Below are 72,089 nucleotides of genomic sequence, written 5' to 3'. Positions count from 1 at the left end.
AATGCTAAATTAATTAGTTGAACATTACTCACAATAATGGATATATGTATAGAATTTCAGGGAGGGTGGTATTGAGATGGGACAATAGGGGAGAGTACAGAAAATAAAGAATTGCTGCTTAAAGGATTATCTTTTCAGTTTTTTATAGGAATTGTCACAGTTTCGTGCCTTTTTAATTTATCCCTACTATCTCTCAACTGACAGCATACTTTTCCTATAAAAGCATCAAAAGGCCAGAAGCCAAAACCTGCTCTACTAAATCCTTAAACAGCACATTATATACAAAATCATGTTGCTGGCTTACATTGTTATAATCAAGACTATGCAGATTGGCTTTAGGAGGATAATAGCCCATAAGACAAGTGATTGTCAAGCTACAGGGACTACTGTGAATCATGAAGAGGACATGCCAGCCAGATCCATACAATCATACACCATCCAAGAAGCTGCTAAAGGTCAATAATAATTGATCCCCATTATTTTATGTTCACTGTGTTATCAGGAATGTGTTAAAAGAATAATATGCATAATCTCAATTAATCTTCACAACATCATGAAATAGGAACAATTACATTTATCCTTTTAAAAAGGAGGAAACTGGGGCTTGGAGAGGTTAAGAAATATATTCAAGGTTATGCAACTAGGAAAGTGTGTCTGACCCCTAACTAAGCCCATGACCTTGAATTGTGACTCTATAGTCCCTTTCCATGTTTTTCTTTACCTCTGTATCTGGATCAAGGTGGAAGGTGGAGAACTCATGAATGTTTTGCTTTCTCATATTTAATCAAATTGATATCCAGTTAGTCAATAGATGTTTACTGAACATCTTCCATGTTCCAGAAACCACTTATGGTCAAATATATGATTCTTTTGTCATTCACCAAATGAAAAGGATTTCTTCAAGAGACGGATATATTTCAAACATAATTTCTGATGGAATTAACTTTGAAGTACAATTAGAAAGCACTTATTGGTCACTATGGTATCAGTGTAGAATGTTTCAATTTACCTGTTAAGTGGGTCAGCAAAATATTATTGCTACTATGAATTAGAAGATAGAACTTTGCAGTGTGGCTTTTTAGACAGCTAACCTTAATGAAGACTTCCTATGTAAGCAAAATCAACTAAGAAACAACTCAACTATTGAAACTATTGACAAATCCCTAGAAATACTATGGAAATATATTCTGGGGAGAAAGGAAAGAGAGATTTTGAGAATGGGAAATTGTAGAAGGGAGGTAAGGAAAATAGAGAACAGAGAGAGAATGTCAGAAAAGGAGACCAAGGAAGGAAAGATAGATCAGGAGGGAGACAAAGACAGAAGTAGGGTCTGGGGGAGACACAGCCATCAAGAGAGACAGGGAGAGCTCTAGTGAATGTAATTGTTTAACTAAAATACTTCCTACTACTTGCAAGTAAACCATCCCATATTTCAGTTGAACTAAAGATTTAAAAATATTTCATTTTAGGAATTCTTTGTTTGACTCATGCCTGCTATAATAAAAAGAATTTATCAGTTCACCAGATCTGAAATTTTACTTCTAAAAACATGGGCCCCATCTAGTACTGACAGATACTTTATACATTTCATGTATAAAGGAATGATTTCAGTCTTAGATAGTTATTTTGAAACCATACAGATGCAAGAATCCTATTAGTCATCCAACAAATTGCCAATTTTTAAATTACTAATTTGTATATGCCTATAAAATATATCTTTTAAAGCATAAAACAGTGCCAGAAAATTACACTTGGAACTAGCATGTATTTATTTATCTATTTTCAGTATCTCCCATCTCCCAGTTCTTTGCCAAATCAAATCCATTTGAGTTCAGTTGAGATGCTTTTAATATCATGTAGGGAGGAAATATGGGGGAGAAAAGGAAGAAACTAGAAGTGTTATTCCTGTGTCCAAAACTTAAACATTTTGAGTGCTATCCAGTTATTCTTACGAAACTTCAGAAAGCCAGTTCTTTTTTGCCCTGGGATTAATGTCCTTAAATGGGTACAATAGTAGTAAGCAAGATTTAAACAAACTAGAAATTCCAGAAAAAGGTCAAGGACAGTCAAAAAATTAATCATTTAAGCACTCATTCATTCACTTTTATTTATTCATTCATTTGTTCACTTACATATTTATTAAGTACTAGAAGTACAAAAATGAGTACAACTGGTTTTTGTTTACAAGGAGTGCATTAACATACTAGCCCTACAAAAGGAACCAAACTTTCAACCTATTGGTCAACTGTCCTTAAAGAATCTTAATGAGCTCAGTCTTCTTTCCTTTTATCTTTCAGCTTAGCTTTCAAAGATATTCATATTTTGTGAGTAGTGTTTTTTTTTCCTTTATATAATCATTTTGAAAGTTAGAGAAGGAAACAAAGGAGGGCTGAAAAAAGAGACTAAGGTTTTTATAATATGTGGATTCAAATGCATATTCAGAATGAAATGTTTTCCTATGCCGTGTATGTTTTCCATATAAATTTAGAAGTTTGGCCTGCTGCAGTCATATTTCTTACAATAAAAAGCCCTGGTCATGTTAGGAGTTTAAAATATGCTAGTTAAACCTTATTTGTGTCTTGGTAATTTAATAATTTATTGATAATACTTATAAGAAAACAGTCATTTGTTGCTGTAAGTTAGGGAGCCAATGGGGATGTCCTTCCAAATTCCAATTTGCTGCTCAGAAAAGCTTTTCTTGTGTTGAACTTCAATGAAGTTACCTTGACTCAGGGCATGGTCTTCACTTTGCAAAGGCAACGCTGGAAATTTTGGTCAGCATACCCTTTTCTCAGGAGCTATATTATACTATCCAAACTCTAAAGTAAACTATGAATAAACCTGAATGGTGTTATTCAAAATAAAAATGTAACTGTAAAATGAGCCGACAAATTTGCTGGTCATTACATCCCTCTTTGCTGAATATCTGCACAAGAAGGTAAATTAATATGTAATGTTTTATGGATGAGCATGGGATCAGATCAAGGCAGGGGGCAGTAATTGGAGATCTTACTGTCTAGGGTTATGGATCATTGATCACTCAAGCCATCTGGACTGTAGATACATATCTACCAGGAGACCACACCCCGGTGACATCAGGCAAGACTTCCCTCTTCCCTAGACAGTGCTAAAGATGTGCTGAAAAAACAACCTCATGAGTCACCCTTTCTTCTTTGTCCAAACTGACTACATTTGAGTAATGGATCACAGTCACTTCTTCCTGTCCTGCCTCCCTGAAATTGCATCAAAGCACCTTGAGTGGAGGTTTAGATGCTCCCCAGACTCTCCAGTTACATGTTTATTCATGTTGTGCTGTTTTCTTCTTCTATTACCTCTCAGAAGACCATCTTATTTCCCTTATTTCCAGCTTCCTCAGGGAGTGCCTCCATTGGTAACAATGACAAATAGTCCAAGGTCTTGTAAAAGCAGGACATTTCCTTACATTAATCCTGGAGCTTTTTCTTCAGAAGCAAGCAGGAACAATTTCGATAATTCAGCCTCGGGCTCCTTTTGCCTACTAAAGGCATTAAGCAAATGTTTGCACTAACAAAGATGCCGGTGTTTTGAGAAGTTGTTCTCCAGGACTTAAAGACAAAAAGCCAAATACTGTTTGGCTCACCACCAATTCAAATAACTACCAGCTACCTGACTGCAATTTATTGCTCTGGCAATCTGTCAATTGACAAATTCACTAAATTATCTCTGCCAAAAATGGTTTAATTCCCTAGGTGAAAAGAATTAAGCAATTTGTATGCTGCTGAAATAAGGCAGAGTTCATTTTGTATGAATGTCCACTTCCTGTGTCTTTGAACTTCACATATAGTACATAACACACATGGTAAACATCACACAAATAGTACGTTCTTCAACACAGTGTCATTCCAGGGATGGCCATTCCTACTACTCTTAGTATACGGAGTTGCTCTCTTGAGAGGAGTAGAGAAGGGATGAGTTCAGATAGTGTGTGGGGAATTAAGTCTTGCAATGTTTTCTCACATCCAGACACAATCATCGTAGCCTCCAAATCAGTGTGTGAATATCTGACCTCGTACTGATTTACATACACCCTTGCACATAAAGTCTAAGCTCACAATAGTTGAACACTGGGAGAAGCAGAAAAATAAAAATTCCTATCAGCTTTACGGGTTGCTATTTGGAACAATTTTTTGGTGAGTCAGTAGTTATAAGACAGTCACCAAATGACCAGGTGTTGGTATTTATTCATCATCTATGGTAAAATAGATAGCTATTAGAGTCCATAGAAACCTTCTTAGCAACCTCAACAATTGCATTGTTATAAAAGTTGCTTTTTCTGTTTTTACTCCTCCTGATGTCATAAGAGCTGCTCTAGAGGGCAAAGATTGATTTCAAATGCTGAAAGTAGCTCAGTCTATATCTGTATTAAAGAATTTGGAAGTACATCTCTTTTCTAGAACTACTCTTATTGATATATTTGGAGTTTTTCTATTACTGATTATTTATACACTCCAGAAATTCCCCTAGTAATTTTTTTATAAGCAGCTCTGAGACAATCCCTATTTTGTGGTTATTTTAATTACTGTTTTGGTTGGATATTCTTTCTCTCCATCATAAGTGTCATGGCTCTATGTACCCTATTACTGGTAACACAATCTCCTACTGAAAAATTTGTCAGAGTAAGTGATTAAGTTGATGTATAATTAGATAATTAATTTAAGAATTTACTTTTTAAAATGACTAAATTCAAGAAATAATAAGACATACATAAAATAATGCTTACATAGATGTTTTTCAACAACTTTTTCTTAAGTTCTCCACTTGTCTCTTTCACAGCAAAATGGAGGAAAATCAAACCTCCATCACAGACTTCATCCTACTAGGATTTTCTCTTGACCCAAGGATTTATATGTTCCTTTTTGGACTGTTCTCTCTATTCTACACCTTAATCCTACTGGAAAATGGGATCATCTTAGGTCTCATCGCACTGGACTCCAGACTGCACACCCCCATGTACTTCTTCCTCTCACACCTGGCCCTCATCGACATAGCCTATGCCTGCAACACAGTGCCCCAGATGCTGGTAAACCTCCTGAACCCAGCCAAGCCCATCTCCTTTGCTGGCTGCATTACACAGACCTTTTTCTTCATGAGTTTTGCTCATGCAGAATGCCTTCTCCTGGTCATGATGTCCTATGATTGTTATGTGGCCATCTGCCACCCACTCCGATATTCTGCCATCATGAGCTGGAGAATCTGCAGCACCCTGACAGTGACTTCTTGGACATGTGGCTCCCTCCTGTCCCTGGTCCACGTGAGCCTCATCCTGAGGCTGCCCTTCTGTGGGCCTCATGAAATCAACCACTTCTTCTGTGAAATCCTGTCTGTCCTCAAGCTGGCCTGTGCTGACACAAGACTCAACCTACTTGTCATCTTTGTTGCCTGTGTATTTATCTTAGTAGGGCCCCTCTGCTTGGTGTTCATTTCCTATACCCGCATCTTGGTTGCCATACTGAAGATCCAATCTAGGGAAGGACGCACAAAAGCCTTCTCCACCTGCTCCTCCCACCTCTGCGTGGTTGGGCTCTTCTTTGGCAGCGCCATTGTCATGTACATGGCCCCCAAGTCCCGCCATCTTGAAGAGCAACAGAAGATCCTTTTCCTTTTTTACAGCCTTTTCAATCCTATACTGAATCCCCTCATCTACAGCCTGAGGAACGCAGAGGTGAAGGGCGCCCTGAGGAGAGCAGTGCGCAAGGAGAGTCATTCCCAGTTGGTGGGTAATTTGAATCACCAGCTTATATAGCTCCCCGTGGCCTTTGGGCTGAATACTGCCTCAGTTCATCACAGCCTTCATGTGAGCCTGAAAAATCCAAGAAACTCTGCAAAGTGTTCTCTTTTCCTCAGGAAGAATTTGGGTTTTAATAAATTCAATGTATTTTATTCTATCAAACATAAGTTTTTTCACATAGTTGATAATTGAGAATGTTTTAGAAATAAGTCTTTGCTTCACAGACTGCTATGGGGGTCCAGAATTTAAAATACACACTCTGCTTCTTATTCAAGTGTGCTCAGTAGCAGCAAAATAGCAAGCATTACCAGACGTGGTTACAGCCATAATAATTTTTAAAAACCTGCAGCCACAGCTAGAGACCTCCAAATCTGTTGATACATCTGTCCATTTTCATTGCACATTTGGATGTCTCCCCTCAGTCGTACTTCCTCTTTCATATAGTAGATATTCCTAATGCCTACTTAGACTTGGGGAAAAATGGTTATCACTGATGAAATCCTATAATTTATCTCACAACTTCTATGGTCAGAGAGTGAGTCCCCACACTTTAATGTGGCTTCCTAGGGAATTACCCAACAAAACGCATTTCCCAATCTGCCCTGGGATTTCTATGGTCACTTGATTTAGACCCTTGTCACCTTCTCAATAAGAGTATTTATGATTCTGTCTGAATAAACACATGTTCTTCACCGACAGGAATTAGCAAGTGCCACAACCCAACTCTCTAGGTATAGATGGACAGCCCAGGAAGAAGCAACTGAATATTAAAAAAAAAAAAAAAAAAAAAAGAATTTTAATAATAATAGTTAACATTTTTATTAAGTACTCACTCTGCTGTATACACATTGAGAGGTACTTTACAGAGACCATCTCATCTTCCATTATCCCATGTTATAGATGCAAACATTAAGGAAATGACAAATGCTAGATCCCCTCAAACAACATGACTACAAAGCCTTTTCTACTTAATCACAGTTAATGACACTATTTCAAAGTTATCCAATTTAAAATAAGGCTCACCTAGCCCAAAATACAGTATGTTAGGTAGATATGGGTTTCTTCTCAGTCTGATGTGTGTCACATAGAGGCCAGGAGAAACAGAAGGAGCTTCAGAATTTAGAAGAACACAAAACAGAGAGAAAGCTATGTTGGAGGCTCTTCTCATTGAGATTAGAGGTTTAGTACAGAATAACCGAACACATTGGTAGGATCCAAAACCAAGACATGCTAGTTTCACACACACCACTCCCATGCTTATGCACATGCATTTGCACACATACACACACAGTTATTGACTGATCATTATGGATGAGGCACTGCTCTAAGCATCTTACAAGTATTATTTAATTCTCATAACAATCCTATGAGTTAGTGATTATTATTAGCCTTTTTGTTGATGAGGACACTGAGGCAATGAGAGATTACATAATTTACTCAGTGCCCCACAGCTTAAGTTCAGGATCAAATGCAAGCAGTTGCACTACCACCGCATAATCATAACCACTATATAAAAATCAAAGAGATCATGAAGTTGCAGAGGAAGAAAGAGGAAAATGAAGAAAAGGAAGGAGAAAAGAAACTTTAGCCCTCTGTCTATCCAAGGGATGGACATTGCACTCCAGGTAGAAAGGGACTCACACTTGCTAAAGAAAGCAACTTGGCTTTATTTTGGTATGTGAAAGTGAGGGTGAAGTACCACAAAGTACTGTGATTCCAAGGGTCAGGGATGGAGAGGTAGCATCTGGTTTGGCAGGACAGTGAACCAGAATATAATGGAAGTAAAAGGTTTATGTTACTGTTTTAAATTGTTGTCTCAGCAATTGAAAAGTATGAGAAGGTGTTCACGGAATTTATCCAACCTGGATGTAATTTGTAATTCCTAAGTAAGTATGTCAGTTTCCATTTAGTTTCATAACAGATGTTGCAAGCTGCATTGTAACATTTAGAGGGATTTATTCAAGTGGCAGGCCAGAGGGTGAAGAGTTGTAATTCCAGGGGTAAGTCTCAAGTAGAGCAGCAGAAAGTCACTCACACATGTGGCATGTGGCCCAGACCTGGAAATTAAAGTACCTTTCTCAATTATGCATCATCTCTCCATGAGGACAGCAAGAATCAGTTCACCTTTTTATCCCCAACACTGTACATTGCCTAGTACCCAGTAAACTCAACAAAGACTTAATGAATAAATAAAGGACCCATAACTATCAGTTCACCTCACTTCCAGATTTTCACTGGTGAGCTATCTTCTGGTTTCTAATAGTCTTTAAATCCCTCTAATTGCAGGTTATAGTTCAGTAGAAATTTAATTGTAGCTAATAATTATTGAACACTTCCTATGTGGTAGGAACTATATGTAATGCTTTAATATAATCCTCACCTCAAGTCTGTAGCATGGGTACCAATACTCTCCATACATAAAGAAGGGGAAATGAAGGTTTATAGAAGTTAATTACTTTACCCTGGGTCACAAATTATTCAGTGGTGGAAATCTGATTTAAGTCCAGGCAGTCTTGACTTGAGCTCATTCATTCCTATCACAGGGAATATTCATCACTGGCTGCTCAAAGGAGTGTGCCAAATGGCAAACACTTGATTCTGGAAGGCCACGATGGTGCTGGTGTAATGTCAGAAGCCATTTTAAGGTGCTGTCCTTAAAAACTCTAGAAAGAGAGTTGGGACAATTATGGGCAATCACTATTGAAAATGAAAGGGATAAGACTTTTTGTGTGGCAGCCAGTTCACCTCAGCCTGAAATTGGCCCTTGCATCATCTTTGGCATGGGGACCGGGGTTGACCGCCACTGACCTCTAGGATTGTTGTTGCTATTTGCTCTGAGTGTAGAGTATCATTGTTAAGTATGGATTGTTATGGGAGTAGACAAAAATGAAGAGAGAGTTAAAATGCTGTCCCACAGGTCTTCATGGCTGTGATGTTTTTCCAACCAGCAGGGAGGTATCTTACTTTCCTTGCTTTCTTGATGAACTTTAAACACATTGGTTCAATTTTATCTCTTTCTGTTTGTTTTTAATTTTGAAAACCAGGGTGGGCCAAAAGAAGGGATGAGTCTCTGAAATCACAGTGTGATTTAGTTCATGGATTACTGGCTCAGAGTAAGGATTATTGAGTTCTCATGCCAATTCTACCACTAACTTGCTGTGTGACCCTAAAAAAGTTTCTTAACTCCTCTGCATTTCAGTTTCCTCATCTATTAAAATGAAAAGTTGAACTAGATCGTCTTTATGGTATCTTCTTTTTTCTTATTTGAAGAATCTCTCTTTGTTTTCTTACATTTCATTGGAATTTATATGTTTACTTTTTCAAAGGAATGTAGAATAAGTTCCAGGCATAGATAATCAAATGGACTCATGTGAATATAATTTAATCTCTTAGGTCTGAAACATAGTAGGAACTCCGCAGTTACTGCTGAATTAATGAACGAGTTGAATATTTTAGTACTCTAGGAAATAGGAATTGTGAAAGTTTGCCCAAAACTAAGGTGAAATGCATATTTCAAGAAAAATGACTTTAATAATCTACCTGGAAATTATTGAGTAACTCATTAGGAAAGTTTCTAGGATCCAGAATATAAATGAAAATCTCTAATTCTGTACCTGTGTAACACACATTGTAAATAATAATTTTAATATACCATATTTATTGAGAGCTTAAATATCAGACCTTTTGCTAAGAGTTTCATGTATTATCTTCTTGTCCAATCTTCATAACAATTCTGAGATTAGTATTATTATTACACTCATTTTACAAAACAGAAAACAAAGGCAAAATGTTTTTAGTTATACAGCAAGTATGTGGCAGAGTCTGGATTCTAAACTGGGTCTGCTTGAATCCAAAGACCATACCTATAACCACTATACTGCACCCCATCACCTGGATTTATGGACTCTTTTTCTATCTATAACTAAGTAGGGCTCAAGAAAATCAGCCTAACAACATCAAAGCTACTAGAGCTAATAAAAAAAAATACACAAAGTAGCAGTATACAAGATCAACACACAAAAAATCAGTAGCATTTCTATACACTGGTAATGAGCAATCTCAGGAAGAAATCAAGAAAAAAGATTCCATTTACAATATCAACTAAAAGAATCAAATATCTAGGAATAAATTTAACCAAGGATGTAAGCACCTGTACTCAGAAAACTATAAAACATTGCTAAAAGAAATCAAAGACCTAAATAAACAGAACAACATTCTATGTTCATGGCTAGGAAGACTAAGTATTGTTAAGACGTCAATGCTACTCAAATTAATTTACAGAGTCAATGCAATCCCAATCAAAATTCCAAGACTACTTTGCAGAAATGGAAAAGCAAATTATCAAATTTATTTGGAAGGATAAGGGACCCTAAATAGCCAAAAACATCTTGAAAATAACAAAGTTGGAGGTCTCACACTTCCTGACTTTAAAGCATATTACAAAGCTGCAGTGGTCAAAACAGCATGGTACCAGCATAAATGTAGACATACAGATCAATGGAATTGAATTGAAAGTTCAGAAATAGACCCCCACATTCATGGTCACTTGATTTTTGACAAGGCTGCCAAGTGTATTCAACTGGAACAGAACAGTCTTCTCAAAAAATTGTCCTGGGAGAACTAGATATTCATACCCTAAAGAATGAAAGTAGACCTTATTTCCCAACTTATACAAAAATTAACTCAAAATGGATCAAAGACCTAAATATTACAGCCAGGATCATATGACTCTTAGAATAAAATATAGGGAAGCATCTTAAAGACCTTATTGTAGGTGGTGGTTTCTTATTCTTAACACCCATAGCAAATTGTGGGATGCTCATATTGACTGCAGCAGTAAGAAGGAGCAAACTACTGATAAACTTGAAAATATTGGTGAATCTCAAAAAACATTATACTGAGTCAAAGAAGTCAGACATGAAATTGTATATAATGTATGATTTATTTATATGAAACTCAGAAATAAATCAAAACATTCTGTGATGATAGAAGTCAGAACAGCAGTTACCTCTTGGTTAGAAGAGTGAATTCTGATAGCAAAGTGGAAAACAAAGGAGTTTTCTGTTGTGATAGAAATGTTCAAGACCTTGATCTGTATGTTAGTTACACAGATGTTAATATATAAAAATTCATTGATCTATACACTTAAGATTCATGGCAGGCCCTGTGGGGCCATTCTCTTCCATCAGATCCTATGCACATTTATGTATCAATAATGAAAGAATAGATAAATTGCCATGTGGAGTCTCTAGTAAACCTCCGTAAGAGAAACATAACAAGAGCCAATGATGTTCTGCATCAAAGCCTTTCCATCTACAACAGAAAACTAGACATAATATCACCTATTTGCTGATGTCTCTTTCTTAGCTTTTATGTATGGTGCCCTAAGGATTCCCTAAAATTAGCTGACAACCTGCTGAAGAAAAATAAAAATAACCATACCTGGTTCATGAATATTTTTGCAATATTTTGACTACTCAGGCATGACTCTAAAAGGTAATTTATGAAGGAATACACCTCACTGTCCATGGCTTTAGGCAATTCACCTAGTCATATTCTTTGTTGAGAAAGAAGTGGCCTGAGATAAGAATCCACACAGACTCCTGAAAAACAGAAAATTGTTTTAAAGTTTGTTCAGGAACAGGAAAGGATCAAGAAAGGAAGATCAGATGAATAGGCGCAGAGGGACAAGTCATGGGGAGTGACACAAATATAAAGATCTTTGATTCCAACATTAATGCTAACCACACACATCCATTGCTGAAGAGGCATTAAATAGTCAGGTACAGAATGACGCAGCCAGTAGATGTCATTTTACTTTACTGCTTTTTACTTCCACAATGACACACATTGAGCACACAAATGCAGTAGCCATGTTGGCAAAGATGGAGGTTTTGCACAAATCCAACAGTATGGACAACCCCTCTACCTACTACATCCTCTAGACATTTGACTTTCAACAGCAGAGATTGATGCTGGGCTTTCAATATATCTAACTTCAAAGAGACCAATAAACCAGCTGGTGGTTTGTTGACTACATTGTCTAATCCTTGAAAGGACAATGATTCATTCTGTCTGCATTTGATACGTATTGCAAGTTGGCATTTCCCTTTCTTGTCTGCCTGACCTCTCTTGGAGGGCTTTCAGAGCATCTGATTTACTGATATGCAATCCTGTATAATCTCATCTCAATCCAGAAAACCTTCACAGAAAAGGAAGTGACAATGGGCATGTATCCAAGAGATTATGGTCCCAACACATACCGTTTTCCATAGCGGAATGGCTATGTCAGCACAGAGCTTTAGGGTACAAGACTGTTGGAGACACGCTGCAGGACTGGAATGCAGTAATCCAAGATATAGTATATACTTTGATAGTAGCATATACCTACCTTCATAGGTAGAATATGTGGATCCATCCCAGCCCTTAATATGGGTTGAGAAAGCTGGAGTTGGCCCTGTGATTTACAAGAGCACTATTCCACTCCTAAAATTATCATAAAGAAAAAATTCTCAAATGAAAATTTTGCTCAGCCCTAGGGCTTCCTGCATTCCTTTGCCAAAGAGATCAACAACCCCAGGGGATGTGTGAAATGCATCCGAAACACGAATGCCTGGATCTCCAGATCCGTGCTCATAAATGCAGGGTCTGAGTTGCTATTTAAATGCTTGAATGGTTTGAGATCGTTGAATAAAAGTTCAATCTTCTACTGGTTTCAGGCAAGTTGGGAAATCAGACTAAACTAATAGAAAAGTGCTGCAGGACTTAATGTGAAGGTTTTATTTCACTGTGGAACAATAACCAGCCACGGATCTTTGCATCTTCCATGGCTCTACTGGATGTTTGGGAGCTGTAATAATGTAAAGAGTCATTATACCGAAACTAATTCCTGTGCTTAGGCAGCTGTAATATTCATGCATTCTCAGAGGTATGACTTTTTATGTGTATACCCTTTTAGTTGTGAAGATTTTACCTGTTCTTCTCTTAGCCACTAATGATCTCTCTTGCTCTCTTGGTTTCTTTCTCCCTAAAAGAGACAGGAATAGACTGGGGCAGTCAACGCTCTGCCCTCTCAGAACAATGGCGATTGTGTTCTTCACTTTTCTCCAGGGAGCATGCTGGTGCCACTGGGACCTATTGTCTTGTGCTCTGCACAGAGCCCTCAGGATGACAGGGAAGGTACCCTGTGGAGATGATGAATTAATAAAGTCTTCCCCCTCAAAAGCAGCATGAAAGGCAGAGATCCTTCCTTAGCAGTTCTCATAGGAGCAGGAAGGCTTCCAGCACCATTGGTAAATTCAGCCACACAGTAGAAATCTTTGTCTCTTCTGCATAAAGATTTATTGGGGTCCTTATACAACAGTCATTTTCAGATACCCAGGTTTCCTAATTGTCTTTGTCTATGAGTTCTGGTCAAATATATTTTAACATCATTTTCTTTGCCTATGCGTTATTTTTTTTTATATCCCACTCAAAATCATGTTTATAAAAAGGACATTTTTCTCTGTTTTAATACTCACAGTCTGCTCATTGATAGTTCTAGGTAATAGGATGAATTGAGTAAAATATTTTAGACTGATAGCTATGTTTAAGGTAAAGAAATACATGTGCAATAACTTCCTGGTAACCATTTAATATTCAAAGGGGTCACCACTTCTTTATAAAACACTGGGCTTGATTGAACTGTCACATAGAGGGAAGTCAAATATCGAGATGTATGAAGAGGAATTTCCAGAGTTCTTTGAATAGTGTACAAATATTCCTTTATTTCTTCCTGATGATTTTTGAGCCCAGAGTCTGAGCTTAGAGACTTCTATGATTGATAGCTCCACCCTCAAAACAGCAGTGCGTACAAATGAGGAAATCAATAAATACCTGCAAATCATTTTATTTTCAGCAGCCTTGGCATGACAGTTATTGTTGGAGTGGTAATAGGGGAACTCAAATGCAAATGGGATGTTTTTTTAATGTTTTTGCAGCCTTAGATTTATAATTATATATGCATTTAAACTAAAGACTATTGCTCATCTCTGCTGTCTCCAAGATGATTTATCTAAAAGATGGGAAGCAAATTTAAGCAAGAAGGGCAATGTGATATTTGTGCTTAAGTTTTAATTGTGGAAGAATAGAATTAGAAGGATGCTTTAGTAAATCTCCCTGAGAATTCAGAAAACCTTTCAGCACCATTGCTCACGGGATCACCTGGCTATTGCCAATGCCCTGCAGGACCACTGCCCACAATTGTGCAATCTAGAGCGTTACTCAATTTTGAGTTACCAACCTTGATTGAGAAAGGCATTTGGAGAGACACGGGACTGTGCCATAACTTGATGGGTATTTTGTAAAGGATATTATTCTGGATCCACAGCTTCCCAATCCTGGCCCACGAAACAGCTGCTCCTCAAGACAAATAACATGGTGCAAATCTATTCAGTCACTCACATAGATGCTCATTTAAATATTAATTGTGAACAACTAAATAAGAAAAAAATGAGAAGTTTTAGGCAGAAATAAGTCTTTACAGTTGACCAAGTTAAAGCTATCTGTGGTGAACTGTGTGCTGGGGAGGTGAGGAAAGGTGCAGGAGTGGAAATTGTATTGAAGTAAGCAGGTAAGAGGTGAAGGGCCAACTATGTAGAGAAGATGAATTCTGTTTCTAACCCTAGTAGGCCCTGTCAATAATGAAATCTTCCAACTCGAAATTAGACCTACTGCCACTGAAGTACTTTTGCTTTTGTGTCCATTTAGGATTTGTTGTTTACAAGCAAAAGAGAACAACTCAATCTAATAAAAGCAAACTGTTAGAAGGATAAAGAAAAGCTGTGGTAGACTAACTTGTAACAAGTTATTTAATTTTGAAATATTAAAAATATTAAATATGAAATTAAATATTAAATATTAAATATTAAAAAAGATACAGTTTTCAGCAAAGAGAAACTTATGTACGTGTGTACTAAAGTTTCCAAATCAAATATTTAGACATTCATTTTAAAACATAGGAAACTCACTGCAGGTTTTTCTGAATGCTTTTAACCTCCTCAAATAAGTATCAAACATTTCTCTTAAACTGTGAATACTAACTCAATTTCCTCTCTTATAGAAATATGGCAGACAATCAGATCTTTGTCACAGAGTTCATCCCACTGGGATTTCCCCTTGGCCCGAGGATTCAGATGCTGCTCTTTGGGATCTTCTCCCTGTTCTATTCCTTCACATTGGGGCTCATCGCACTGGACTCCAGGCTGCACACCCCCATGTACTTCTTCCTCTCACACCTGGCCCTCATCGACATAGCCTATGCCTGCAACACGGAGCCCCAGGTGTTAGTAAACCTCCTGAATCCAGCCAAGCCCATCTCCTTTGCTGGCTGCATAACAGACCCTTCTTTTCTTGAGTTTTGCTCTAACTGAATGCCTTCTGCTGACGGTGATGTCCTGTGATCGGTATGTGGCCATCTGCCACCCACTCCAATATTCTGCCATTATGAACTGGAGGGTCTTCATCATTCTGGCAGTGACTTCCTGGAATTTAGGAGTCTGCCTGGCCTTGGTACATGTAGTGTTACTCCTGTCACTGCCCTTGTGTGGGGCCCAGAGAGTTAACCACTTTTTCTGTGAAATTACTGCTGTTCTCAAACTTCTCTGTGCAGACACCCACATTAATGAGATCATGGTCTTGGCTGGGGCAGTGTCTGTGTTGGTGGGAACCTTATCCTCTACTGTGGTCTCTGATACATGTATTCTCTGTGCTGACCTTAGGATCCAGTCATGGGAAGGTCGAAGAAAAGCTTTCTCTATCTATTTCTCCCACCTCTCTGCAGTTGAACTATTTTACGTTATGGCCATTCTCATGTATGTTGGACCCAGATATGAGAACTGCAAGGGACAGAAAAAAATATCTCCTGCTATTTCACAGCCTTTTCAATCCCATGCTCAATCCCCTGATCTGTAGTCTGAGGAACTCTGAAGTGAAAAATGCCTTGAAGAAAATGTTAGAAGAGCTCACTTCATGAAAAAATTATGGCATCAAGGTTGAAAGCAGCCTATAGAGTTATTGTCTCCAGAGGTTTCAAACCCAACTCAGCAGCAGAATTATCTGGGACACCTTAAAAATAGAGTTATCTCCCATCCCACCATGGATTTTTTTACAAATTGGAATGTGGGATGAGATCCAGAAATCTATGTTTTTATAAATTATCAATAGCAAATTGTGGAGCAACTGTTTCATGGGCCAGGATTGGGAAGCTGTGGATCCAGAATAATATCCTTTACAAAATACTCATCAAGTTATGGTGCAGTCCCGTATCTCCCCAAATGCCTTTCTCCAGCACTACTCTCTCAAAAGGGCTTTTAAAAGTACGCACATAGTCAAATATGTTAGACAATTATTGCATATTACATGCCCCACTTCAGCGCTCACCTTTCACATTCACATAATGAATGTGAAAATTTCTTAAAGAAGAAATCTATTTGAATTTTTGAGCCAGTGTATTCCAAACGTATTTGACCATGTACAATTTTTTCATAACTCTTACTAGTTTCCTGGAACAGGAGATCTTAATCTTATTGACTCACTGTGAACACTTCCTGCGTTTACCTTCTAGGCAGAATAATTTTTTTTTCCCTGCAAGGTGACCTCTGAAGGAATGTGGGTTTGAACAGGGTACCAAATATCAGCCTGCAAGAATCTGTGCTGTATTTGGATACAGAAAGTGAGGGTCACTGTCTCTACTCTTCAATGCTGTGTCACCTAGAGATAAAAAAATCCAACCTTCTCCATGATAGGTCAGCATTACTAGAACAGTTCATGGGATGGCATCATTCAATTAGACAATCTTGTAAATTTGGATAAAAAACAATATGATTCTGTATGCAATTTTCACTGTTTGCCCATTGCATGAAATAAATCTAATTTTTATGCCTCATGGTTTCAAGAAAAAAAAAACAAGTTTTTCACAGGAATCTGGAAAGATTTGCAAAACTCACCACCAACACAGTGTGTAAGCTTTAAACATTTTCTTAATTTTTGAGTTTAGAAAATAGAGATTTGGGAGACATTCTATAAAAAAATGTTTCCAGGAACAGAAATATGATGAATATGATGGCTAAAAACAAAATGAATAAAGGATAAAATGTCCAAGGGGCTAGCTAGTAGATCATTTTGAGATTAAGATAAAAACAAAATTTGTTGGTTATTCATTCAATGACCACATCTCAAACGATTGTTTTACAAATAGGAATTTCTTAACTGTCTCTCTCTGCAATTCTCTCTGTGTAGCATTCCATGTGCATAACTATAATCTCAGAAGACAAAGACTTAAGTGGGGTGTTTATACAGTTGCAAAGATTTCCTTCTAATGAAAGAAAAGGAAAAAGAACATTATGAGCAAGTTCTTTGGTGGCTGGTGCTTAGACAATATTTCTTATTTTCATTTTCTTCCCTTGAAAGAAACTAATACTGTTCTTTTTTTTAAGAAGATATATAAAAGTAAATTAATATGTTTTACAAATTATATATTTAAAACATTATTTTGGCTTTATTCAGGTCTCTATTACTTGAAAAGCAATGAAGAGATCATAAAGCCTTTTAAGCACCATTACAGGAATATTTTGCTTGTAAATTAAACCCTCTAGTAAATTGAAGGATAAAGTTCTACTCAAGCTTTAGTAGAGTTAACACTACTGAACAATAAGGATTTGGGGGCATTATGAGAAATTACTTCATTGCACCAAAGTGTTTTATATTATTGAACAAACACCATTATTTCACTAAAATAATGTGCTGTTTATTGAGTTAATGTGTAGCATGTAATAAAAGTTTAACCTTAATTGAGTCAGGAAAAGAATACCAATCTCTCTTAGTTTAACATAACAATGGGAATTCTAACTGATTCTGATCATGGAATCCTGATTATAGTCTGAATATAAATATTTATCTGATCTGGGGCTTCACCAGCAGCTACAGACACCAACCTCGGTGGTTCAACGGATACTTGAAATTGTAAGCAAAGTTCTCTGCTAATTTGCAGTGCTTCTGGTCTGGAAGACAGAATGACAAGGAAATCCCTAGCAGATACATGACCTTATGAAAAGCTAAGAACCATTGATGTAGTAATGAAAGTTATTTATTTATTTATTTATTTATTTATTTATTTAATTTACTTACTTATTTCCATAAAATATTTAATTTTAAAGAAGGAAAAAGGAAAGTCATAAAGGACAGGAAAATAACTTACCTCATGGGAACTTTACTATGCCTGGCCCGCAGCACTGTAGGTCAGAAACTAGCTTTATATCAGTTCACCCAGGATTGATCAGTATTGAGACCATTCAATACCGAACCTCACATTACTCAAAAGATATCCGTGGTTAACCCAGATGCCAATTTCAACCTTTATACTGGAGTGCATTTTTTTTTGCCCAGGTGTTCTAGTTTGCTAATGCTTTGCTGGAATGCAAAACACCAGAAATGGATCAGCTTTCATAAAGGAGGTTTATTTGGTTACACAGTTACAGTCTTAAGGCCATAAAGTGTCCAAGGCTACCTTTGGGTACCTTCACTGGAGGATGGCCAATGGTGTCCGGAAAACCTCTGTTAGCTGGGAAGGCACATGGCTAGCGTCTGCTCCAAAGTTCTGGTTTCAAAATGGCTTTCTCCCAGGACATTCCTCTCTAGGCTGCAGTTCCTCAAAAATGTTACTCTTAGTTGCACTTGGGGTATTTGTCCTCTCTTAGCCTCTCTGGAGCAAAAGTCTGCTTTCAATGGCCGTCTTCAAACTGTCTCTCATCTGCAGCTCCTGTGCTTTCTTCAAAGTGTCCCTCTTGGCTGTAGCAAGCTAGCTCCTTCTGTCTGATCTTATATAGTGCACCAGTAATTTAATTCAGACCCACCCAATGGGCGGGCCAACACCTCCATGGAAATTATCCAATCAGAGTCATCACCCACAGTTGGGTGGGGCACATCTCCATGGAAATACTCAAAGAATTACAATCTAATCAACACTGATAGGTCTGCCCACACAAGATTACATCAACGATAATGGCATTTGGGGGACATAATACATTCAAACTGGCACACCAGGGAGGGAGTACATATACCCGTTATCTAAGATATCCCAGTTCTGTTTTCAAAAATCTGAAAAATGAATAAGAAATAAGAATATAGTTCAAGAAACCCAGAATCTGAGCAAATGGAAGTGAATGATATTGAAGGATATTTCCTCAAATATCCCCCAAATAGATTGCAACTTTGATCATCAAAACACAGGTGTCTACCACCTGAAATTTGTATGTCTTTAGCAGTGCTCAATAAGCTCTAATAAATTGTCTCTTAAATTCTCCATTTTCAAGGTTCCAAGTGAACCATTGTACTATTGACCTTTTAACCATAATAACTCCATAAATATAATTAATAACACTTTACAATTGTTATTTTCCATTAATTACATACCAGTCATGACTTTCTAAAGATTCATTTACCCTTGACTTGGATATTTATTTCATTATTAAAAGCCAATATTTTGCAAGCCAACTCTTTAAGAAATTTAGTTTGGGAGATGTTTATTTCTATCCATGTCTTGATTTTTGTTTATTCTTCTTTCAAATGACTATTATCTCCAAATTCTAGTGGTCTTCACTGCATTTACCAACATAAATGCAAGTTGAAATAAAATGAAAGATTATAGAAAATGCCAAATGCTGGTGAATAATTTAAATATTTGAACATATTTATTATAATTCAGAGCTGACAATATTGTGTGCTATTTTTGTATACATGTTTTGTATATATTAATATTTAACCAGGACCACTTTTAGAATCATTCCACAACTTAGAAGCTGCATCAGCTTGATATGCAATAGAAAGCATGTCATTTTGAGGTAATGTGTTTTCCTAAGTAAAAGTTTGTTTACCACCATAAAATTTTATATTTAATTTCTGATTGTCTTACTTGACTTTTCCATTCTTACACCCTAAAATGACTCTTTCTAACTGATGATCATAAGATGTTGAATATAAAAAGTCACATCATAAAACTATTGTCTTCACAGGTTTCAAAGGGTTTTTGTCCTGTACATTAGTTTCCTGATTTCAACATTTTCTGCAAATTAACTGAATCATAAAAAGAGAACAAAAAGGATATGCTGCAATATTTATAGATTGTCTACTGTATCTACTATACACTAAAATTTAAATATGATCATTTTTTATATCTCTACATATGTGTTTTTTCTCATAGCAGACATGTAAAGTTGGAGCATAGATATGCATGTTCTTAAAAATTTGATAACCTGTGTCAGATCTTTCCCAAGTTTTGCCGTATCCCCAGCAGGTCAGAGGTCACACTGGTAAAGAACCAATTAGGTTTGTGAATTGCACAGTTGCTTGATATGAGGGCCCTAACCATCCTATGCAGAGTAAAAGGAAGAAGTATAAATACATATAAGAACACCATAGTCAGAAAATATCTATACTTTTCTCAAAGAGGTAGGAACATTCTAGGGGAAGCTGCCTTGGAGAAGGGCCTCTCCTCAACTCCCAGAATCTCGGAATCTCCTCACTCCAGAATAGAGATTACAGAACACTTCCAACTGCAGACTTACATTGTTGTTTGTACCCTAGAAAACCCTCCTTCAGACAGGTTCTAGTCAGCCCCACTGGACATCTTGGCCCTTCTTTGGGCTTTAGTCTTCTCTGTGTCTCCCTAACCAGTTCTCTGCAGCATCTCAAAAACTCTGAATTGCAGCTTGGAATGAGCTGATTTTTCAGGGTTCTGGGCTTCTAATTCACTATTTTTTAAACTCTGCTGCAACACAAGGGACCCAGATTACATTACGGAGAAGCTGAACTACAGACCTTAATACCAGGAGCTATGCATTGCCTCTAGTTCTGTTTCCTTACAGATTCACCTGAATTATCTGGAGATTTGGGAACTAGGGTAGGGCTGAGATTCATGCAATTGACACAATGCCAAGTATTTGGAGGCTGTAATGAATGATGTTATCTCACAGGTGTGCTCTGTGGTTGTCTCTCCTTCCTAATTGAGTGTCCTACTGGGGATGAGAACACAAATAGAGATAGAGAAATAGAGAACTGCTTCTTCCCAGAGGCATTAGGCAGTCACCGTGTCTCTGACTGCTCCCTCCAGTGAACCCTCAAGAGTGGCCAAGGAGGTTGAACCCATCAGAATAAACCCTTCCTGAGGATTCTGGTACATTTTTCATCAGAAACAGAAGCAAGAGTTCTGCAGCTCCTACAGAAGCTCCCAGTTAAAGCAGGTTGCCTTGTTCCAACCTGCAGGTGCTTTTCTTTCTATTTTCCCATAAATTCTGGTTAGAATTCTGATCACTTTATAGTAGGATACATTATGGAGGATGTTGCATTTCAGGAATTATAATGTATATTAGCTATTCTATAAATTACGCATTAAATTCTTGTCAGCACAGCCACAATGCATACTAAATCTATAAGAACTTACTTACTGCAATGGAATATGAAAGCCAAATGGAAACTAAATCTGTATCTTCTGTTTATCTTTCATTAAGTGCAGCCTTATGGAGATTATTATGCTCTTAGAACGTATTCACTAAATATGTGTACATGTTAGATTTTCTGCATGAAGGAACATTTTTTTAGTGGGGATGGAGAATATGGAAAAGGGAGCAAGGTGTTTCCTAAAGTTGCGAGAAGGATAAGATCATCAATTATACTTAAATTTTCTTGTCACAGGATTTTTATGATTAATGTGTACATTTTTATTTACCCCTCCCCTGCTTTTTCTCCTAAAGTATATTTCACAGTAAAATCTTCACAAAAGTCAGAACCATCAAGCTGCTTCACTATATGCTTCTATATTTCCTGGTACATAGAAAAATACTCAATAGATATGATCAATTATTAACAACCTTTAACAACTTCTTGTAGTTACATGAATTATTGTACTTTAATTACACAAAATTGACACTCAGTCATTCTTCACGGTTCACAGCAATTCCTATATCCACTTTATCAATCATTATTCCACAAGTCAACTTTGGAAAGTCTTGGCTTATAACTTCTTAAGCAATAAGATGAAGTAGTTTTCAGTCCCTCTTGTTACTTGCAAGTAAACAGCACTTCAGTTCACCTGAGCCATGGATTTAACAATAGATGATTATGCTAGGAATTCTGCTTTAGCCGTGCCCACTATTTTAGGAAAGAACTTGCCAGCTCATCAAACTGCAAAACTTACTTTTTGGAACACAGGTTCTATCAAGCTCTGAAGGTTTGTTTACACATGAAGAAATGATTTCTTTCTTAGACACTGACTTTAGGTTACCTGATTATTAGTTAATCAGATGATTTGATTATTTGTTAATCAGATAATTTGCCATTTAAAAAAAAATCTGAAACTGTACATACATAAAAATAAATTAATGTACGTCACTATGCCTTAAAATTACAATTTGAACTCAGGTATATTCCAAAGCTCCTCCAGCCTACAAGGAAATTTAATCTGTTTGTGTTCCATTTGCTTGTTTTTAATTAATATTAGATATGTCATATAAGTATCAAATAAAATATGGAAAGGTAAATAAAAAGGAGTATACCCAAAATTCAGTTGTTTAAATACTTTGCAAATCATTCCGTTGTTCTCATCAAATTTTTACAGTTACGTTTTAATACAGATCACTGGAGAGGAAATTTTTCTGAATTGCTTTATTTTTATTTCCTCTAGAAGGAATGGTCTGAACTTGACAGAATTATAGTATATTTAAAAAGAAAACAGATATTATAAGAGGAAATCAATATTTAGGCATCTCTTCATTCATCTACATTTATTCATTTATTTGTCAGTCAACAAATGCTTATTAACTGTCATGGATACAAATGAAGGAAATTCTACTGCTTTAAAAGAAATCAAATTTGAAGCAAATAGGGAAACTGCTAAAAGAATCTTAATGTACTGTTTACCTTCTTTTTCACCTGTCTTTTAGTTTAGCTATCAAAAAAATTTGTTTTCTACTGTGTTTCTTTTTTTGTTTATGTTTTCTTCTTGAGAATTATAGTGGAAAATGAAGGAAAAATGGGAAAGAAGATTACAATTTTAAAAATGGGTGGGTTCGAATAGTTCTTTCACAGCCAAATATTTTCCAGTGCTTTATATGCTTATAAAATAAGCTCAGAAGATGTGTCAAGCACAGACACCTTTAATATTAATCTAAAAATCAGATAAGCCCTGGTGATGTGTGAGGAATTTAATATATTGATTATTTTTTGTCCAAGTGATTTGATAATTTATCAATAATGCTTATAAAGAAACAAAACAGACATCTCATCTGTTGGTGTTGGAGGGGATCTGATGCTTTCCCTGAGAACTACTTCAATGAAGTTACCTCTGTCCAGGCTCTGGTCTTCCCTTTTTAGATCCAGTTTTGGAAATTTTGTTCAGGGACAGAATCATGCTATCCAAAAATCACAGGAGGACAATGCATAAGCCAGAGTGTCTATTCATTTATTTAAAATTCAAAATGCAGTGGTAAAATGGGTCAAGAACTTTACTAATTAATACATTTCTTCTTTGTAAAAATATCTTTACAAGAAGATGGATTATTGTCTCACGGTATATTGATAAGCAAAAGATCAGAGCAAGACATGCTAATAAGAGGTTTATGGATTAGGGTTATTAAGTACTGATCACCCAAGCCATTCTAGGATCCGAGCAAGACTTGCTAATCAGAGATTTACTGACTAGGCTTATTGATTACTGATTATCCAAGCTGTTCATCTAGTAATTAGGAAGCTAGGACGCTTGTGCCAGCTGGTCAAGCTCCCTTCTCCCCTGTAAGTCCTTAAAGGTGCACGGACAAATGCCTCTCTGACCTGCTCTCTACATTCCACATTGGTCATTCCTTTTCCTTTTGCCACAGTCTTTCTGCACGCAATTGACTACATTGGGTTCACTGAATCGCAATCACATCCCCCTGCCCTCTCTCCCTGAAACTGCATCAAAGCACCAGTTACACGTTTCCTGATATTGCCTTGGTTTCCCCCTCCAGAAAGTTACTCTCACCATTTAAATGTGGATTTAACTAGTTTATTTCTCAAAATGCAATCCTGTGTCTTACATTCAAATTCTTTGAGGAATACCTCCCTGGCATCTCCATTGGTATTGGTGACAGTCGAACCAGGGACTGGTCAATTACTGGAAAATTAGCTAAGCTTCCAGTTATTTTTGGCCTTGCAATGGCGCTGACAAATCATACTAGAAAAATTTAAATTTCATCATGGTTTACTGGAGAAGCTGTGATCCAAGTGCCAGGGTCTAAAAGGCAAGTTCATTAACCAACAATTCATAGATTAAGTATCCGACTGCCAACTTACTGAGGCTACTATTTGTTAGTGTTAATCAAACTGAAATATTAATTTGTCAATATTTATTTCTGTTAGCTATTTACGAAGTATATGGCAATTCTTGTTGCTGAGGTCAGTCAGTGTTTCTCTGTTTGAAGAGCAATTTCTTATGTTTTGGATATCAGGTATAGTGCTTATTACAGATATCAAGGATTGAACAATTATCAGAGTTGGTTTATTCCCTAATTTTCATCCTAGGCTATAGCCTTTCTTATTCTCTTCATTCATGGATGTTCTATCTTGGGAAAAAAGTAGAAAGAGAGGTCTTTATAGGTAGTTCATGGGGAATTACGCCTGCACTTGTTTTCACTGCGTCCATAAGTACCAACCATACCTACCTTCCAAATGCTTGCAAGCATATGGGAACACACATATATTTCTATATATTGACTAAATTGAAAGTGGCCTAGGTGTGGGGTCAAGGGCCCTGGCCTCCCACCCCACCCCCTCCCAACACCCCCACCCCTCACCCTGGGCCTTATGCTCCAGCGTTTGTACAGTTTAGGGGTAGTGAACAAACCTTTATGGTGCTTTTGGATACCGGCACCAGATCCAAAGTAGCGTTTGATAATGGCATTGCATTAGCATGGCAGCCCAGAGGTCTGAAGACATTGAAAGTCGTTAAGCCTAATCACTGTTGGTAATCAACTTTCAGGAGACTCAGCTGAGGTTTCTTTGTAACCAAATCTAATGAGACTCTGCCGAACTATATAAGGCACATCTCTTCCTTTTGTTTGCGTGGATCACTGACTTCCTTTCCCAACTGGCCATCATTGGGAAGAATCCTTCTGTAAATAAGTCCCTATTCAAATTCATGGGGAACTTTTTGCCTGTTGTGTTCTTTGATCTTAGGGTAGGGCCGGCCTGGAGTGCTTAAACTTCCTCCTAGCCGGATAAGGAAGCATGTGTTCTATTGCTAACACCTCCTGCTACTCGTGGGTTAATACCGCAACCGAGGTTGAATAGGAGGTGACTAAAACCCAATGGCAAGCCCACTGGCTACAAAGTGTACAAATAGATATTATGTGGGGGCTCTGCAGCTGCTTCCTTGGAGTAGGCTGATGGATGTAACCATTAATCCAGACAGGCCTGCTCACCCTGCTTGGAGTAATGGTATGCATAGGTGATGCCCCCTAATGTGCTGCAACCACTGGCATCACCACTTTAAGAACCATGGGCTGGCAGGCCCAACCTGCCTCTACTTTCATGTCCAAGGTGGGAGGTGAGCTTGTGTTGTGGAACATAATGTAGAGGAGTAGGCTAGGACTGGTCAAGAGGTACAGGGCTGGACTGCTCCAGAAGTCACAGGCACACATTCAGCTGCAAACTCCAGCCCTCACCTACCCCCGCCTCCTCTTCTATTGTGTGAAGATGTTTCCATTTACTTCCATTCCAAAACCCACAGGAGACATTAGGTCTAACGAAAAGCCTAATCAGATATTAAATCCAGAAACCAGGAACAAGCAGCCCCAGATTCTTATCAGGGCAGGAAACTCTCAGTTTCCCCTGGGTCATATAAATACCCCTACTCTTGGCAGCACAGATTTGTCTCTCCTCTCTGATGCAAAGTGGGGCATGAGGAGCTGCCATCCACCAACACCGACCTAAGCAGTCAGCCTTCCCAGAAGATTGGCCATGATGGCCTCCCTGGGAGATTGACCATGATGGGATCTCTTCCTTTGTTCTTTTGGACCTTTTGTGCTCTGAAAGGAATAAATCAGTCATTTGCTGAAAGTTACTGTTGTGCCTGAGACTATGTTCCCAAACGCATGATATAGCAACTCACTCCATGCTATGCCTGCAACATGGTGCCCTAGATGCTAGTAAATCTCCTGAATCCAGCCAAGCCCATCTCCTTTGCTGGCTGCATAACACAGGTTTTCTCTTCGTGATTTTTGCTCACACAGTATGCATTCTACTGGTCATGATGCCCTATGATCAATATGTGGCCATCTGCCACCTGCTCCTATATTCTACCACCATAAGCTGAAGAGTCCCAGTTTGAAACTGTTATGGACACTGGAAGAGCCATGGTCTTTTAATCCAATCTTTTTGGGTGGAACCTTTTGACTGAGTATCTCCATAGAAATGTAACTCACCCAACTGTGGGCAGGCTTTGATTAAATTATTTCCATGGAGATGTGACCCCCACCCAGATCACTGGAGTCCTTTAAGAGAGCTCATGGAAACAAGCTGCTCAGAGAAGTTCAGAGAAACATTTTGGAGCAAAGCTAAAATATGTAATCCAGAGTTTGCCCCCGGGAGAAGCTAAGAGCCAACATAGACTGGTGTTCTTGTAGACACTGGGAGATACAGACAGAAGGACATTTGGAGATGCTAAACTAAGAATGAAGCCCAGAGTTTGCCCCAGAGAAGCTAAGAAAGGACTCCTAGATGCTTAGAAAGAAACACCCCAGGAGAACCAAGTAGAGAACTGAGAGATGCTAGGAGAGACAGAAGGTCAGAGACATTTCTGAAAAAGCCTTTTGAAATGCAACCTGGGAATAAAGGATCAGCAGATGCCAGCCACATGCCTTTCCAGCTGACAAACGTGTTCCAGATGCTATTGGCCTTTCTTTAGTGAAAGTATCCTCTTGTTGATGTCTTAATTTGGACAATTTTATGGACTTACAACTGTACATTTGTAACCTAATAAATCCCCTTTATAAAAGCCAATCCATTTCTAGTATTTTGCCTAATGGCAGCATTAGCAAACTGGAACATACCCTGACAGTGACTTCCTGGGTGTGTGAGTTCCTCCTGGCCCTGGTCCATGTGAGCCTCATCCTGAGGCTGCCCTTCTGTGGGCCCCATGAAATCAACCACTTCTTCTGTCTGTCCTCAAGCTGGCCTGTTCTGACACTAGATGCAACTGACTCGTCATCTTTGCAGCCTGTGTTTTTCTTAGTGGAGCCTCTCTGCTTGGTGCTGTTCTCCTACACCTGCATCCTAGTTGCCATCCTGAGGATGCACTCCAGAGACGAACACAGAAAAGCCTTCTCCACCTGCTCCTCCTACCTCTGTGTGGTTGGGCTCTTCTTTGGCAGCGCTATTGTCACGTATATGACCCCCAAGTCCCACCATCCTGAGGAGCAGAAGATCCTTTTCTTATTTTACAGCCTTCTCAACCCTATGCTGAACCCCCTGATCTATAGTCTGAGGAATGAAGAGGTGAAGGGCACCATGAGGACAGCAGTGTGCAAGGATAGTCATTCCCAGTTGGTGGGACATTTGAATCATCAGCCTAAATAGCTTCTGAGAGCCTTGGAGCTGATTAGGGACTGATTACTGCCAGAAAATTTCCCTAGTTTCTTCTTTTCTGTATGTTAATGACCAAGGTCAAGCCTTCTCGCTTCCTTTGCAGAAAAAAATTGTTAGCTTTGTGCATTCAGTGACTTTGTATCAGATATGATTTAGAATTTATGAATTACTTTTTCTTTCTTTTTTGCTCATTGAATTGAGAATCTGTGAAATTACAATTTATTTTAATTGAATTTTCTGTGTTCCAAAAGTTGAATACATTCTCTCTAGCTATGAAAACTCACTAACCACATATGTCACCAGATGTGGAAGGAAAAAGAAACTGCAGCTAAGTGAAATGATCCCCCAAACCCAATGGTACACTCATCCATTTTCTGACAACTGCACTTGCCCTGTTAAAGAATAACTCAGGGGTAGTTAGTTAGCTGTGCTGCATGCTGCTGAGAAATTTTGCATGGAAATACTGATTCATATTTCTAGTTAACTAATTCACTGAGAAAAGGAACAAAGTTAAAACAAGAAACCTATGAGGGGAAAGTGAAGAAGAAAAAACAAGACAGTATGGCAAAAGTGAATATTGCTTACAAATTTGAGGGTACACCAGGTAAATGATAGCTAACAAAGGGGAAAAACTGGACATTCTGATCATGGGTATCAAAGAAGACAATTTGGGTTGTTGATGGATTCTCCAGGAAACTCTGAGTGCTTAGCTGTGAAATATATATATGTACATGTGTGTATGTATATGCATGCTTATGTCACGCAGTCTATTTCTATATGATGTTTTCCTGTGTATTTTTTTCAGCATTTCTACCTTAGTTAAGCCATATGTGCATCATTTTCCTCATTAGGAAGTAAGATTTTTTTACCAAATAGTTTAACTATCTGACTGGCTATTCAGTCTTGGTGGTGGATCAATTTTTGCTGATTAAATCTAGCTTACAAATCCAGTGGTCAGGATGAGCCCCATACATATAAATTGTTTTCCAGGGAATTACCTATAAAACCCACACCTGCCCTGAGATGAAGATGACCATTTGCTTCCAGAGCCTTCCTCAACTTGACAATAAGAGTGAACATAAGTCTTGAGGATTTCCAAGAAGATGGCAGAATAGAGAGTTGCAGAGCTCACTCCTCCTCCAAAAACAACTGATGAACATGCAGATACTGTCTGAAACAACTCTTTTTGTGCCCCAGAGACTGGAGGAATGCTGCACAGCATCCAAGGAAGAGAGGGACAAAGAGACTGAAACTGTGTAACTGTGGTGAAAAACTGTGAATAACATGCTCCACCAAGGCTCCTGGTGCCCATCCCCCACACTCAAGGCAATCAGCTTCAGTTCAGCCTGGTCCCTGACTGATGAGCTGCTATAAACTGGGAGAGCCATGGAAGCCCTCCTCCCCAAAAACAGAAGGGTCATGGCTCAGACCTGATGCAGATACTGGCTGGCAAATTTAGACCTATAGGTCCCACTGCTTTAGCCCATCCTGGACAGGCACTAACCACACCATTGGTTCAACCCACATCAGAGGCAGAGTCAAAAAAGGGCTAAAAATACCCTGGCTTCTTAGGGCTGAGGAGAGTAGGCTGCAGAAGAGGGCTATCTTTTCAGCAGGAAAATGTACACTTGGGGAGCTGAAATAAAGGCTTTTTGCAATTTTTCCTGACCCTTTCCCCAGGACCCTTTGGAATTGGTCTGTGCCTCCAATGTGGGTCTCTGACCCTATTTTGTCTGGGAAATACTGATGAATCAAGAGTCTTAACACAAATGAACAACAAATTCCTAGACAAGAGGGGAAACCAACCTTTAGAATAATCTCATCAAAATAATCAGATGCCCAGATATAGGCAAAAAATGACAAACCATACTAAGAAATAGGAAGATATGGCTCAGTCAAAAGAGCAAATTAAAAAGCTGGAAGAGATATGAATTTGGAACTAATCAAAGATGTTCTAACAAATCTCCCAAACCAATTCAAGGAGATAAAGGAAAATATGACTAAAGACATAAAGGATATTAGGAAAACACTGAGTGAACATAAAGCTGAATTTGAGAGTATGCAAATAAAAATAATAGAACTTATGGGAATAAAGGCACAGTAAATTGGATTAACGTATGCTAGAGGAATTCAACAGCAGATTTGAACAGACAGAAGAAAGAATCAGTTACCTAGAAGACAGGACATCTGAAATCAAACAGACAAAAGAACAGATAGAGAAAAGAATGGAAAAAAATGTGCAGGGTATCAAGGTCTTGAAGTACAGCAAAAAGCATGCAAACATATATGTAATGGGTGTCCCAGCAGAAGAGAGAGGAAAAGTAGTAGAAAGAATATTTGAGGAAACAATGGCCAAAAGCTTCCCAACTGTTATGAAAGACATAAATACACATTTCCAAGGAGTGCATCATACTCTAAACTGACTAAATCCAAATAGACCTACTCTAAGACCCATACTAATCAGACTGTCAAAAGACAAAGATAAAGAGAGAATTCTGAAAGCAACAAGAGCAAAGTTTTCCATCAAATACAGGGGAACTTAAAAAGACTGAGTGCCAATTTCTCATCAGAAACCAGGTGAGAAGGCAGTCGTATGATATACTTAAGACACAAAAAGAGAAAAACTGCCAGCCAAGAATATTTTATCTTGCAAAACTGTCCTTCAATAACAAGGAGAGTTTAAAATTTTTAGAGATAAACAGAAGCTGACAGAGTTCATTAATAAGAGACCTACACTACAATATATACTAAAGGGAATTCTGCATGCTAAAAGGAAAGGCAGGAGAGAGAAGATTGAAGAGTGTAGAAATGAGGATTATCAGTAATGGTAACTAAAAGGGTAAAAAGAGAGGCAAAAACAAGATATGCCATATAAAAGCCAAAAGATAAAATGGTTGATGTAAGTACTGCCTTTATAGTGATAATGTTGCATGTTAATGGATTAAATTTCCCAATCAAAAGACACAGATTGGCAGAATGGAATATATATATACACACACACACATATGATCCATCTATATGCTATCTACAAGAGACTGACCTTAGACCTAAGGATACAAATAAGTTGAAAGTGAAAGTCTGGAAAAAGACTTTTCATGAAACAGTAAACAAAAAAGAGCTGGTGTAGCTGTGCTAATATTGGATAAAATAGACTTTAAATGCAAAAGTGCTATATGAGACAAAGAGGGACATTATATACCAAAAAAAGAGACAATACACCAAGAAAAAAATAACAATCATAAACATTTATACAACTAACCAGGGTGCCCCAAAATATACAAGGAAAACACTGGAAAAACTGAAGAGAGCAAGAGGTGTCTCTTCAATAATAGTTGAAGACTTCAGTATACAATTCTTATCAATAGATAGACTGTGTATACAGAGGATCAATAAGAAAACAAAGAACTTGAATAATATGATAATTGAACTAGACTAACAAATATAAACAGAATGGTGCACTCCAAATCAGCAGAACATACATTCTTCTTAAGTGTCCAAGATCATTTTCAAGGATAGAACACATGTTGGGTCACAAAACAGGTTTCAATATATTTAAAAAGATGGAATTTACAAAGCACTTTCTCTGATCATAATGGAATGAAGCTGGAAATCAGTAAGAGATGGAAAACTGCAAAATTCACAAACACTCATAAACAATCAATGGGTCAAAGAAGAAATTGCAAGAGAAATCAGTAAATATTTTGAGATGAGTGTAAATGAGAACAAAACATATCAAAATTTATGGGATGTAGCAAAGACATGGCTCATAGGGAAATTTACAGCTCTAAACACCTATACTAAAAAGGAAGAAAGCTAAAATCAAAGACCTAACTTGAACACCTGGAGAAACTAGAGAAAGAACAACAAAGTAATCCCAAAATGTGCAGAAGGAAAGAAATAACAAGAATAGGGTGGAAGTAAATTGAGAGCAAAAACACAATATAGAGAATCAACAAAACCCAAAGTTGATTCTTTGAGAAGTTCAATAAAGTTGACAAACCCTTAGCTAGATTGATGAAGGTAAAAATAGAGATGATGCAAATAAAATCAGAAATGAGAGTGGGGTCATTACCACTGACCCTATAAAAATAAAAACAATCATAAGAGGATACTATGAACAACTGTATGCCAAGAAATTAGTCAACATAAATGAAATTAACAATTTCCTAGAAACACACGAACAACTTACACAGACTCAAGAAAAAGTAAAAGACTTCAACAAACCGATAACAAATAAGGAGAGTGAATCAAACATCAAAACCACCCAACAAATAAAAGCCCAGGACCAGACAGCTTCACAGGTGAATTCTACGAATCATTCTAAGAAGAATTAATACTAAACCTGCTCAAACTCTTCCAAATAATTGAAGAGGAGGGAACACTAACTAACTCATTTTATGAAGCCAACATCACCCTAATACTAAAGCCAGATAAAAATACTACAAAAAAGAATATTACAGACCAATTTCCCTAATGAATATAGATGGAAAAATACTCAACAAAATACTGGTAAATCAAATCCAACAGCACATTAAAAGAATTATACACCAAGACCAAGTGGGTTTTATTACAGGTATAAAAGGGTGGTTCAACAAAAGAAAATCAATTAATGTAATACACCACATTAACAATTCAAAGGGAGAAGTCATATGATAATCTCGATCGATGCAGAAACGCATTTGACAAAATCCAGCATCCTTTCCTGATAAAAACATATCAAAAGGGAGGAATCGAGGGAAACTTCTACATGATAAAGGGCATATATGAAAAACTCACAGCTAACATTGTACTCAACAGTGAGAGACTGAAAGCATTCCCTCTAAGATTAGGAACAAGAAAGGATGCCCACTGTCACCAGTGTCATTCAGCATTGTGCTAGAAGTTCTTAGCAAAATCGATTAGGCAAGAAAAAGAAACAAAAGTCATCCAAATTGGAAAGGAAGAAGTAAATTTTTCAATATTTGCAGATGACATGATCCTATATTTAGAAATTCCTGAAATATCCACAACAAAGCTACTAGAACTAATAAAAAAGTTCAGCACATTGGTGGGATACAGGATCAACACACAAAAAATCAGTAGTCTTTCTATATAGTAGGAATGAGCAAACTGAGGAGGAAATCAGGAAAAAAAATCCATATATAATACCAAATTTAAAGAACTCATCTAGGGATAAATTTAACAAAGGATATAAAAGGCCTTTATTCAGAAAACTGAAAAACATTGCTAAATGAAATCAAAGAATTCATTTAATAATTCATTTAATTAATAATAAATGGAAGGACATTCCTTGTTCATGGATTGGAAAGCTAAATGTCATTAAGATGTAAACTCTACCAAAATTGATCTACAGATTCAATGCAATACCAATCAAATTCCAACAACCTACTTTCCAGGAATGGAGGAGCCAATTAACAAATTTATTTGGAAAGGTAAGGGGCCTTGAATAGACAAAAAAAAATTTAAAAAGAATGAAGTTAAAGGACCCACATTTCCTGATTTTAAAGCATATTACAAAGCTACAGTGGTCAAAACAGCTGGTGCTGGCATAAAAATAGATGTATTGATCAATGGAACCGAATTGAGGGTTCAGAAATAGACCCTCAGATCAATGGAGAATTGATTTTTAAAAAGGCTCCTAAGTCCACTCAACTAGGAAAGATAGTCTCTTCAAAAAATGGTGCTGAGACATCTCGGTGGGTGATCTTGCTGCCCTCCCCCCTACTTGGGACCTGACCCCCAGGGGTGTAAATCTCCCTGACAATGCAGGATATGACTCCTAGGGATGAATCTGGACCTGGCATCATGGGATTGAGAACATCTTCTTGACCAAAAGGGAGAATGTGAAATGGAACGAAATAAAGCTTCAGTGGCTGGGAGACTTTGAGTGGAGTTGAGAGGTCACTCTGGTGGACATTCTTACGCACTATATAAATAACACTTTTTAGGTTTTAATATATTGGAATAGCTAGAAATAAATACCTGAAACTACCAAACTCCAACCCAGTAGCCTTGACTCTTGAAGACGATTGTGTAACAATGTGGCTTACAATGGGTGACAGTGTGATTGTGAAAACCCTGTGGATCGCAGTCCCTTTATCCAGCGTATGGATGGATGAGTGGAAAAATGGGGAAAAACCTAAATGAGAAAAGGGTGGGAAGGGGAGGTGATTTGGGTGTTCTTTTTTTATTTTTATTTTTTATTCTGATTCTGATTCTTTCTGGTGCAAGGAAAATGTTCAAAAATAGATTGGGGTGATGAATGCACAACTATAGTATGGCACTGTGAACAGCTGATTGTACACCATGGATGATTGTATGGTATGTGACTATATCTCAATAAAACTGAATTTTAAAAAGAAATGGTGCTGAAAAAACTGGATATTCATATCAAAAAGAATGAAAGAGGACCTTATACAAAAATTAACTCAACATGGATCAAAGACCTAACTATAACAGCCAGGACCATAAAACCCCTAGAAGAAAATGTAGGGAAGCATCTTCAAGATCTAGTGATAGATGATGGTTTCTTACACCTTCACCCAAAGCGCAAGCAACAAAAGAAAAAATAGATAAATGGGACCTCCTCAAGAGTGAATACTATGTGCTTCAAAGGAATTTGTTATAAGGGTAAAATGGCAGCCTATTCAATGGAAGAAAATATTTGGAAACCACATATCTGATAAAGGCTTGATATCAAGAATATATGAAGAAATCCTACAACTCAACAATCGAAAGACAAACAACCCAATTAATAAATGGGCAAAAGACTTGAATAGACATTTTTCCAAAAAAAGGAAATACAAATGGCTAAAAAGCACATGAAAAGGTGCTCAATATCACTAGCTATTAGGGAAATAAAATCAAAACCACAATGAGATATCATTTCACACCTACTAGAATGACCACTGTTAAACAAACAGGAAGGAAACTAAACGTGTTGGAGAGGATATGGCAAAATAGGAACACATTCACTGCTGGTGGAAATGTAAAATGGTACAGTCACTGTGAATGGTACAACCACAGTTTGGAGGTTCTTCTTCAGAAGGTAAATATAGAACTCCATATGATCCGGCAGTCCCACGACTAAGTATATACTCAGAAGTACTGGAAGCAAGGACGCAACCGATATTTGCACACCAATGTTCGTAGCAGCATTATTCACAATTGCCAAAAGATGGAAATAACCCAAGTGTCCATCAACTAATTAGTATAACCAAAACATGGTATTTATATTTGTGTGTGTGTGTGTATATACACATATATATGTATACAATAGAATATTAGTCAGCTATAAGAAGAAATGAATGCATGCAACAACATGGATGAAACTGGAGGTCATTATGTTGAGTGAAATAAGCCAGGCACAAAAGGAAAAATATTGTATGATCTCACTAAAATAAACTAAACATTATGAGCAAACTCATGGAGTTACTATCTAGCATATAGGTTCCCAAAAGATAGAGGATAGAGAATGGTGAACTGATACTTAATTTGTACAGAATTTTTAGTAAAGTTGATTGTAAATGTTTGAAAATGGATAGAGCTGATGGTAACACATATTGTGAATGTAATTAACAGTGCTGAACTGTACATGTGATTGTGGTTGAAAGGGGAAGTTTAGGATCATCTATGTCACAAGAAGAAAATGCAGAGGATGAAACATGGGGCTGTATAACATAGTAAACCCTGTTGTGGACGGTGAAGGTGGTTTAGTATAAATATAAGAATGTTCTTCCATGAGCTAGGACTATTATAAGGTGTTAATAGGGTGCGGTATGGGAAAAATGCACCTAATATGAATTATGGAGTATAGTTAATAGTAATATCATAATATTCTTCCACCAACTGTAGCAAAGGTACCAGAACAATGCTAAGAGTCAGTAAGAGAGGGATATAAGGGACATGGGATTTTCTTTTTGACAGCATTGAAAATGTTCTAAAATTTATTTTCATGATGAAAGCACAACTCTGTGATTACACCGAGAACCAATGATTGTACACGTTAGATGGATTGTATGGTATGTGAATAAAACTGCTTTAAAAAAATAACAGTGAACACAAGTCTTATTTGGAGGTATAAATGTGTGCTCTTCACTTGGGGCTTAATAAGTACCCAAACCAACTCTCAATGACTTGTATGAGTGGAAATCCCCATGTGGAGTTTACCAAATGTAATAACAAGATGGGTTTTTACAACAATATCTAACATTTTTATTAATCACTTAATGCTCTACACTATACATTGATAGCCATAATAATGGATCACCTCATGGAGTCATCATAAAAAATTAATGTTGAGGTTCCTATTATCACTCTATTCTATATGCACATAACATAAAGTAGCAAAGGCCACAATGTTACCTAGACTATTTGGCTCCCCTGCCCTCTGAACTTAATGATGACAATATAGTCTATCAGTACCCGTATTATCCAATAAAGAACAAGGCAGGACGTGTTAAGTGAAGGAGGGATTCTGCACAGCTTAATGTGTGCCACAGTGATCTGTGCTCTGTGAGGCTTGGGGAACCACAGATCATTCATGGGAGGCTGATTGTCCTCTATAATAGAACTGTGGGCAGAGTCACAAAGGAACATTGGACCCTTAGAGAAATACAGAATATACCTGTTCTGGTTTGCTAATGCTGCCAGAATGCAAAATACCAAAAATGGATTGGCTTTTATAAAGGGGGTTTATTTAGTTACACAATTATAGTCTTAAGGCCATGAAGTGTCCAAGGTAAAGCATCAATAATCAGGTACCTTCAGTGGAGGATGGCCAATGGCATCCAGAAAATCTGTTAGCTCGGAAGGCATGTGGCTGGCATCTGCTCTGGAGTTCTGGTTTCAAAATGGCTTTTTCTCAGGACATTTCCTCTCTAGGCTGCAGCTCCTCAAAGATGTCACTCTTAGTTTCTCTTGGGGCACTTGTCCTCTATTAGCTTCTGCAGAGCAAAAGTCTGCTTTCAAAGACCATCTCCAAAAGGTGTCTCTCAGCTGCAGCTACTCTCTTAGCTCCTGTGCATTCTTCAAAGTGTCCCTCTTGGCTGTGTGCAGCTCGCTACTTCTGTCCGAGCTTATATAGTGCTCTAGTAAACCAATCAAGGCCCACGCTGAATGGGCAGGGCCACATGTCCATGGAAATTATCCAATCAGATTTATCACCTACAGTTGGGTGGGTCACATCTCCATGGAAACACTCAATCAAAGACTTATAATCTAATCAACACCAATATGTTTGCCCACACAAGATTGCATTAAAGAATATGGCTTTTTCTGGGGGGCATAATATATACACAAACTGGTAAAATACTGAAGGTGAGAATGGACCTCAATGAGAATTGACGTTGGCAATTTAGTTCAACTAAGTCCCATAATCAAGACACCCTAGTCTATCTGTTTCTCTCTTTCTCTCTCTTATTCCTGCTTCTCCCCCTCCCTTTCTCTCACTCTCTTGCCCTTTCCCTCTCTCTCTCTCTCTCTCCCTCTCTCTCTCTCTCTCTCTCTCTCTCTCTCTCTCTCTCTCTCTCATTTTGAGAGTTCATTACCTTAAGCACCAATCTAGTATTATCTCATTTAATTCTGAAAACATCCTTTTTTTGGTCACTTTTCAATGCAGATTTTTTTTTCATAAAATTCAGTTTTATTGAAATACATTCACACACCATACAATCATCCATGGCATACAATCCACTGTCCACAGTATGATAACATAGTTATGTGTTCATCACCACAATCTATCTCTGAACATTTTCCTTACATCAGAAAGAACCAGAACAAGAATAAAAAATAAAAGTGAAAAAAGAACACCCAAATCATCCCCCCATCCCACCCCATTTATCCTTTAGTTTTTACCCCATTTTTCTACTCATCCATACACTAGATAAACGGGGTGTGATCCACAAGGTCTTCACAATCACACTGTCACACCTTGTAATCTACATTATTATATAGTTGCCTTCAGGAGTGCAGACTGCTGGGTTGGAGTTTGGTAGTGAAAACATCCTTTTGAGGCAGAAGACAATCATTATCCCACTTCACATATAACAAGTGCCCAGACCAGGATTGAGCTAAGGCAATCAGATGCCTGACCCCATAGTCCTAACCACTTTGTTTCAGCCTCTTTAGTGCAGGTTTGTGGAAAAAGATCAGAGAAACCATGAAGTTGAAACAAAACAAAGATTAAATTAGAATGGGCATTTTTAAGTATTTTATCTAAAAAAAAGACCTTTCAGGTGGCATTTACACATTGCTCTGGGAGTTATCAAATTTCACATCTAACATGGGGAGCTCATGAGGGCAGGAACTGGAATCTGTTCACTGCTTTATCAACAACGCTAGCACGTAGTACTCACTCAACAAGTGCTGGCCAAGTAAATTCATGAACCTTTAAGGATCAGTTGACTACTCAGATGAAATTTTCTGTTAAACTATCTTCTGATTTCTAGATTTGTAAAATCCTTTTACTTGCAGGACATAGGATGGTAAAAAAATCTATATCTAAAAACTATTTAGTACTTACTACACACCAGACACTATGTTAAATGCTTTAGATGCAACCTTCTCAAAGTTCTGAAGTAATTACTAATGGTATCTTCACTTATAGAAGGAAAATTGAGGTTCAGGGAATTAATTAACTTACTCAATGTCACAAAAATATCAAGTAGTGGAATCAGAATGCAAGGCCTGGCAAACTGACTCTAGATTAACCGTGAACCATTCTTTTGAAAATGACCCATCCTCAATGGCTAGTACCATGCCAGTTTCATAGTAGTCACTCAATAAATGTTGACTAAATAAATAAATGAATGATCACTTAGCCCAAACTCCCATCCAAAAAATATGTATCTCTATAAATATGAAACTTAAGATATGGCAGCCATTATTCTCTCAAGTTTAGACATATTGTCCATTAGTCAGTTGTAGTTCCAGATATACTTAGTTTCTACAAAAGTTTACCATAGGGTTGAAGATAATTAATAACACCCCATTAGCCAGTGCTCACAAAAGAATTGTGAACATAATGGAGGAGGCACTTTGTGTTTAATATTTGAAAAAATGAGGGCTCTTTCTATGCATTTCTATCATGTAGAACAGGGATCATTGAGCTTCCAAAAGGAGTGTGCTAAATTACAAAACTAAATTTTGGGATTCCAGGATGCTGCTCATATTAGCAGAGCACCTATGTAGAGAATGTTAACTTTCCTATCTCTTGGAAGAGGATGGAGACTATTAGGGGCTGCAACTACTGAAAATGATAGAGATGGGATGCTGTGGGTAGTAGCCAGTTCACATGCCACTTAAAATTGACCCTAGCAGTGTTTTGGGCATGTTGATTGGGCACTGCCAACCACTGACCCACAGAACTATTGTTTATTCTTTGCTAGGTAGCATAGACCAGTGCTTCTCAGACATTACAGTGCATACTAATGATCTGCGGTGCTCCAAAAAATAAATAAATATTCAGATTCAGCAGGTCTGAATGAATAGGCCCAAGACTTTGTATTTCTAATAGACATCCAGGTCTTGTGATGCTACTGCTCCATGAACCAGGGTACCAGGGTATAGAAGCATTATTAAATCTATGATTCATAAGAGGAAGAGGGAGAAAAGGGAAAAAAAGAGTTAGAAGGTGGTTTCACGGGACTTCATGGCTATGATGTTTTCCCAGTCTGCAGGGAAGTGTCCAATTTCTTTGCCTTCTAAATGAACTTTGAGTAGTACTCAAATTGGTCTGATTTTTATATCTTACTTGTGTTTCTCTGGTTGTTTATTTGTCTTCCATTTTTGAAACCATATTGGGCCAAGAGAAGAGGCAGATCATGGCATAGTCTAGCTCAGTCCTCAGAGTGCCGGCTCACAGGCAGGATATTAAGGTTCCTATCCCAATTCTACTACAAACTCAATGTGAGATGTAAAGAAAAATCACTTAACTCCTTTGGGCATTGGTTACCCCACCTTGTAAAATGAAATGTTGAACTAAAGATTTTTAAGTCACTTCTTGTTCCCTAATTCCATAACTCTCTACTAATTTCCTAGCATGTGGAATTTTTTCTTTCCTGTAAGAGACAAAAACAAAATGGATTATTTTGAAAACAATTGAATACCCTTATTCAGTTATATTCTCAGCCTTGCCAGTAGTAGGAATTCAAAAGTAAGCATCAAACTGATGAATGATTTAAATATGTTGATGATCTAGATACTATCTATGGCATAAAATTTGAAAAACAATAAGGAAGAAATTCCACATAAGAAGAAATAGATTCATTATTCTTCTTGGAAAAGATAAAGAATAGCTTTCATTGATAAAGGTCACAGATCTCTAAACCTGTAATAGTACTGCATAAAAAGGCAAATAGTGACATTAATAGCTTGTATTTATTAAGTGCTCATTCCATATCAAGCACTGTATTATGAGAACACATGCATTAGTAACTCATCTGATTCCCACAGCAATTCTTGAAGTAGGTATCATTATTATATTTTATTTATAGAGGAGAAAATCAAGGCAGAGAGATGTTAAATGTATCTCAGTGGTTACACAGCTAGTTAAGTAGCACAGCAGGACTCCTATCCAGTTATTCCAGAGACGAAAGTCCACACTCATGACTACTAAATTATACTATTTCTCTGTGGCCTGGACTTAGGAAGCCTTTTCTGTCTATAAATTCTAGAAGAAAGAGTCTGAATTTTTTAATGGTCTGAAAATTCATCCTAAGAAAGGGGATAATAATACAGCTAATAAAATTTTCACAAATGTGAAAAATAAAAGGGTAATATAGAAATCCATGAGAAAAAAATGGACAAAAATATATAGATACAGATATACAGACTATCCATACAAGAATAAATGAAAGTCAACTTTAAATATGACAGGGTTTTCATTCTCAATCAGGAAAATCTTTTTTTAATGAAATAACATATTTGACCAATTAATTTAAAAAATGTTCATACTATATATTTTTGGTGAGTATGGGGGTAAAACTAGATACACACTGTTGGTGGAATATAAATTGGCACAAACCTTGAATGAGAGAAGATATTTGAGAATACATACTCAATACTTAAATGTGCATACCGATTCTTAAATCTGTTCTACCGAAATCCTTATATATGTATTGCACAAAGAAATGTGTACAAGGGTTTAAAATCAAAATCTGTTGCAATAAATTCCAAATAATCTAAGGTTTATTAATTTTGGAATTACTAAATTATGATAAATTATCACATACCTACTAAAAAAATAAACAATAATCTATAATGGGCTGCAATGCAAAATGCTCATCAAATAAAATTAAGTGAAAAAGTCTTTAGGAGAATTTAGTTAGGAGGAGAAGAAAAAGTAGATCTCAAGGAAGCCTAGGAAAGTCCAACAGCTGAAATATGTAGGAAAAACTCCTAGCTATAAATGAGTTCATACATGTATGTATGTACGTGGGTGCATGTGTGTGCATGTGTTTGTTTATAAATATTACTATGTAATTTCATGGGGCAATAATCCTGAATATTGCATATTAAGTAATCAACACAAATTGCTGTTACAAAGAGGGGTAAACCATGAGAAACATTTACTTCTGCTTTGTTTGAAAACTTTACAATGAAAGTGTATTTATTTTGGAAGAAAAAATATCATTTTTTCAAGGCATTTCTATTCCCTTTGGAACAGTTCTCACATATTTTAGGGAAAGCCAAAATTAAATTAAGCAAAGATTAAAAGAAGTCCAGAATTTTGTTTCACTACCACAAACTATATCAAAGTGTTTCTTTAAAAATAACCCTTTTATCTATTTATTTTATTATTTGACATTATGCTAAAATGTTTAAGCAAGGTAACCTATGTTATTAATCAAAATATTTGAATGAGAAACCAAATAGCACACAAAATAAATTATAATTCCTGAGACTGCAAGACATTAAAATTGTAGTAAATTGATGCTCTTTACAATGTGAACTTTTCTTGGAGGTTTGTAATTAGTTTTAGAGTCACCAGCACTCCCTCATTCCTTTTACCATCACAATAATGCTAAATAATGTGTTAACACTGCACTAGTTTCCAAGCTGCTAAAACAAACACCATAAATGGGCTGGTTTACAACAGAAATTTATTGGCTCACAGTTTCAAAGGATAAAAGGCTTGTTCCTACCAGTGTCAGTATCTTCTGACCGGCCAGCAATCTCTTTGGGCTTCCTTGGCTTTTCCCTTGGCGTGGCAATGTAGACGTGGCATCTTCTCCTTTCTCTTCCAGGTTCTGTTGACTTCTAGCTTCTGGCTGCTCCCCATGACTTCTCATTTCCATATCCAATATCCTTTGCTTATAGAGACTTCAGCCAAATTAGAGTAAGGCCCACCCTGAATCTGTTAACTAATAACATCTTCAAAGATTCTACTTACAAATGGGTTCACACCACAGGACCAAGGGTTTAGGACCTAAACATGCCTTTTGTAGGGAACATGATTCAATCCCCAACATACCCTAAGAGATGTGCTATTATAGGTTGTGTCAAATTTTCCACAGCAATGCCAGGTGTTAATAACAAGCTGATATACATGGAAATCTTGTATTTTTTGTGTGACTGTTCTGTAAACCCACAAGTTCTCTAATAATGGGAAAAAATATGGAAAACTGTGGGGAGGAGATGGGGTATTTGGGAACTCTGTACCATCTGCATGATTTTTCTGTACACCTACACTGCTATAATCAAAAATTAATTAATTTTTGAAATGATAAGAATGGCAGCTGAAACAAACCAATCCTAAAAATAAGTCTAAAAATTCTGCCTTTGCTTTTTTTTTTTCTTTCAAGGATTCCAAAGGAACTACTGACCTTTTAACTCATAATTACTCAAGAAATACAATTGAGTGTATAGTGCATTCATTCTCCACCAATTACAATTCCATTATGACAACCTGAAGATATATTCACCCATATCCTGGGTGTTTCTCACATCATTATAAGCTGCCCTTTTGCAAGACATCTCTTATGATAATTTACTTTGAGAGAAGGTTAAATGCATCCATTTTATATTGACTTTTGTCTGTGTTATTCTCAAATGAACTTTATGGTCAAAGTTTAGGAATACTTTACTCTAACCATAAAAGTTATAAATGTACTGTGAAATCAAATGCTTGCACAAGCAAATAGCATAAACCTTTAATTTCAACTAATACTGAATGTGTTGTCTGTGTGCTGAGTTCTTTTATATATATTTTTGTGCCATTATTACTATCTTTACATAGTAAACACAGCAAAGATAAAAGTTCAGTTTAACAAAATGTAAATAATTGAGTTATCGATTTTGATGTTTATATACTTAAAGGATTTTCCTAAGTTTTAGGTTGTGTGACATTCCCAAATGTAATACTTACTTACTGTTTTTTTTACTTCTAATTATTAATTTTTTATATCCTCAAATGTCTGTTTATAACCAGCTCCTAATGTGTTGATTATAGAAATGTATTATCTAAAACCAAACAGCTTTTCAGGTTGCTACTTGCTCATGACAGGCAATTTCCTGATTTCCACATGCTGGCAGATAATATAAATATATAAGGGAATAATCAAGTAGGACTTGACTGTTCTCTCTGTGTTGTTTTGCTTTCCACACATTTATATTTGGATACATTTGTACTTCCCTTTCACCACTTTTAGAAGGAACCCACAACTTAATAACCACATCAGCTTGATATGCAATAGAAAACATGTGATTTTGAGGTCATAAATTTCTTAAGTTTTACTTTGTTTGACATCATAAAATTTTGTATTCAATTTCTGGTTGTCTTAGTCCAAACTTTCCATTTTTATATCCTAAAATAATGCTTCTAACAGATGGTCAAATGGGGCTGAATATAGAAAATCATGTCTAAAGCTACTATTTCCTTACAGTTCACAGAATTTTTATCTTTTCACATTTTCTGTAGCTTACCTTGAACATGAAAAGAGAAATAAAGGAGAAAAAGTTATAATGTTATGCATTACCTACTATGGATTTTCATGTGATCAGGAGCATTTTTTGTACCCCTAAATGTGTTTCCTCTCACAGTGGACATGGACAGTTGTAGAACCGGCACCCACATTCTCAAAACTTGATAACTTTGCCAGATTTTCCTCACTTTTAAGTCATAACCCCGCAGGTCAGAGGTCACACTGTAAAGAACAAATTACTTTGAAATTGCACAAATTTTCTATATGAGAATCCTAATGATTTACCATCCAGTAAAAGAAAGAAATATAAATAAATATAAAAACATCATAGGCAGAAAATATCCATACACTACCCAGAGAGGCAGGAACCTTCTAGGGGAAGCTGCTTTGGAAAGAGTCACCTCCTCTACTCCCTTGAGAGCATAGACTCAGAAACTCCCCACTCCAGAACAGAGATTGGAGAACACTTCCAACTGCAGGCTTTCACTGGTGGTTTGTACCCTAGAAACCCTCCTTCAGACAGGCTCTAATCAGCCCCACTGGGACACCTGGGCCCCTCTTTGGACTTTTCGGTCTTCTCTGGGCCTCCCTAACCAGCTCTCTGCAGCATCTCTAGAACTCTGAATTGTTGCTTGGAATGAGCTGATATTTCAGGGTTCTGAGCTTCTGATTCACTATTTTTTCACCTCTGCTGCAAAACAAGGGACCTAGATTACATTAGGGAGAAGCTGAATTACAGAGGTTGTTGCTAGGCTCTTATTCATTGTCACTGATTCTGCTTCCTTAAAAATTCACCTGAACCATCTGGAGATTTGGGAACTAGGGTAGTGGTGGGGTTCATGCAATTAAAATAATGTCAAGTATTTGGGGACTGTAATGACTGATGATGTCTCAGAGGTGTGCACTGTAATTGTCTGTGCTTCCAAATTGTGCATCCTGCTGAGGATGAGAACAGAATAGAAATAGAGAACTGCCTTGTCTCTTCTTCCCAGCAGAGGTAGGCATGCATTTATCTCATGACTATCCCTCCAATGAATGCTCAAGAGTGGCCAACAGAGAATAAATCCCTCTTGGAGGATTCTGGTGCATTTTCCATCAGAAACAGAAGCGAGAGCTCTGCAGCTCCCACAGAAGCTCCCAGAGAAAGCAGGAACCCTTGTCTTAACCAGCAGTTGTTTTGCCCGACTGAGAGCCATTGAGTACAAATATGGGAAATAACCAGGTTGCCTACTTTTATTTTACCATTAATTACTCTTACATGTGTTGTACCATCTAGTCTTCTGTTGACTGTCACTCCATTACTGCTAGTTTTTTTAAGCACTGGTAAGGAAACTTCTTATGTCCTCAGTAGGTGCTGAAGTTTAGTACGCTATGGGAAGTTTTATGAAAAGCCAGTGCTAAATTAGTTGAACGTTACTAAAGTAAGTATAGAATTTGAGGGAGGGTGTATTGAGATGGGAGAATAGGGGATACAGAAAATGGAACAATTGCTACTTAAAAGATTATCTTTTCAGGTTTTATGGGATTGTCACAGTTTTGTGCCTTTTTTACCCCTACTATCCCTTCAGCTGAGAGCACATGTTCCCAATAACTACATCAACAGATCAGAAGCCAAAATCTACTTTACTAAATCCTTCAGTAACACATTATAAACACAATCACTTTGTTGGCTTAAGTTGTTACAATCAAGACTATGCAAATTGGTTTTCAGAGGATCATGGCCACTAAGGCAAGTGATGGTCTGGCTCCAGGGACTACTGTGAATCATGACGAGGACATGCCAGCCAGATCCATACAATCATACACCATCCAAGAAGCTACTAAAGATTGATAATAATTGATCCCCATTATTTTATGTTCACTGTGTTATCTGAAATATGTTAAAAGTATAGCACATATAGTCTCAATTAATTTTCACAACAACATCATGAAATAGGAACTATCACATTTATCCTTTTAGAAAGGAGGGAACTGAGGCTTGGAGAGTTAAGAAAAATATTCAAGGTCATGCAGCTAGGAAATGTGTGCCTGAACCCTAACTAAGCCCATGATCTTTAATTGCTGCTGGATAGTGCCTTTCAATGTCTTTCTTTACTTCAAAATCTGGTTCATGGTGGAAGGTAGAGAACTCATGAATGTTTTGCTTTCTCATATTTAACCAAACTGATATCCAAGTAGTCAATAGATGTTTATTGCACATCTGCCATGTTCCAGAAACCACTTATGGTCAAATATATGATCCTTTTATCATTGACCACAAGAGAGGGGTATATTTTAAATGTATTTTCTGATGGAGTTAATTCTGAAGTACAACTAGAAAGCCCTTACTTGCAACCACGATATCAGTGGAGAATATTTCAATTTTCAAGATAAGTGGGTTAGCAACATACCATTGTTATTTCAAATTATAAGATAGAAATTTTCAAGGTTGCTTATAAGACAGTTAATCTGAATGCTGACTTCCTATGTGATCAAAATACACTAACTCAACTATTGGAACTATTTATTGGTAAGTCTCTAAATATACTATGGAAATGCACATTGGGAGAGAGCAAAGAGAGATTTTGAGAATGGGAAATTGTAGAAAGGAGATAAAGAAAACAGAGAATGGAGAGAGAATATCAGAAAAGGAGAACCAAGGAAGGAAAAACAGATCAGGATGGAGGCAAAGACATAGAGTAAGGTACAGAAATAGGAACTGCAGAATACAGCCACCATGAGAGACAGAGGAGGATTCTGTTGAGTGTATTGATTGTAACTAAAATACTATTTACTACTTAGAGGTAAACCATCCCATACTTCAGTTGTACTGAAGATTTAAAAATATCTCTCATTTTAGGAATAATTCATGACTCATGCCTGCTACAATGTAAACTTTATCAGCTCATCCAATTGGAAATTTTACTTTTAGAAACATGGGCCCCATCTAGTGCTGACAGGTTTGTTCATGTGTAAAGAAATGATTTCAGTCTTAGATATTTATTTTGAAACCATAGAGACACCGGAAATTTATTAGTCATCCAACAAGTTGCCAATTTTTAAATTACTACCTTGGATATATCTGCAAAATATATAATTTAAAGAGTAGCTCAGTCACTAAAGTTACATTTAGAACTGAAATGTATTTATTTATTTATTTTTAGTCTCTCCCCTCTCCCACTTCTTTGACAAATCAAATCCATTTGCATTTAGTTGAGATGCTTTTAATATCATGTAGGGATGAAATAAAATATGGGGGAGAAAAGGAAGAGAATAGAAGTGTTTTTCCAGTGTTCAAAACTTAAATATTTTGGGTGTGCTCCAGTTATTCTTATCAAACATCAGAAAGCCAGTTCTTTTTTTCTTTTGGGAGGAATGGCCTTAATGGGGTGCAATTATAGTAGGCAAGAATTAAACAAGCTAGAAATTCCAGATCCAGTCCAAAATCTGTCATATTAAGTGATCAATTTGATGTGTAACTATCATTAATTTTAAAAGTTTAACTTTTAAAGTGACTAAAAATTCATAAAACAATATAAAATGCATAGCATAATAACTAAAATATATGTTTTTCAACAACTTTTTCATAAGTTCTCCACTTACCTCTTTCACAGTAAAATGGAGGAAAATCAGACCTCTGTCACAGACTTCATCTTGCTGGGATTTTGTCTTGACCCAAGGATTCATATGTTCCTTTTTGGATTGTTCTCTCTATTCTATACCTTTATTCTGCTGGAAAATGGGATCATCTTGGGGCTCATTGCACTGGACTCCAGACTGCACACCCCCATGTACTTCTTCCTCTCACACCTGGCCCTCATCGACATAGCCTATGCCTGCAACACGGTGCCCCAGATGCTGGTAAACCTCCTGAACCCAGCCAAGCCCATCTCCTTTGCTGGTTGCATAACTCAGACCTTTCTCTTCCTAAGTTTTGCTCACACAGAATGCCTTCTCCTGGTCATGATGTCCTATGATTGGTATGTGGCCATCTGCCACCCACTCCGATATTCTGCCATCATGAGCTGGAGAGTCTGCAGCACCCTGACAGTGACTTCCTGGGCATGTGGCTTCCTCCTGGCCCTGGTCCACATGAGCCTCATCCTGAGGCTGCCGTTCTGTGGTCCTCATGAAATCAACCACTTCTTCTGTGAAATCTTGTCTGTCCTCAAGCTAGCCTGTGCTGACACGAGGCTCAACCTACTTGTCATCTTTGTTGCCTGCATGTTTATCATAGTGGGGCCTCTCTGCTCAGTACTGGTCTCCTACACTCGCATCTTGGCTGCCATCTTGAGAATCCAGTCCGCAGAGGGATGCAGAAAGGCTTTCTCCACCTGCTCCTCCCACCTCTGCGTGGTTGGGCTCTTCTTTGGCAGCGCCATTGTCATGTATATGGCCCCTAAGTCCCGCCACCCTGAGGAGCAGCAGAAGATCCTTTTCTTATTTTACAGCCTTTTCAACCCTATGCTGAACCCCCTGATCTACAGCCTGAGGAATGCAGAGGTGAAGGGCGCTATGAGGAGAGCATTGTATAAGGAAAGTCATTCCCAGTTGGTGGGACATTTGAATCACCAGCTTATGTAACTCCTTGTTGATGTGGGGCTGTATATTGCCTCAGTTTACCACAGTCGTTATATGAGCTCAATGATCCAAAAATCTGTAAATTACTCCCTTTTTCTCCACAGGGAGAATTTGAGTTTTGCTGAATTTGATGTATTTAATTATACCAAATATAAATCTTTCATTTTAGTTGCTAATGAGTTCAGAGTGTTTGGGAAATATGTCTGTTTCAGAACCTGCTATGTGTCCAGAGTTTAAAATAGGCACTCTCCCTCTGAGTTAGGTTGCTAAGTAGCCACAAAATAGCAGGGGTTACCATCAATAACAATTAAAAAAAAACAAACACTGCAGCCATAGCCAGAGGCCTAGGGGAGACCCAAAATCAAAATCTTTTGATGCATCTGTTCATTTTCATCCCACATTTGGATGTTTCCCCTCAGTTGTACTTCCTCTTTCATATAGTAAATGTTCCCAAATGCCTACTTAGACTTGGGGAAAACTGGTAATCATTGATTAAATCCTATAATAATCTGTGTCACAATTTCTGTGGTCAGAGAGTGAGTCCCACACTTTAATGGGGTTTCCTAGGGAATTACCCAACAAAACACATTTTCCCAACTGTCCTGGGGTTTTAATGGCCACTTGTTTTAAGGCTTCTTGCCTTCTCAGTAAGAGTCTTTATGATTCTCTTCATGTAAACACATGTTCTCCACTTGGTAGTAGTTAGCAAGTGCCACAACCCAACTCTCCATTATTGGATATGGTTGGACAGCCCCAGGCAGAGGCAACTGAATGGAAAAGATGGGTTTTAATAATAATAATTATAATTATAATAATAATACTTAACATTTTTGTTGAGTACTCTCTGTTGCATACACATTGAGAGGTACTTTACAGAGACCACCTCATCTTCCATTATCATCCCAGTTTATGGAAGCAAACATAAGCAAATAGTAAATGCCAGGCTTCCTCAAACAACCTGGCTCCAATGCCTTTTCTACTTAATCACAAAAATTAAGGACATTATTTTCAAAGTTATCAAATTAAGAATAAGGCTCACTTAGCCCAAAGTAGAGGATGTTAGGTAGATATGGGTTTCTTCTCAGTCTAATGTGTGTCAAAATGAGGCCATGAGAACCAGAGGTTGTTTATGGAAGGCTACTTGTGCTGGTTGGTAAATGCTACTGAGAAGTTCACAAAGGAGCTTTAGAATTTAGAAGAACACAGAGAAAGTCAGATTGGAGGCTCTTCTCATCGAGATTAGGACTTCAGTACAGAATAGCTGATCACAGTGGTAAGATCCAAAGCAAAGACATCCTAGTTTCACACACACCACTCCCATGCTCATGCACACACATGCACACACTCACATGCACACAGTTATTGAGGGCTTACTATGGATGAGGCACTGGTCTAAGCATCTTACAAGTATTATCTATTTTAATCCTCATACAACCCTATGAGGTAGGGATTACTATTAACCATTTTGTAGATGGGGATACTGAGGCAAGGAGAGATCAAATAATTTACTCAATTCCTCACAGCTAGTAAGTAACTAGTTCAGGAACAAACTTTAACAGTCTGATTACCAGCCCCATAATCATAACCACTATATAAAAATAAAAAATATCATGAAGTTGCAGAGGAAGAAGGAAGAAGGGGAAAAATGAGGAGGAAAAGAAAATTTAACCCTCTATCTAACATATATTGGTATGTGAAAGTGACAGTGAGGTAATCAGAAATGATTGTGATTCCAAAGATCAGGTATGGAGAAGTAGCTTCTGGATTGGCAGGACAGTGAACCAGAAAATAATGGAAGAAAGGGGTTCACATTACAGTTTTAAATTGATGGCTCACCAATTGAATACCATGAGAAGGTGTCCTTCAAATTTATCCAACTTGGGCATAATTTGTAATTCCTAAGTGTTCTGATGGCCTCTTAGCTTCATAATAGATATTGTGTGCTGCGTTACAACATTTGGAGGGAAGCATTCAAGCGGCAGTCCAGAGGGTGAAGAGTCTCAGGTGGAACAGCAGAAAAATCACTCTCATGTGTGGCACAGAGCCGAGCTCAGGGAGCCACCTGTGTGACCCCCGCCTGTGTGACCCCTTGTCTCTGTGTGCAGTGCTCCCCTAGGTGCAGCCCAGGCTTCAAGGAAGCCCAAGAGGCAGCCCATCCTTAAAAAGGGAAGATTCATAGCCGCATATCTGGGGCCTAGACCCAGGTTTACCATTTGCTAGCTGTGCTCCTTCCAGGAAAGCCCCTTAATCTGTCTGAGTCGCAGTCCCTCATTCATAAATTATGCAAAATGAGAGCTGCTTAGGAGGCCCCACAGGACTACTGAAAGCCTCAAACAAGAAAGATGCAAATAGATGCCTTTTGAAGACTCAGTGTGCTATACAATATGATAGTGGGTTATAATTACTATGTCAGAAATTATTCTGATCTTGTCAGAGTTGTTAAACTCTCTGGTCTGGACCAAGGCTGCCCTTCAATCAGGTATACCACTAGTACTGGTAAATTACCCAAACCTTCACCCTCATGGCCATCCCCATATCCTGTGGCAGCACAGAAGGCCACTCAGCCTTGGACAGCACAACCTTACCAGGCCAGGCATCTGGTCTGCAGCCATACTCAGCAGGCCCAAGATCCCTCTGTTAGTCAGTTGCAAAGGCCCCTGAGGGAAACTCTCTCCCGTCAAACTATTCCTAGCCCATCTGCTAGGCCATGCAGGTAACCTTTCCCAAGTAAAGTGATTCAGATTTTGTTTTTGGCTCCCAACTTTTCATGACCTGTGTACTGGGAATTAAAGTACCTTTCTCAGTTATGTGTCATCTCTCCACAAGGACAAGGACAAGAATCAGTTCAGTTCTTTATCCCCAACACTGCACTTTGCCTAGTACCTACTGTAATGAAACCATAAGTATCAATTCGCCTCACTTCCAAATTTTCATTGGTAAGTATCTTCTGATTTCTAATACTCTTTAAATCCCTCTAATTGCAGGTTATAATACAGCAGAAATTTAGTTGTAGCTAATAATTATTGACAACTTACTATGTGGTAGGCACTACATAAATGCTTTAATATAGTCTGCACATCAAATCTGTGGAATGGGTACTAATATTCTCTTGATATGAAGAAGGGAAAATGAAGTTTTAGAGACATTAATTTACGCAAGGTCACAAAATTATTCAGCAGCGAAAACCTGATTCAAGACCAGGCAGTCTGGCTTTGAATTAACTCTTAACTACTCTTTTAAAGGACCTACTGATATTAATAGCCTTAATGGCCAGCATCAGGCTTGTTCATAGTAGACACTCATTAAAATTTAACAAATGAATGGTCATTTTGTCAAAATTCCTACCATAATATATGGACCCATAATATATGTGTTACCCTTCCTTCTTTTAAGGTTAGATACCTTATTGTCCATCAGATTTACCCACTTCTTGCTTTTAGTATACCTTTATGTGCTGTAAACTAATCAAGAACATACTACTGCTCTATGATCAGAGAAGAACAGAAACAAATAAGGGTAGAAATTTAACACTTAATATAAAAATGCCGGAAAGTTTATTCATGGGGAGCAGTCATCATTGGGGGAACAGCCCCAAGGAGTATCCAAATGGCTAAACATTTGATTCTGGAAGGCCAGGATGGTGCTGGTGTCAGGTCAGAAGCCATATTACGGTGCGGCCCTTGAAAACTCTGGAAAGATGGTGAGGGCAATTATGGGCAATCATTATTGAAAATAATAGGGCCGTGCATCAGACAAAAGACTGATCTCTTGCATATATAAAGAAACCCTACAACTCAATGAAAATAGTACAGACAACCCAATTATAAAATGGGCAAAAGATATGAAAAGACATTTCTCTGAAGAGGAAATACAAATGGCTAAAAAACACTTGAAAAAATGTTCATCTTCACTACCTATTAGGGAGATGCAAATTAAGACCACAATGAGATGTCAGCTCATACCAATTAGAATGGCTACCATTAAACAAACAGAAAACTACAAATGCTGGAGAGGATGTGGAGAAATTGGAACTCTTATTCATTGCTGGTGGAACTGTATAATGGTACAGCCACTCTGGAGGACAGTCTGGCGGTTCCTTAGAAAACTAGATATTGAGTTACCCTTCTATCCAGCAATTTCACTTCTCGGTATATACCCAGAAGATCTGAAAGCAGTCACATAAACAGATATTTGCATACCGATGTTCATAGCAGCATTATTCACAATTGCAAAGAGATGGAAGCAATCCAAATGTCCTTCAACAGATGAGTGGATAAACAAAATGTGGTATATACACACGATGGAATACTACGCGGCAGTAAGAAGGAACGATCTCGTGAAACATATGACAACATGGATGAACCTTGAAGACATAATGCTGAGTGAAATAAACCAGACACAAAAAGAGAGATATTGTATGTTGCCACTAATGTGAACTCTGTGAAAAATGTAAAATAAATGTTTTATATTGTAGAATGTAGGGGACCTAGAGATAGATGGCAAGTAGTGAAGAGAAAATGATAATCTAATAAGAACAGAAGCTATTGAGGTTAATCTTAATGTTATGGGAATGCTCAGGAATGATTATGGTTTGTAAATTTTCTTGGGTATGGTAGGAACATGTTGGAAGCAATGTAGTTATTTTAGGTTATTTGTTTTTCTTATTCCTTTGTTTTGTTATGGTTTGCTAATTTTCTTGAGGTATGGTAGGGACATATTGGATGCAATGTAGTTATTTTAGGTTATTTGTTTTGTTTTGTTTGAAATGGTTTGTTCTAATTTTTTGATAAATAAAGTTAAAAAAATAAAAAGAAATTTTAAAAAAAGAATGAATGTGGACAGCTACCTCTCACCATATACAAAAGAAATTCAAAATAGATCAACAACCTACATATAAGGGCTAATACTATAAAACTCTTAGAAGAAAACTTAGAGAAATATCTTTAGGACCTTGTGGTAGGCAATGAATTTTTAGATTTTACACCAAAAGCATATGTGACAAAAGAAAAAATGGATAAAATAGATTTCATCAAAATGAAAAACCTTTGTTCATCAAAAGATATTATCAAGAAAGTAAAAAGAAAAGCTATAGAATGGGAGAAAATAGGTGAAACCCATATATCCAATAAGGGCTTAATCCAGATTATATAAAGAACTCCTACAACTTAATAACAAAAAGACACACAATACAATTAAAAAATGGACAAAGGACTTGAATGGACATTTTTTCCAAAGAAGACACACAAAAGGCCAATAAGTATATGAAAAGATGCTCAACATCGTTAGACATTAGACAAATTCAAAATAAAAGTGAACATCCCCGAAGCTCAGGAAAGTGATTAAACTAGAGAAAGGGGTAGCAACAGACAAGATGGAATTTAACAAAGGATTATGAATACTGAATCTCTATATAACTTTCTTTTTCTTAGTTGCCAGCGTATGAGAATAGCTCAAAGGAAAGAATTGAAATGGTGGAACTTTAACCCATAATACTCTTTGAAATTTGTTCTATAGCTACTTGTTAAATTCTAATTTGAAAGTTATCATTTTTTTGTATATATATATATATATATATATATATATATATATATATATAATATTTCACAATAAGGAAATAACTGAAACTATGGTGCTGCAACTCATAACATTTTTGGAAATTTCCTATGTAACTACTTGTTAAATCATACTTTGAAATATATTATCTTTTTGTATATATGTTATGTTTCACAATAAGGGAATAACTGAAACTAAAAAAAGAAAAAAGAAAAAAAGAAAATGATAGGATCAGGACACTGTGTGCATCAGCCAATTCACCTGCCAGCTGAAACTGGTCCCTGCAGAATCTTTGGCATGTGGACTGGGGTTGGTCACCACTGACCTCTAGGACTGCTGTTTGCTATTTGCTCTGAGTGCAGAGTATCATTGTTAACTATGGGTTGTTGGGAGTAGATAAAAATGAAGGGTGAGTTAGAATGCAGTCCCACAGGACTTCATGGCTGTGATGTTTCTGCAACCAGAAGGGAGGTGTGTCTTATTCTCCTTGCTTTTTTGATGAACTTTGAATTGCATTGGTTCAATTTTATCTGTTTTTCTTTTTTTAATCTGAGTTTCTCTGTTTGTTTTTAACTTTGAAAGTGTGGTGAGCCAAAAGAATAGGTGAGTCTTTGAGCACAGTATGATTTAGTCCACAGAGTACTGGCTCAGAGTCTGAGTTCTCATGCCAGTTCTACCACTAACTCACTGTGTGACCTTAGAAAAGTTGCTTAACTCCACCAAATTTGAATTTTCACTTTTTCAAAGGAATGTAGAATAAGTTCAAGGCATAGATAAGCAAATGGACTCCTCTGAAGATAAGTGAATTTCTTATACCTGAAACATAGAAGGAATTCCATGACTACTGCTGAGTTAGGTTGAATATTTCAGTGCTCTAGGAAATAAGAATTGTGAAAGTCTGCTCAAAACATAAGGTGAAATGCACACTCCAAGAGAAAGGACTTTATTAATCTACCTGGAAATTATTATGAGTAACTCATTAGGAATGTTTCTAGGATCTGGAATAAACCTTAAATCTCTAATTCTGTGCTGTGTTACCCACCTTATAAATAATAATTTTAATATATCATATTTATTGAGAGCTTAAGTATCAGATCTTGTGCTGAGAATTTCATGTATTATTATCTTATCCGACCTTCATAAAAATTCTGAGGTTAGTACTATTATTACACTCGTTTTAGATAATGAAAACAAAAGCACAAAGATGGTAAGAAACAATTTTGTGATTACACAGCAAGTATATGGCACAGTCTGGACTTTAATCCAGGTCTGCTTGACTCCAAATACCACACTTATAACCACTAAGCTATACTGCACCCCTATTGCCTGAATTTATGGACTCTTTTTCTGTCTATAGTTAAGTCAGGCTCAAGAAAATCAGCCTGAATATTTTGAAAATCCACTTTGAGATATAGACAAAAATATAGCTAAAATAGTTTCTATATATATATATAACAAAATAGTAATTACAAATTAGTTTTTAAGTGAACAAAAAAATACATACATACAAGTAGAGAAAAAATGAACTATTTGCCATAGGGCAAATGAAAGTCACTAATAAATATGACAAGATATACACCTTCTCTAGTAATCAGAGAAAAGAATTCCAAGACAATGAGATACAATTTTTTGCCCATCAGATGGAGAAAAACAAAAAACTTTCTAGTGTTGCTATTCATATGGACAAACGATATTTTCCCACACTCTTGGTGGAAATATTAATTGATTTGGGGGTAATTTATGCATATATTTTGAAAAATAAAAATTTGTAAGATTTTTGATGCAGTAATTTCTATTCTAAGGAACCTATCCTCCAACGCATACCATGAGAACTGGGAGTCAAGTCATATGAATAAATATATATGTAAATATGTTTTAAATTGAAGCATTATTTGAAGAAGCAAAGTGTCAGATAACAATGTCCATTGATAGTGAGCTTGTTAAATAAAATGTTATAAATACATAATATGGAATATTATGCAACTAAGATAAGAATTTAAATTAAAAAATATAGGACTGCATAACACAACAGGGAACCCTAATCTAAACCCAGGCTTTCATGTCCAGCCAGTGATGGAAAAAGAGAGCATGCTTCAACCAGAGGTGACACACATTTTCCTGATTATAGTCTATTGGCAAAATCTAGAAATAGACACACCTAATGGAAAAGGAGCTGAGAAATGTAGTCCCAGAAACTGCTACACAGTGTGGAAGGGGAGGATAAATCTCTGGTGAAGCTATGCATTAGTTAAGGTAATACCAGCTGTTATCTAAATTGTAAGAAAGCTAGAATCTCAGTGGCCTAACATAACACAGGTTCATTTCTTCTGCAGAGCAGGTATTCCTGAAAGCAGGCAGTTATCCAACCACTAGTGATTCAGGGACCCAGGGTCCTTACACCTTGTGGATCTGCAATCATCTCCATGTCAGAAGAGTTTTCCAAGATTGTCATGTGTGCTGGATAGAAAAGAGCATGGAGACTTTAGTGGGCCTGGCCTAAAGGTAAAATCATAGCTTCTTCTCACATTTCATGAGACTTGATCAAATAGCCATACAAAATTATAAGGGCTCCAGTAGGTGTGCTCTCTCTATGAACCCAGAAAGAAGAGTAAACAGTTTGGTCTAGCAGCCTCTGTGACAAGTAATCAGAGGTTCTGAGTTTCCAGCTCTGCGAGTCTTGAGGACAAACTCTAGGACAGTGGTGAATACAAGAGATAGAATAGAAAGAGTTGAGCCTTCTCCACAAATCTCCATCAGCACTCCCTCATGACATAGATAATTGACATTTCTCAATGTGAAATGAAAGACAATTCAAACACAGCTTCAAGACAAATCCTTTAGGTACAACTTCACCATAAAAATTCAAAAACTGCTACTGCTCTCCAAGATAATTTCCTGAGGTTCACAATGAGTGCCACTCCTAAACCATCAAATCTCAGTATCATGGAAAATCCTGTAAACCTGGGTTCACGTATGCCTTAATCAACTGTACCATCATTTTACTTCCCCATCTATAAAATGGTGATAAAGATATCACCTTACCTACCTATGCCAGGGATGTTGTAAGCTTCAAAAAAGATAATATACATGTTGGCACTGTGTAAGCTGGAAAGAACTACTAAAAATTTATTCTTAATCGTACAGAATAGAGATTTGTCAATTCTTCTCTCACCTACTCCTCCAGCTTCTCTCTATTTTATTTACCAGCCCCCTTGTAGAGGACTTAAAGTGTGGTCTCTAACTAATGCCCACTACAATTCAGCTCCTAGAGAAGATAGCAAGGAGAATCCATTGAAGAACTTCTGAACGAAATGTTGGAACTAAAAGTAATACTTAGCAATAGGGTTGGATGGGATTAGGGTAACCAAATTAGGCAGATATAAGAGACTTTCTTCCAAGAAAATAGGTTGTCAGCAGATAGGACAGCTGATAATTTGAGCCAACAGGGAGAATGGAAAGGCTGGAATACCAGCTATCTAAATTTATAATTCCCATGGTGTTGTCATTGAACTGGAAGGGCAGAAAGTAATCACTCAGGTGAGTAAAGAGTTAAACTACTAAGTGATTGAATCCTCTGGCAGGTAGAAAACAGCTACTACTCCATGTCTGGGTTGTTATATCCTTCTCCTTTGGATACAGCAGTCTGAAATGTAAGTGTGTGAGCAGTGAGAATCATTTTGTGGACTGTAAGCTTTGCTATTGATAGAATAAAATAAGCTCATGGGCTCTATGCCCTTCTCTGGAGTCAACATCTACCCAGCATGATCTTAGAAGCAATCAAAGGCTTACAATGAACTCCCCCTCTTGTGCTCAGATGCTCAGAATTTTTTTAGCAAGACAATCTTTCATTTCACAATCATAGATAAACTTTAAATGCAGGTTATATTCATGCTATGTTGCGAATAGCAGGTATGAAGGAACAAGTTTTGATAAGACCTATAGGGTGGGAAATAAGGGAAGCTGGGACAACCCCTGCCTATTTCACCTATTTGGATCCTTACTTCTTCTGGAACTTGTGGCCACACCAGATTTTTAGCTACTTTTAAGCCTCTGAAGCCTGCCAAGAGACTTAATGAAATGGCAAAACAAAACAAATATTTAAAATTCCATTAAGAACGGTGCATTGAAACAATGGAGTGTCATGCAATTACCAAAACAAAACTAAAATTAAAGCAATATGGAAATTCTCTTTATCTTTTATAGAAAAATCTCTAAGATTCATTGAAGAAGCAAATGTAAAGGAGAGAGGGGTCGATAATTTAAATCCACCTGTGCTTATATATGCATACAATAATTTGGAAGAAGTACATAAGAAACTAAAAGGAGAGTGACTGAAAATTGGGAAGATAGTAACAAGCAGTTTTATATCCAGGCCTGAAGCTTATATGACTTAGGGCAACTTCTTTAAAAAAAAAAAAAAAAAAGGGCTAATTTATGATTACAAAATTAGTTCAGGGCTTTGGATGGATCGTTTGGAAAAGGCTCTGATACTTAAGCTTCAGTAGCTACATGGTAAACACAAGCACAGCAGGGAGAATTTCATTGTATACTTTTGAAAGCTCTTTGAATGTTAAACCATGTGAATATTTTACCTATTCAAAATTAACTTTCTAAAAAATCAACATATTTGTCAAAGGTGCTTTGGAGAAGGAGACAGGATGACCATGACTCATGAAAAAAATGAGTTTACATAATTAATTATATAATAAGAAAACTACAAAAACTGCCAAATATATACTGAAATATTTTTCGCCTTTTAGACTGGCAAAAATCAAAGCGTTTTAAAAACACGCAGTTAGTAATGGTATAAGGTATCAGACTACTATAATTCGGTATGAACTCTATGGAAAACAATTTGCCAATGTCGGCCACACTTATAAATACACATAATATTTGACCCAGAAATTCCACTTCCAGGAATATGCCCCACAGATAGACTAACATGTGCGTAAAGCAACAGAAGTGAAACTTATTTATTGCAGCATTGTCTGTAATACCAAAATTTTGGAAACAACTTCAACATGAGACTAGTTAACTAAATTACATTACATCCCTTCAATGGAATATTGTACTGCTAAAAAATATACAAGGAATCTCTTTATGTATTGATATGGAACAATCATTAATCTATGTTTTCAAGTTAAAAGAATCAAGTTTCAAAATATTATGTATGGTGGGTATACCATTAATGTAATACATTTCCTATAGCACAGAATATTTTTTAAGCATTACACAAAACTTGTAATATTGGTAGGGAAGATAACTGGATAGCTCAAGGATAAGCATGGAAGGGAAAATTTATACTGTTGTACTTTTAAATTTTAAAACTTATTAGTTTGTAACTTAAAAGAGATAGAGAAAATAATCTTTCAACATACAAACTGACCTTGAACCCTGAAGAAGCATGGCGTTATTCAGGGGGCAGCCTATTGAAGTCCCAAGACTTTAAAATGACTGTGTCTCCATCAGTTATGAAACCATCTTTGAGTTTCCCATTACACTGTTTAGAGTCATTGAACTCAATCACCTACAGAAAAGGAGGGAGGTTCCTGATACACTGGAGGAGACAGAACAAAGCAATAATGGCCAGAGTTTGTTTTCCTATATTTGGGGGGTAAGGGGAGGATTTATAGTCACTTTGCTAAATTCAACAAAGACAGGAACCCTGGGGGCTGATTGACACCCAAGCCTGAGGACACATAACATAAAAGAAATTAGTCTGAGGAGGTGGAATACTGGATCCTAGGTATCTGATTTTTCTTAAAATAAGAAAGCTGTCGCTGATGGAGAGCTAGGTGCTAACTATGACATCAAAAATCTAGAATATATGCGAAGCATGTTGTCAATAATAGATTGTGAAATCCAAGAGTGATTTAGAGACAAAAATGCTTTTTAAGGTTGATATTTTTAAAAGACAACTGCAATCTTCATAACAAAAAGGCTTTTTTCTCTAAAACCTTAATTAAAAAGGCATTTATTTCCACAAGATGGTGCTATAGCTACTGCCAAGTAGAAAACTCACATTTCCTTCAGGAACTAGAAATCCCAAATCTAGATCTGATTAAGGACCAAATCTGTATGTGCTTTGGTGAGTCAGCCAAAGAATCACATTGTATGAAAATGTCCTGGCAGAGATTGATTCGGGCAGCAAGGGGCAGCGTGGGTGAAGATTGCTCCTGGTAAAAATTCCTTCTACTGCCTCCTCACATACCCGAGTTGAGGTCTTGAGGCTTTGTCCTGACCTTCAGCCCCTTCCCTTTCTTGAATGCTGCTCTTCCTGCTGTCAGGTGAATGGGTGGGTAGTGGTGAAGCAGTCAAGCCAAATCAGATGAGCTGTACAGCACTGAGAAACATGCACTCATACATCAAAGATCATCTCATGTAACGATGTATGTGTGGCAGGGATGGAAGCTGGGTATTGAGGAGCGACTCAGCATGCAAAAGACCATGGAAATGCATCTCCCACACCACACCCACACTTTCTATCCAGGGGCAGCTCAAAACTCATCTCCTCGGTAGAGCCTCTCCTGACCATTCTTGCCCACAGTAAGTATCCTTCCTTTGAATTTCTGTGGCATTAGTATTTTTACCCCTCTTTGGGCTTATCACAAGTTGCACTGGAATATTATTATACTATTGCCATATAAACTTTCCAAAGTTGAGGACAGAGCCCATGTCTAATTATCTTTGTAGATCCCACAGCAATGAGCAACCTACCTTAACCTTCTGCATAGTAATGATCTCATGAATGCAAATAATGAATGATAGGGGTAATCTAGCCCTGTTTGGCTGCTAACTAAGATCTAGGAGTATGATCCTATGAGTCACAATTTCTCTGGAGCTATTCGATAATCTCTAAATGCTAATATTGATTTATCCTTTTACCTCTTCTTTTTAAATAACATGCTTCTAGGACTTTTATGTCTTCTGTACCCCTCTCTTGAGAGATCAAGGGAGGCTGGAATATATGTAATATTCATATCATAAGGGAAAGAGAAGGGTGTTTATGCTGAAGTGAATGGCACCTCCTCTAAACTCATTTTTATACTTGTCTTTTTTCTGTCTTCCATTCTGTGCCTCTGTCCCTTGGAAATCAAAACTGTGACAGAGCTATGCATGGCTGGTCACTCACTCTTTTTTACCACATCCTCTCTACTCCCACAGGAGAAGTAAGAGAAGGGTAAGTGGAAGTCAAGGCGTACAGTGACAACAGGACATTCTGGGGCCCATCAAGAGTAGGAGAGGAAACTTGCTGTGCAACATTCTGGAAGAAGTGTAGGATGAAATGGATTAGGGCGGGAGAATGACAATTGTGCCTAAGGACATCACTGGGGACTTTGATAGCCATCAGGACACTTCCAGAACTTGAAATTAGGGTTAAGGCCAATGACTTTCTTTAGGCAACATGAAAAGACAGGCTAGATCAATAAAGACAGAACTAAGATCATTTCTGTGCTGAAAATAAATAGCATGCCATTATTGGTTTTTGCCTTTTGTTATAACCTTCAGTAGGAGAGGCCATAAACAAAGACTTAACTCTATTTCAATAAATGATGAGATTTTAATCCAATAAAAACAAGATATAAAAATAAAGATGTAATGCATGTTTTCCAGATTTTCTCAAATAGGAGAAAGAAAATAAAAGTTACCTGTGTAAAAATTATAGCTAAAATCTTTGGCTATAAGTTCCCATTGGAGGAATTATTAGAACTGTAACTCCCTCTTCCTACCCATAAAAGAGTCAATACATTTAATTATGTATGTATTTAGATGTTTATTTGCTTGCTTATATCTCATCTTACACCAAAAAGAATGTAATAGGGCTCTTAAATGTATATATACACAAATATATACACACATAGTAAGATAAAATGAAATTTAAGGTGAATGAAAGAGAAAAATGGAGCAAGAGGGAAATAAGAATAAAAAGGATAAGAGTTCACAACATATACTTTGATTTCCAGTACATTAGTAAAAAGTAGTATACAACTTTGCTTTTGAGTTTTAATCTACAGTTCAGAGGAGAAGATATGAATGACAGAAAATTCTCTCAGGCTGGACTTGCTTTTTTAGCTTCTTTCAACACCTTTAATAAGAAAATTTATCATTAGGTGCAATTTTCATAACCCCCTATCTTGAGAAAATTGAAGCACCTTCCTTAATGACAGACATCAGTTGAGATTCACAGTTTCCCATTCAACTATCCTTCCCACCAATAATCACCTAAAGTCTTAGGACTCAATCAGTGTGAGAATTTCTTTTCTCTCTTTTCTCAGGATGAATGTCACATTCACCCTGAGTTCAACTTCAGAGGCTAAAGGATAGCCCTGATGTCCTTTTCTTCAATAATATCAATGTGTATTTGAGCGGTATCGTCTCTTGCAAAGTCAAACCCTAGCAGATTGCTTTGATATGCAGTGAGTAGAGGAAACTTTGCACAATGAACAGCAACCTTTGCACAACCTTTGCACCATAAACAGCAACCCTCCCAAATGCTATAAAAATCAGAAGGTTGAGCAGGGAATTGGAAGATAGTCCTCATTTCCCTGCTTTGGCATTTTTAGGGCAAGTTTCATTGTTCACTCACTGGGATTCCATAGTTGGGACATTTATTTTAAAAATCCTGAACCAGATTCATAGTTTTTATAAGATTTGTTTTCATAGCATCTCCATAATTGAGCAAATACAGATATGAATTTCATTATTTTATAGATGAATAGAAAGATCAGTTCCTTGTTAGAACCATATGATCAATGTAGGACCCTAATTGCATTGTCTCCATGGTAAATTTACACAATTGTTTGTTCAAGGAATATTAATTTATCACCCACTGTATGCCAGAGATTATGCTGGATTAGAAGTTTCAAAGTTATGTGGACCCAAATCTCAAAAGGCTTACAATTTTTCAGGTGACAAAGACAAAAATATTGGCTACAATATCATAGCATTATAAACTCACTAAACAGATGTCTATATTGAGCATGTTAGGGCACCACAGAATAAAAGGTAAATAATTCTATTTGGAAAGGCTTCAGAGATAAGGTAACACATGAATTCATCGCTTAAAAGAATTAGTAGGAGATTGACAAATAGGCAGAGAAAGGGAGAAACAGCATTTCAGATACAGAAAATACTGTCTAGCAAAATAAAGCAGTAAAAAGCAACAAGCATGATAATAGTTTGAAAACAATTAGTATGGCTAGAGCAGAGAATGCGTGCAGTGGAGAAGGAAAAAGACAGTGGCAGACAGAGAGACTGGCTAGGCAGGAAACAGCCAGATTGGGAAAGACCTTCATTTTGCACTCAATAAAATTCTTGTTGAATAAATTAACTGTCATTTTCAAGGCCTAACTTAGTCCTTCAGTGGTATCTTTTTGTCTGTCTCAAGTTACCAGAACAACCTAAGCCTCTCTGTGTCCAAACTTGCTCCCTTTCCTAACATGAGCTGGGTCTTGGTATTCAAATTCTCCTTTCCTCTCCTAGGAATTCAAGGCTGGCTCCTCACCAAGTCCTTGCCTTGTGACCAGGTAAATGAAAGAACCAAGGAGACCAGTCCTGTAGATCCTTCAGGAAGCATTAAGTATTATGGCTTGAAAGTCCAAGACAACCTTTATAGTCTGACTGCCAGTCTGGCACCATAGTCTTTTTGAAATATGTGCCTAGAAGAAGTCATGGGAAATAACACAAAGCTGTGTTCAAAAGAAGGCACGTGGTATGAGGAGCACTGGGTGGGGTACAAGTAAGCCACCTGGGGAATTAATTGATAGATGACTATCATGTAAAGGAACAGGTTGTCTCTCGGTTTTTGTGGAGTGCTACTGTTTACTGCAATTGCTGTGGATATTGCCATGAAGCTCCTCTATGGGCACAAATATCACAGCAGAAAACTGTGTCCTGTGTTTGCTATTACTTCATTCATCAGGCAAACATTTATGACCAATTACTATGTGATATTTTAAACACTGGGAATATGGAGACAAAAGGCACAACCTCTTCTCTTGAGAAACTTAGAGTCCAATAAAGTAACTAAAATCAAGAGCATTTCTCTAGACTAGAAAAGTCCACTAGAAAAATATAATTGAATAATAAGATTTAATTCACAACAGCATAAAAATTTATAAAGTATATGAACCAATTTAATAAAGAATACACAGGAAAATGCTTTAAATTGGTGAATGAACTTAGGAGATGGGAAGACAAATTGGAGAGACATTCTATACTTTGAGCAGGAAAATTTAGCATCATAAAAGTATTGATTCTACCTAAATTAACCTCAATCAAAATTCCCATTTGATTTTCTGAGGAACTCTGAAAACCCTTCTATAATTCATATTGTTCTAGTTTGCTAATGCTGCTGGAATGCAAAACACCAGAGATGGATTGGCTTTTATAAAAGGGGGTTTATTTGGTTACACAGTTACAGTCTTAAGACCATAAATTGTCCAAGGTAACACATCAGCAATTGGGTACCTTCACTAGAGGATGGCCAATGTTGTCCAGAAAACCTCTGTTAGCTGGGAAGGCACGTGGCTGGCATCTGCTTTAAAGTTCTGGTTTCAAAATGGCTTTCTCCCAGGATGTTCCTCTCTAGGCTGCAGTTCCTTAAAAATGTCACTCTTAGTTGCTCTTGGGGTATTTGTCCTCTCTTAGCTTCTCTGGAGCAAGAGTCTGCTTTCAATGGCCATCTTCAAACTCTCTCATCTGCAGCTACTCTCTCAGCTTCTGTGCATTCTTCCAAGTGTCCCTCTTGGCTGTAGCTCCTCTTCAAAACATCACTCACAGCTCAGCTCATTTATATGGCTCCAGTGACTCAACTCAGACCCACCCTGAATGGGCGGAGCAACACCTCCATGGAAATTATCCAGTCAGAGTCATCACCCACAGCTGGGTAGGATGCATTCCAAAGAAACACTCAAAGAATTACAATCTAATCAACACTGATAACGTCTGCCCACACAAGATTACATCAAAGATAATGGTGTTTGGGGAGCACAATATATTCAAACTGGCACACATATGGAAGTATAAAGATCAACAAATAAGTAAGTCAATGTTGAGAAAGAAGAGCAAAATCGGGGAAGAGGCCCTACCAAATATATAAATGTGATTCAAAGCCATAGTAATGAAAACAATTTGATGCAAGAACTTTCACATGGAAAAGTAGAACAGAATAGAAAGTAAGGGTCAGAAAAAGATTCTTTTAATTATGGGCACTTAATACATGCTAAAGTTAGTACCGCATAGCAATAGAAAAAGAAAAATCAATATTAAGAAAACTAACTCATTATGTGAAAAAAATAAAATTGAATATCTATCATCAAATAAAAAGGTGAACTAAAAATGTAAAATAAAACCATAAATGTAATTAAAATAATATAGATGAATAAGCGGGTAGCATAAGAGCTGGTAAGGGCTTTTAAATCAAAAACCAAAAGCAGAAATCATAGGGCAAAAAAAAGTTAATTTTAATACACCAAAATTATATATTATATGTTTATATTCAGACTAAGAAACAGTGTTTTCAATGTCTAAAATTTACAGAGGACTAATATCAGGAATATATAATGAAGTATAGTCAAAATACAAGAAAACTATAGTATCCTAATAGAAAACCGGGCAAAAGATGTGAACAGACAATGTGCATAAAGGAAACACAAAATGCTAACAAACACATTAAGAGATGCTCAAACCCATTAGTAATCAGAGATATGAAAATTAAACACAATGAAATAACACTTGGCTGGTACTAGATTATCAAAATTAGGAAGCCTGATAATGCTAAAAGTTGATGGGGATGTGGATGTGTAGGGACTCCCATGCACGGTGGTGAATATGCAATCAGTGCAGCCGGGCTGGGGAGCAATCCAGCAGGACTTCTTTAATAAGCATACCATTACTTTCCGAACTCAGAATTCTGAGCCTGGCTATATAGACCCTAGAGAAATTCTCATGAGGTCCATAAAGAATGTGTACAAGGATATTCATTACAGCATTGTTTATGATACAGGGAAAGTGAAACAGTTTGAAGGAGGGGATTGGTAAAATAAGATGGATGCACACTGCGGGGTACCAAGCATTGGTTAGAAGCAGTGGACTACACATACACAAAGAAAAATTACTAGATCTTTAAAAACCATTTTTGGTTAGAGAAAAGTGAGAAACATAAGATCTATAGTACAACAGCCTTTATGTAAATTAAAAATACATCCACAAAAGAGGATAGAATTTTTCATAAGAGAAAAAGGAATTACGAAAACGAGGGAGCAGTCTTAAACAAACTAAAGGAACAAAAGAAGACAGTGTACCTTGAACTGAAGATTGTAAATTTCTGAACTTGGTCCACCACAACAAAATTAAAGAGGTAGATTATAATAAAACCTAGAAAGTGCTATTGCAGAGATAAGTGCTAAAAGAGGGAACAGAGAAGGTTCACCAAGGAGGTGACATCAGAGTGGGACCTTGAAGGCTGTGTAAGAGCTTTCAGGAAGTAGGGAAAGGGTAAGTGTAAAAAGGACAACTATAAAAGCAGACAGTTTCTAGGCCCAACAAAATGATAAAAAGGGAAAGAACTGAGATTTGTTACACAAGTAAATGATCTTTTTGAGATGCAAATTTGACCCTGTTGCTCCCCTGCTTTAACTCTGTCAATGGCTTCATCTGCCCTCAGGCTAAATCCTTAATGTGGCCAACCAGATCCACATGATCCCTGGTCTCTGCTCATATCATTGGTTTAATTTTGTGCCCTGGTACCTCCACTCTGTGCTACAGATCTGAGTCACTAGCTTTCTTTCAGTTCCTGGAATGAGCCTGTGAGCTTCCTGCCCAAGGGTTTGCAAATGCTTTTCCTCCTCCTGGAACCCTCTTCCCCATCTCTCTGCCGAGCTCATTTCTATTCATCCTTCATAGCTCAGCTAAAATATCAGTTCCAAACTTTAGATTTCTCAAATTCTTCAGATGAGGCCACCCTCTTGTGCTATGTATATATACATACACATTTTAACACCTATCAGAAATATAGTAGCATCATTATCAAGTAATTACTTATTTAATGTCCATAACTTGATGCAAGGAGGTTTCTTGATATCAAGGACAATGGTCACCACCATATTCCCAGCCCCTAATTTAGTGCTTTGCACATAATAAGAACACAATAAACGTATGTTACATGAATGAGTGTATTAAAGAATTGAGGTAGAAGTGCCTTTGTTGAAGTGTAGTATGGGGAAGGTGACTCTGCCTTCAGTGTCTGCCGAAGCCTATATAATTTAAAAAAGAATTGAGTCCAAATAAGGAACCACTGTGCCCATTCTCTCTCTCAGCAGTCTCTGAAGTAAGATGTTCCATAAATCCATTAGGGGTATAGGATGAACTTTTATTTGTATTGTATGTCATTATTTTAAAATGTCTGCTTCTGCATATCATACAGAAGTATGATAATTTATAATATAATTTATTAATTATATATTACCTATTATACATATTATACATTATGATTTATAGTATATAGTATATTAATTATATACAGAAGTATATAATTTATAAATAAAACACAAATATAGGGATACCTGATCAAAATTTTTTTATTGATAGGAGGTAGGTTAAATAATATTTGAAAATTGCTGTTCTAGATCAGAGCCTCCCCACCATTATTATGCATCCAAATTAGCAAGGAGCTATTTTCAAGTAGTTCTCCTTGACCCCACACCTACAGAATAGAAAATATATGGGTTTCGGGCAGGGCATAGTCACAAAGTTCATCAGGTGATTCTGATAGAAGCCTCCAGTAAAGAATCATTGTTTTATACTAAGGTTCCCAAACTTAGCTTCTCATAGCAATTACATGGATGCTTAAAACCAAGCAATAAAACCTTTCTGGGAGATTCTGAGGATTTGCCAGGTTTGGAAATTAATGGAAATAGAGTCAGAACTCCACAAAATAGAATTCATAGGGTTTAGTCATTTTGAGAACAAGCGTCAACCCCAACTCCATCTCCCAAGAATTTGGTGGGAGGGTCTTCCAAAACACCCCAACAAACTCTAAAAGCCAAAAGCAAGAGAACCTGAATTATAGCACTCCCAGGCTTTGCTAATTGTAAGGCAGGATATGACCCTGCTGTCACCACTGCTAGCACTTAACCACAGCTATAGCCATGCTTGGGAAAGACCGGGTTATTCTCAGACAGTATTCACCTGACATTTGGGGGATGCTTAATTGGATAAGATATAGGGCATATATTTTTCTGACACATGCACCTAAAATAAGAATAGGACTAGAGGAGATATTTCAAGAACCATGAATTTCCTGGAGACCTTGGGAGAGTGTGACTTGATGCAATTTTGCTGCCCTATTAACATCACAAGAAGAACCCATCATTTTGGTGTTGGTTTATTAAGACCTGTTCCTCTTTAAAACTTCCATGGCATTTTGCACATATCTCTATCATAAAATGTACTGCTGCATTGCATCATTACTGCAATCTTTGACAACAGGGTCTTTGGTCTATTCAGTTCTGGGAAGAGCTAGTCAAGGGTTTTTTAATTTGTTTTCTTTTTTAAAGCAATTGCACCCTTGATCTGTCTACTCCCTAAACCCCTCACAAGCAATGGAGAATATTGACCATTTTAATCTTTGCTAATTTCACAGGTAAAAATGGTCATCCAATTTAAAAATTGAATAAATACTTATTGAACCACTTTTTGGCCCCTAGTCTAGTTTGTAGTGCTTGTTTTGTTTTGTTTTGTTTTGTTTTAACCCTAAAGACTCCTAGTGACCTTTGCCCAGGCTTACACAGCCTCTCTTAATCCAGCCTTCAGGGATGTGAAGGGATCAGATCCCAAGGCACAGCCCATAAAGCCATTTCCTTTTTCATTGCACAGATCCATCACTCATTGCCTCCAGCATCCCGAGGTAAGCCCTGAAGAAAAGATTGCTTACTCTTATAACCTCAAAAACTATTTCACCCAAGCATATCCAATGTCACATTGCAACAAATGATCATACTGTCTAAAGAAATTGTTGCCAACTTGCTCTGCTTTTCCTTTCTGATGGGCTTACAATCTTTGTTTCTAATATCCTGTCAATCTCAGGTCTCAAAACTTCATACCCAGTGGCCCAGCATGAAAGTCTCTTTTCCCCTTAATTCTGTAACTCTCTTAAAGCAGCACCTGCAATCCTCTGTACCTCTTGCCTCCCTCTGCAGAAGCTGGAACAGCATGAATCCTAAGCTTTAGTGTGTGGTCTGGGTGGCCTTTAACTTCTTAAATTCTCATATTTCTGCTATCCACATGACTTGACATCTTTAAGAATGCCTAAATTTTAAATTCTGAGTTAGTACAAACATTCCATTCACAGGCAAACAGACCAGTTCCTCAGTAACCCTGCCCAGAACTACCCATTGGACCAGCACTTAGTGAAACAACAACAACAGGTGATCCCAACTGAACCCATGGCTACAGGACACAAATGATGACAATTGTGGCTAAACTTCTGTGCAAGATTGTGTAAAGTGGCCTATTCAGTCGGTGGTTTCTAAATCTTGAAAGCAAGCTCTCCATCCACATTAAGAAACAGAGGGCCAGGCTGTGAAATACAAATGCAAAACAAGCAGCAAAGGACAGGAGCAGCCACTACTCTTCCCTTCTTTAGAAAGCATATGCAGCCATGGAGGCAGACACTGCAGAAGCAAGACTGGAACTAGGATCCCCAGATCCTGACAGCTTAGACTAGGAGAAACCCAGGAGTTGTCTCTTAAACAAAGGAAATACCCAAAGGGCAAATAATTTGTTCAACCCCAGCAGCAACACCCATTTTTTAAAAATCTGATTCTGTTATTTCACCTCCAAGAATCAGAGCTAGCCTTACCCTTGAATCCATTCCCTTTTTCAATTTTATGCTACCCCTACATGAGTTCAGGGCATCATCCTTTCTCCCCTAAATTGCTATATCTATCTAATTGCTACAACATCCATCTAATTGGCTCCCATGCCTCCATCTCACTACCACTCCAATCCATTCTCTACATTGCACCCGAAGTGATTTTCTAAAGTTATGGATTGAATAGTGTTGCCCACTAAAACATCTTCAAGTCCTAACCTCTAGTCCTGTGAATGTAAATCCATTTGTAAATAGGATCTTAAAGATGGTATTAATTAAGGTGAGGCCAAACTGAATCAGGGTGGGTCTTAATCCAATATGACTGAAGTCCTCTTAAGCCAAGGAAATTTGGACACAGTCAGGAGGAGACAGGAGACAACTGACCATGCGACAGAAGTGGAGATTGACTTATGGACAAGCCACCTCTGGAACACTTCAGACTTCAGAGAAAGCATGATCCTGCTGACACCTTGATTTTGGACCTTAAGCCAACTGTGAGACAACAAATTCCTGATGTTTCTCAGCTTGTCTGTGGTACTTTGTAATAGCAGCTCTGGCAAACTAAGACACTAACCTTCAATCACTTCACATTGTACCTTTCTTTAAAATCCTTCAGGGGAGTCCCATATCCCATACTGAATAAAGTCCAAACTCAGTAGCCTGCTTGGCCTACAAAGGCCCTTCATGATCTGCCTGCTCGACTACCATTCCAACTTCATCCGTTGCCATTTCTTCTTCACATCTCATGTTACGCCCATGCTATTTGTACTTCCCGAACACAGGTGCTTAGGTCTCTGTTTTTGCATATTCTGTTTCTGCTGTTGGTATGCCTTTCTTCTATCCTCCTGTCCACCAGGTAATAGACTCCTTTTTTCAGACAACTCAAATATCACCTTATCCTATTAAGCCTTCTCTGACTCCCCCAAGCAGTGCCACTTACTCTCCCCTTTATGCTTCCATTGCACTTTGCCTACATCTTAACATAACACTTAGCACACTCTACTGTTATTATTTATTACCTGTGTCTCTCCTGGATTAGAATGAGAGTGTTGCAGGGCCAGAGACCTGGTTTTTGTATATATGGTTTCTAAAGATACTTACTGAATAATGAAAGAAAAGAAAATGAAGTAATTAGTATCTTTACCCTGAGCAAGCACTAAATTGAAGTTAGTGCCAATGGGCAAAAGTTGAGAAAAGAAATGGGATAAATGGGAACTTAACCAAATTAAAAACTTTTGTGTATCAAAGGACTTTAACATGAAAGTAAAAAGATGATCTATACAATGGGAGAAAATATTTGTAAACCACATATCTGATAAAGGTTTAATACCCAGAATATATAAAGAAAACCTTCACATTAGCAACAAAAAGAAAAACAACCCTATTTAAAAATGGGCAAAAGACTTAAATATACATCTCTCCAAAGATATACAAATGGCCAAAAAACATATAACAAGATACTTGACATAATTACCCATCAGGGAAATGCAAATTGAAATCACAATGAGATAACATTTCAAATCCATTGAACGGCTGCTAATAAAAAAAAAAAAAAAAAACAGCACAGGAAATTAAGTGTTAGAGAGGATGCAGAGAAATAAGAAAACTCATTGCTTATGACAATGTAAAATGGTGAAGCCTCTGTGGAAAACAGTTCGACAATTCCTCAGAAAGTTAAGTATATGGAAGTCCCATATGACCTGGCAATCCCACTTTTAGGAATATACACAAAAGAATTGAAAACAGGGACTCAAACAAATATCTGCACACTAATGTTCAAAGCAGCATTATTCACAACTGCCAAAAATTGGAAGCAAACCAAGTGTTCATTAACCAATGAATGGATAAACAAAATATGGTATATACCTATAATGGAATATTACTCAGCTGTAAGAAAGAAGGAAATTCTGATACAACAACAACATGGATGAACCTTGAAGACACATGTTGAGTGAAATAAGCCAGACACAAAATTGTCTGATCTCACCAATATGAAACAATTAGTATAAGCAAACTCATTGAGGTAGAATCTAAAATATAGGTTACCAGGGGACACGATGGAGCTAGAGAATGGGAAGTTAAGGCTGGAAATGTACCGAGTTCCTTTTTGGTAATGGAGGGTGGTAATGGTAGCATGACATTGTGAACATAATTAACAGCACTGACATAGACATCTGAATGTGCTTAAAAGGGGAAATGTTAGGTTTTATATATGGTAATAGAATAAAATTTTAAAAAATAAAACATTTTACTGCACTATACAAAATGTAAACTCTAAGTTAGTAGCACAATTACATAAATGTGCTTTCATCAATGTACAATACCAATGGAAGGTGTTAATAACAGAATGATACATGGGAATTCTGTATTTTATGCAAGATTGCTCTCTAAACACACAACTTCTCTAATCAAAAAAAAAAAAAAATGTAGGGAAACTACAGATGAAAATAAGGAAAATATGTTCATCAGTTTGGATCAGGAAAGCTAAGAGCCAATATGGCCAAGTTAGTGTGGATTTACAGGAAAAAGACAGGGAGACCACGGTCAGCCAAGTTAAGGAAACAACAGAGTTCAAAATCAGTTCAGAAAGGTTCAAAGGTAGGTAGGTTTACCAGTGTGTATATATTATGACCCCCAGAAAAAGCCATGTTCTTTGATGCAGTCTTGTGGGGGCAGACATACTAGGGGGAATTAAGTTGGAACATTTGGATTAGGTTGTTTCCATGGAGATATGCCCCACCCAGCTGTGGGTGATAACTCT

At 37.2% G+C, this 72,089-nt stretch overlaps 2 protein-coding genes and 2 pseudogenes across 2 annotated transcripts; all 4 read left to right on the top strand.

Moving 5' to 3' along the window:
- Nucleotides 1–4,816: 4,816 nt before the first annotated feature.
- Nucleotides 4,817–5,782, top strand: LOC119535257 (olfactory receptor 2A1/2A42-like). Its single transcript, XM_037837721.1, has one exon. The coding sequence runs from the start codon at nucleotides 4,817–4,819 to the stop codon at nucleotides 5,780–5,782; it is 966 nt and encodes a 321-aa protein (XP_037693649.1).
- A 9,089-nt stretch (nucleotides 5,783–14,871) lies between these two features.
- LOC119534838 lies at nucleotides 14,872–15,779 on the top strand (annotated as a pseudogene).
- A 10,195-nt stretch (nucleotides 15,780–25,974) lies between these two features.
- On the top strand, nucleotides 25,975–27,409 carry LOC119535256 (annotated as a pseudogene).
- Nucleotides 27,410–46,938: 19,529 nt separating this feature from the next.
- LOC119535255 (olfactory receptor 2A1/2A42-like) lies at nucleotides 46,939–47,904 on the top strand. The gene has a single exon (XM_037837720.1). It carries the CDS (start codon nucleotides 46,939–46,941, stop codon nucleotides 47,902–47,904), a length of 966 nt encoding a protein of 321 aa, XP_037693648.1.
- Nucleotides 47,905–72,089: the final 24,185 nt, after the last annotated feature.

Source organism: Choloepus didactylus, chromosome 5, assembly GCF_015220235.1.
Source record: "Choloepus didactylus isolate mChoDid1 chromosome 5, mChoDid1.pri, whole genome shotgun sequence".
NCBI lineage: Eukaryota > Metazoa > Chordata > Mammalia > Pilosa > Megalonychidae > Choloepus > Choloepus didactylus.
The sequence above is the reverse complement of the archived record's forward strand: the minus strand, read 5'-3'. Positions and strand labels throughout refer to the sequence as shown.

Coding starts and splice junctions, on each gene's coding strand:
- LOC119535255 (XM_037837720.1), top strand. CDS start 46,939: ATGGAGGAAAATCAGACCTCTGTCACAGACTTCATCTTGCTGGGATTT.
- LOC119535257 (XM_037837721.1), top strand. CDS start 4,817: ATGGAGGAAAATCAAACCTCCATCACAGACTTCATCCTACTAGGATTT.